The 72089-nt window shown below is 47.1% G+C and overlaps 3 protein-coding genes and 1 long non-coding RNA gene across 5 annotated transcripts in view; 1 reads left to right on the top strand and 3 right to left on the bottom strand.

The window, feature by feature from the left end:
- Nucleotides 1-4559: 4559 nt before the first annotated feature.
- Nucleotides 4560-6243, bottom strand: LOC109753207 (aspartyl protease family protein At5g10770). Its single transcript, XM_020312124.4, has 2 exons — nt 6079-6243; nt 4560-5993 (listed from the first exon to the last, which is right to left on the bottom strand). Exons 1-2 carry the CDS (start codon nt 6215-6217, stop codon nt 4762-4764), a joined length of 1371 nt encoding a protein of 456 aa, XP_020167713.1. The 5' UTR covers nt 6218-6243; the 3' UTR covers nt 4560-4761.
- A 12454-nt stretch (nt 6244-18697) lies between these two features.
- LOC120969136 (uncharacterized) lies at nt 18698-21104 on the bottom strand. Its single transcript, XM_040396224.3, has 3 exons — nt 19925-21104; nt 19703-19821; nt 18698-19601 (listed from the first exon to the last, which is right to left on the bottom strand). Exons 1-3 carry the CDS (start codon nt 21102-21104, stop codon nt 19182-19184), a joined length of 1719 nt encoding a protein of 572 aa, XP_040252158.3. The 3' UTR covers nt 18698-19181.
- Nucleotides 21105-29570: 8466 nt separating this feature from the next.
- LOC109753192 (uncharacterized) lies at nt 29571-38174 on the bottom strand. 2 transcript variants are annotated; one of them, XR_012189812.1, is made up of 4 exons: nt 34239-38174; nt 34065-34127; nt 31451-33978; nt 29571-31352 (listed from the first exon to the last, which is right to left on the bottom strand). It is a non-coding gene; the product is annotated as an uncharacterized lncRNA (long non-coding RNA). The 2 variants fall into 2 exon arrangements; XR_012189811.1 differs by lacking the exon at nt 34239-38174 and having other exon boundaries at nt 31451-31832; nt 31927-34225.
- A 23074-nt stretch (nt 38175-61248) lies between these two features.
- The window catches only part of LOC123494749 (pollen receptor-like kinase 2), a 14376-nt gene continuing 3535 nt past the window's right edge, over nt 61249-72089 (top strand). Inside the window, exon 1 of the mRNA XM_045231026.2 lies at nt 61249-61995. Within this exon, the coding sequence (XP_045086961.1) occupies nt 61320-61995 (676 nt within the window). The 5' untranslated portion in view covers nt 61249-61319. The remainder of the gene's footprint in view (nt 61996-72089) is intronic.

The raw sequence follows: 72089 nt of genomic DNA, 5'->3' as shown, positions 1-72089 counted from the left end.
TTGAAAACCAGATTTCACTCAATGGTCTTGTTTTAAGCAGTTTCCCAAACTGAATAGAATAAGTGAAATAAGTGGATTGATACGTTGCTTTTAAACATGTTTGAAATATATTCAGGATTGATCTTATTCTAAAGATCTTGGTGCCTGGAGTTCAAATATATAAAGTATTCCAAAAACAAAATTATAATTTAAGAGATATGAATGATTGAAGTTGTCAAAAAGAAAATAAAGGCGGGGATTTTTTCTCTCTGGCTTCATGTACGTGCGAGAGTGAGGACAGAGAGGGCACCACGCATGCGTCAGGTACTTCGTAGGGACCACTGAGTGATGGCACTTTGGCCTGAGTGAAGGATAACCTCACCGTCAGGTACTTCTTAGAGCATCTCCCGCGCCCCCAACAAGGCTCCCCAGGCGATTTTTTTATAGCCGGCGCCGAAAAATCGGTCCCAGTCGCGTCCCCAAAGGCCCTTTTTTCGCCGGCTCGGGTCAAAGTTGATGCCGGTGGACCCAGGCCGAACCCGGCGAGCTGGGGCGCTTGGGGCGCCGGCCGAATCGTTTTTGACGCGAAAATCGGCGGGCCCTCCTTGGCAACGACTCGGCTCTTCTCGTCGCTTCGTCGTCCTCATCGCCACGGTTCACGCGGGGAAATCAATGCCAAAGTTGTCACGCGCTGCCGCGCCGATCAACCTCCTCCATTGATGCCTCACGGGCGGCGCAGTGAAGACGGGCCAACGCGCGTCACTCGCCCGCCACGCGTACGCACGGCGGCCACGCGAGCGCCGCCTATATAAGCCGCCCCTACCGCACCGGTGAGCCACGCACACACCTCGCTCTCCACCGCCGACGCCCCCGTTCCTCCCTCTCTTCTCGCCCTTTCCAGTTCACCGCAATGGTCGAGCACTTCCCAGGCAATGGCGCGGCGGTGAACGGCATCGGCCGCCGCCACCTTCATGAGGACGAAGCCCGGCTTCTCTATGAGGCCGAGTACCCGGTCCCGCCGGACATGCGGGTGCCCGGGGCGTGGAGGATAAGCGCCGGCGGGGTCCCGGTGCCACCGCCGCTTACCGGGGCAGCGCGTCGCGTGGAGATCGCCCGTATACGTCCTTCTCTGCCGCAGGCGGCGATAGAAGGACCGAGGTACACCCCCGACAGCACGCTGTGGGAGCCGTACTTCCGTCGCCGCCACGCCGAGCAGCTCGAGGCCACCAACGGCATCGTGCCCTCCGGGAGGCTCAACACCGACGGCCGCCGTCGATGGTGGGGCATGCCCGACCGCACGCTGGAGGTCGTCCTCGAGTACATCGAGGGCGGCAACACGCCCAGGCTTGAGTTCCCCGATCCCCCCACCTTCTCCCGCCGGCGTGGGAGCTCATGGACGCCGAGACGCATGGACCCTACGTCCTCCTCCTCGTCCGGTCGCTCGTCCGGCTCTCCCTCCCTCCTCCTCGTCAAGCCGGAGCCCCAGGACGCGCCGATCAGCCAGCGCACCCGCAGCTCCGGCGTCCGCATCGCCGAGTCCTCCCCCACCTCTGATCGGCTCGTCAGGCCGAAGGTGGAGCCCGGCCTCCCCGCGGAGTACGAGGCCATAGTCCGGCGCGGCTTCTCCGACGAGGCCGCCCTAAAGTGGGCACGGGACGACTACCTCCGCGACGAGATGGTCCCGCAGCGCCGAGCCCTGCAGGAGATAGCCGTCCGCCAGCGTAGGCGCGAGGACGAGAACGGCGTGGTGATCCTCAACAGCGACGAGGACGAGGACGCCCCCGGACCGTCCAACCCGCCGTGCCAACCTGGGGAGGGGTGCTGTAGGGACGGCGACCGCGGAGGAGGCGACGACGACGGCGGCGGCGGCGGCGACTACACGCAGTTCTACAGGCTCCTCGGCATGTAGAGCTTCAAGGGCGGCGGGCGGCGAGGAACGGCGAGGGCGACAGCGGGTCTAGTAGTGTTTTTTTCTTCTTTTGTAAAATATTTGTTTTATGTTATGAATTCGCCGAAGTTTGGTTGAATTTGCGCCTTGTTTGTGCGAATGTGGGGCCGAATTTTGTTTAAAAAAAACGTGGGCGCGGCGACTGGAGAGCATCACGTCCCCAGCACGCGGTTAGCGCCGGTACGCCCCCCGGCGGCGATTTTTAGCGCCTCCTGAGGGGCCAACGGCTGGAGATGCTCTTATGGAATGGACTTTGGAAAGTAAGAGTACCCTCAAAGCTCAAGGTACTTTTGTGGAGGCAGATTCATCGTCCGTTACCCACACACGCTGTTCTAGCACATAAGAAATGGCACACAACATCATGTATGTGCAATACTTGTGACGCGGAAGACTCATGTAGACATTCTTTGATATAAGTTGCAGGGATTGAACTAATCGCTGAGCATCTAAGAGCATCTTCAGCCGCGCCCCCAACAGCCCCCCTTCCCCCTCGCCGATTTTTTCGCGCCGGCGCCCAAAAATCTGCCCGGTCGCACCCCCAGGAGCCTGTTTTTTGCCGGTTTAGGCCGAAACTGGCGCCGGCGGACCCAAGCCGAACCCGACTCGCTGGGGGCGCCCGGGGGCACCGGGGCAATCGATTTTGGCACGAAAGAACGGTGGGCCCGCCGAGTCAGCGACCCCTGCGCCTCGTCGTCCTCATCGCCTTGGTTTCCCGCGGGGAATCAATGCCAAGGCTGCCGCCGGTCAGCCTTCCATTGATGCCTCACGGGCGGCGCGGCGACGCGCCTCCCTCCATGCGTACACACGGCGCCCACACCCCATTGCCGCTATATAAAGCATCACCTCCCCTCGCCTGTGGCCGCACCCCGCCCACAGCCGCCAAGCTCTTCCTCTCTCCCCGTGCGCCACCGCCGACGTTCCTCCCCTCTCTCCCCGTGCCCCGCCGCGACGATGGGCGAGAGGTTCCCCCGCGATGGGGTGGCGGCCAATGGCTTCGGCCGCTGTTCGTTGCACAAGTGGGAAGCGCACCTGCTGTTCGAGGCCAACGTCCCGGCACCTCCCGACATGCGCGTGCCGGGGCGGTGGTAGCTCAGCGCCGGTGGCGTCCCCATTCCCCTGCTGCCCGACGTCACCACGCGCGCCGACTACTTCGTCGACGAGGTCGACCGCGTGCGGGCTTCGCTGACGGAGGAGCAGCGGGCCCTCCCGCAATACGCCGCCGGCAACCACGAGGCGTGGGCGGCGTACTTTCAACGCCGGCAGGCAGAGCGGCTAGCCTCCACCAACGGGGCGCCGGTGGTGCGAGGGACCAAGAACAGCGAGGGCCGCCGCCTCTCGTGGGGCGCCTCCGGCCGCACGCTCCACGTCGTCGTCCAGCACCTCGAGGGCGGCAACGAGCCGCCGATGACGTACCCTGCCGCCCCGTTCCCCCGCCGGATCGGCGGCCAATGGATGCCGAGGAGGGCCGGCTCCTCTTCTTCCTGCTCCTGCTCCTCCTCCCACTCCTCCGGGTCGTCGGCGCTGTTCGGCGTCAAGGCCGAGCCCGCGGAGACCGAGGAGACGCCGCTCAGCCGGCGCACCCGCAGCGCCGGCATCGTCATCAACGAGGGCGGGCGCGCCTCCTCCTCGGCTCCTCCACGCTTCGTCAAGCCGAAGACGGAGCCGGGGCTCGCCGGCGTGAAGACGGAGCCAAGGCTCAACGACGCGGCGGCCTTGAAGTGGGCGCGCGAGGACTGGGCGCGGACGAAGCTGGAGCGCCAGCGCCGCGCCTTTGAGTAGTTCGCTGCTCGGCGCCGTGGCCGCGACATGGGAGGCGTCGTTGTCCTCGACGACGACGCGCCTCCACCGGTCCGCCATGGCGACCCCGGGCAGGGGTCGAGCAGTGGCGGCCGCGTGAAGGAGGAGAAGGACGACGAGGACAACGACGGCGGCAACGACGGCAACTTCGCCTCTCTCAGCGCGTTATTCGGCCTGTAGTCACGACCTCTATGTTTTCTTTTCTAATGTATTTTATCTATGTAAAAAAACTATTTCAGTTCTCTGAAGTAATGTACTGTTTCACCGAATTTTAGTCGAATAAATGTTCAAAAAAGTTTAAAACAGGCGTCTGGGGCTGACCCTGGGGCGTTGGCTGGGAACCCAATCGCCCCCAGGCTGATTTTAGCTCCGATTCGCCCCCAGGTGGCGATTTTTCGAGCCACCTGGGGGGGCCAACGGCTGGAGATGCTCTAAGGGAGAGATAGGAACCAAATGTGAGACAATGGTATTATCTAAGGGAGAGATAGCAACCAAATGTGAGACAATGGTATTAGGGTTTTACAGAGCCCACTACCCGCGCATGCAGGAGGAAGATGGTGTCATTTGTAATTTCCTTTTTCTTTTGGAGATGCCTTGCGAAAGTTCATCACTTCTTTTGAGGTACAGTAAATATTTGGTATTGTTATATATGGCCTTTGGACTTTCCTAAATTTTTTTTTTTGAAAGAGTTCTTCTAATGCATGCATGAGGTGTACCTCGATCACCAAAAGTCCAAAGTGATCGTAGGTACACCTCGATCACTTTGAAATCAGAAAATTGGGGTGGTACTCATACTCCCCCATAGTCATACAAAATTTATAGATGAGAAGTGGCATTTATTTATAATTATATATTATGATGATAATATTAAAATTATTTGGTGGTAATTAGTTTGTAGTACGCTTGCATATGTTGCAATCAGAAAAGTACTAATTGAAATCGAAGAACTATATATAGTTGACGGCCGGTTTGGCCCCCCTTCAGTTCATGCAGCAGACGGCACACTCGAGATCGAGATCCTTGTGCGCGCCGATCGATCAGCATGCACCTGCTTTGAACCCGAAGGAGCCGCCACCGACGTCGTACAGCACCTCAAACGTCCGCTGCTGCACGTTGCCGATGATGCCGATGGAGCGGTCATCGCCGCTGTCCGTGAAGGCGAGGCAGCCGTCCTGAATGATCCCGTCAAAGGCGAGGTTGACGACGGCGCCCCCGGAGAACACGAGCGCGACGCTGGGCACGCTGATGTTGGACTGGCCGCTGAAGTCGAAGCACGTGTCGGAGCCCCCGCTGGTCGGGTAGCGCTTCATGCCGGCCTTGAACGCGGAGGCCAGCGCCGAGTACGCGGTGGGCGGCAGCCGCGTGATGATGGTGCCGGAGTCGACGATGGAGACGGCGGAGAAGACGGAGGCGGGTATGTTGAGCTGCCTGCCTCCCACCCGGATGGCCTGAAGGCGCACGGCGTAGAACGTCAGCGCCCCGCGGTTCCTGTACATGGGCGTCGTGACGAAGCCGGAAGTGGAAGTTGGTGCGCCGAGAGTGAGGAACCCGCGCGAGCCTGGATTCGGCGGGAGGCAGTAGGAGAAGGCCCTGCCCAAGGTCCCCGCGGTCTGGGACACGAGAGACTCTGCGCCGCCGCCCAGCCCCATGAGCCCCGCGGTTTGTTGCGTCAGAAGGAGGCCCGAGTTGGACTGGCTGCACCCGAACTGGAAGTTTCTGACGGTGATGGAGCCCAGCGCGAGGGTGTCGGAGCTGTAGGTCCCGGCCGTGCTCGACTGGTCCCCGTAGGTGACGATGTACTGGCACTGGGAGCCGGAGCAGCCGTTCCCCTGCCCGTCCTGGCTGACCTGCGCGCAGGCGGCGGAGCTGCAGGAGAACGGGGAGTAGGTGCTGGACGAGCTGGGGTCAAAGAGCGGGTTCGCCTGGGAGCGGCACTGGGAACACGGCTTGCACTGCACCCACGACACGTCGCTGCCGGTGTCGATGGTCATGGTCTGGGTCACGGCCGGCGAGCCGATGCCGACGGTGATCACGTACTCCAACGTGCTCATGGAGGTGCCCAGCCTGGTCGGCAGCGTGACGTCTGATTGCTCGACGTCTCCGGCGCCGCCCTTGACGCCGGAGAACTTTCGTGTGACGTAGGCCGCTCGGAGCTGGTCATGCCTGAGTATCTCCTCCCAGGTTGGCGCCTTCGTGGAGGGCAGGGGTGAGCACGGGCCGTGCCGGTGGTGCAACGGCACCGTGACGCCACCGGACGATGGAGTCGCGGCTGAAGCAACCAGACCACGATTATAAATGTGCACAAAAGATATACTAGTACAAAGTAGTCAGTAATAAGTGGAATTGCACCGTACCTTTGGGCTGGGAGCAGTTGACGGTGGCAGATTCCGGAGAGCCAACGGGCTTGTAGCTGCGAAGGTCATCTCCTGCGTGAGCAACGAGAGTGTGGTAGGTGCACAGCAGGAGAAGCAGAAGCTTCGAAATAGATGCCATGGCTGAGATGCAGATGTGCTGCAGATTCAGAATGCGGGCCCTGCTTATATAGAGTGGAGGACGACCGAAGACTCGTGACTTGTGGTCTTCTCCTAAAGGAAGTTGCCGCCAGTTTTGAATTCGTCGATCGTGAGATTGGGCGATCAGGTACGTTGGAGGTAATAATGACAAAATTGTTAGGCATATTTTTGTCAGGTACGTGTACATAATATGCTAGCTAAAATGCCTTGGTCCTGCATGGGAAACCCTAAAGGTCTGATTTTCAGATCGGTTGGGGAGAATTCCTTCTTTGCTGAGTTTGCTACACAATGGGATCATGATTGTGTGTGGGAAGGCTCACCTTGGCATGTTAGCAAACATGCAGTGATATTGTCTGAATTTGTCGATTGTATGAGGCCGTCTGAACTCAAGTTTGAGAGCCTTCGGATGTGGGCTAGAGTGGTAAATCTCCCGTGTAATCTCTGGAACAATGCCTGAGGTGCAGAATAGCGAAGCAAATAGATAAGAGGGTGGCTTCGGTGCAATTTGACCACACGGTTGATTCTTGAGAGCAAAAATTACACTAGACAGAAAAACACATGTAGCCGTGTGTGGGGCTGTAAGCCGACTGCCCGAAAAATTGCACCCGACAACCAATGAGACATCGGCTTATAGTACCCTGTACGCCTAGTGTTTGTAAAATGTAGTATTTGGCTTACAAAGGACACTCGGCACATATACAAAAAAGTCTCGGCTTACAGTGCGTCCTCCGCAAAAATATTTGCCATGTGTCGACGACGGAGGTGGCTGATGGCACTGTCACGGAGCAGTCAATAAGCCGAGTGTCCTGCAGGAGGGCTTTCGGCTTATATTTCCTACAATTATTACTTTTGCTCAAACTAAATATATGTTGTGTGTAAGGCCGGAAAGCTCTCAGCTTATATTTACTATAATTATTATTTTTGCTCACACTAAATATAAGTCATGTGTCTTACAGGAGGGCTCTCGGCTTATATTTTTTATAATTATTATTTTTTACTCGCACTAAATATAAGTTGTGTGTCGGGCAGGAAGGCTCTTGGCTTATATTTACTATAATTTTCATTTTTTATCGCACTAAATATTAGCCATGTATCTTGTAGTAGGGCTCTCGGCTTATATTTCCTAGAATAATTATTTTTTCCCACACTAAATGTAAGCCGTGTGTCAGGTAGGAAGGATCTCAGCTTAAATTTACTATATTATTATTTTTGCTCATTAAGTCATGTGTCTTGCATGAGGGAAAATAATAATATAGTAAATTTAAGCTGAGATCCTGACAGTGCTCGAGCTGAGATAAAGGGCCTCCTGAATGTGCCAAATGAAACTTTGAGTGAGAAATATTTGGGTATGCCATCTGACACTGGAAGCTCAAAAGATGGTGCTTTCAGATAGCTGAAGGACAGGATGTGGAGCAAAATTCAGGGTTGGATAGAGAGGACCATGTGAACAACAGGGAAGGAAGTTCTAGTCAAAGCGGTGGCGCAAGCCATACCCGTGTTTTCCATGTCATGTTTTAAGCTACCTAGGGGACTTTGTGAGCACCTAAACATGCTAATAAGGAAATTTTGGTGGGGGAGCACAAATGGGCAACGCAAGCCCCATTGGGTATCATGGAAGGCAATGACACAACCAAAAAGTATGGGAGGAACTGGGATTCAAAGATTTTGAGCTGTTTAACTTGGCAATGTTGGCTAGACAAGCATGGCGCTTGTTACAGGATCCTGGTTCGCTAAGTGCCCGGATATTGAAGAGTGTTTACTTCCCACACACATCAATCCTTCAGGCAGCTTTAGGGAATCACCCAAGCCAGATATGGAGGGCCATTATTGAAGGACGGGACACCTTGAAACAAGGGTTGATTAGGCGTATTGGTAATGGTGGAAGTACAAAAATCTGGGAGGACAACTGGCTACCTGCGTGAGGAGATGATGAGGCCGTACGGATGCATATCTGCCCACCCCCCGGTTATGGTTGCAGAACTCATCAATGCTACAAACGCTACATGGAATATACAACTACTACTAAATGCCACCTTCATGCCTTTTGATGCGAAGGTAGTTTCAGGCATTCCACTCTGTACTATGAACATGCAGGATTTTTGGAGTTGGGCACATGAGCGAAGCGGCAAATTTTCAGTACGGTCGTCCTACAACATGCTCGTTGCGACGAGGCAAAGAAGAGAAGCGTGGCTGGAAGGATCAGCGGGATCATCAAGCACTCGCGCTGACGAGGGATCGTGGAAAGTTCTATGGAATACGGAGGTCCCATCTAAAGTGCGTATGTTCTTATGGAGGTTGTCAAAACAATCTTTACCTACTGAGGATGTCAGAGCACACCGTCATATGTCGACAACAAGTACCTGCGCCTTGTGGGGGGCACAGGATTCATGGCGGCATTCCCTCCTAGAATTTACTGTCTCCAGATGCACTTGGGCATTGGTTGACGAAGAGCTGAGTTGCACTTTGGTGGCATCCACAGAAACGAGAGCAAAGAGCTGGATCTTCAGCCTGCGTGATTCCTTATCGCATGAGAAATTTGTCTTAATGGCGGTAACCCTATGGGCGATACGGACATCTCGACGAAAGGCCATTCACGAGGCTATATTCCAAACACCACATGCAATACAATTGTTCATCTATCGGTTTATTGCAGATTTGGAAGCTATCCGGGTGCCCAAACCTACACGGGCTGCTAAGGAAAGTACAATTTTCAACCCAGAGGCCGAGGGCACCTCCAGCAAACTATGCCAAACTATGTCGAGAGGCCATTGCCTTGGCAGAAGATCTCAATAGTCAACGCTTCGTTGTGGCGTCTGATTGCAAGCAGGTGATTGGGACATTGCCAAAGGAAACCAAAGATCCTATGGAGCCATCATCACAGAGATCAACTCTAGATCATCACCACTCTCTTGTACCTTTACTTTTGAAAGTCGTCGGTGTAATTTCGAAGCTCATAAGTTAGCTAAATTTGCTTTGTCTTTAGCTCAGGGGCGTCATCTGTGGCTTGGCCAGCCACATAACCAAACTTGTATCCCACTCTCTGTGGACTTTGAATAAAGTGGCTTTACACCCTCAAAAAAAAAATCTGCAGGGGTGGCACTGCAAAGCGCGCGAAACACTTCTAGTAGATTGCATAACCCATAGTCTAATTAACTAGATCTCTTGTATTTGCCTGTAAGGAAATTGATTGATTTGCGAAGTGGACGTGTCTTGCAGTCATAGCAGATGATTTGTGAAATTAATTAATATTCTGAAAAACAAATAGCTACAAAGCTCTCGTTGATGAGGCCATTGTTTGACTAGTTTGGCAGTGGCTGAGCTAAATTAAATCCAATAGAAACAATGTGTGGTCAGGGAAGCCCGCAAAAAAAAATCCAATAGAAACGATGTCATTTTGTGTATTGCCCAAAATATAATGCTATGTTCTGATATTTTCTTAGTCGACCGAGAAGGCCTGGCCCCTTTGGAGTGCGACCTAGGTTTCCACGGCAACTTGCTAACAATGTACTCCCTCCGTCCGTGAATAAGTGCACTTCTAGCTTTTGTCTTAAAACTTTGACCAACTTTATAGAAAAAAGTACTAGCATTTATGACACTAAATTAATATTACTAGATCTATTTTGAAATGTACTTCCATAATATATCAATTTGATGTCATATATGTTATTACTCTTTTGTATATAGTTGGTCAAAATTTCAAAATTTTAACTTAAGACAAAAGCTAGAAGTACACTTATTCGCGGACGGAGGGAGTACGTGGACAGTTGTGTGGCAAGATTGAAGACTACAAAACGACGATGGATGTATCTCGGACTTGACCTACGGCCGACCAGAGCTTGGTCGCAGAACAGTGTACAGTTGTTTGTTTCCTGGCCCATTAATTTCTGCAACTGGGCAGATGGCTCCGTGCCTTTGCCCCGGACTTCTCCTCGCGTGAGTACGAACGAGAGCCCGGCGTGTGCTGCGTCGCCGTGGAAACGGGGTGGCCGGGTCGCAGTCTCCGTGGAATTCGTGCGAGCGCCCTGGGCCCTGGCTTCTGTGTGGTGTGGCTTGGGCTGCGCCCGGCCGGTCGTGCATGCGTGAGCTGGGCGGGGGCGCGCGGGGCCGGAGTCCGGAGACCTGCACGGTGGACTGGAGGCGTCGTGTGCCTGCGGGCAGCTACCGATGTGCGTCTTCCGGATGCAGCGGATTTCCATTTACGCACGCGGCGTCCAGCTTTGTCGCTTCGTAAGGTCCAGCATCTGTTCAGAACTTGATTAAGACTTCGACGCAGAATTGGCAAAAAGAAAGTTATTAGAGCAACTCCGCGCGCGCTCCTCCTCTTCTCCTTGAGCCGGGGCGCCTCCGCGTCACATTGAAGCATGGCCTCGTAGCGCATCTGCGCCTCGCCGTCGGCTTGCTCCTGGCGGAGCCAGTGCTCCTTCTAGCGCTCGAGGTGGGCTGCCTCCTGCTCCGGCGTCGCGGCGAAGTGGACGGGAGGCGCGCTCACCCACTCGCGGTACTGGCCCGTCCACGAGTAGGCCTCCTCCGGCCAAGTGGATGGAGGCGGGGAGCGCTTACGCGTCGGCTCCGGCTCCGGCTTGGGCTGGACGGGCGGCGACGGTGGCGGTGGCGGCACGAAGAGAGGGGTGTGGACGGAGTCCCCCGCCGCCGATAAGGCAAGGGCTTGCTCCAGCCCATCCCAGTGCGCGTCTTCCTCGAGGCAGCTAGCCTCCAGCGCGTGCTGCAGGGCCTCCTCGAGGGCGGCTTGTTACTCCGCCTCCGCCTCCATGTCCTCCGGGTCTACCTGCGGGGGCGGCGGTGGGAACGGCGGCGGGACGGCGTCGACACCAGAGCGCCGTTGCTCCTCGTGTTCGAGGGCGAACCACGCCTCCCAGTTGAAGGAGTCGGCGGCGTACTCTGGCAGCCGACGCTGCTCCCGCGTGAGCTGCGCGCGGCACCTGCGCACCTCGTCGTCGTGCGTCCGCTGGCTACGCGGAACCGCCGGCACCGGGATCCGCTGCGGATCCAGATGCCAATGGTGCGGCAGCGTGACATCGGGGTACGACAGTGGCTGCCTGTACTCCCAGTGCCACCGCGCTTGGTGCACCGGGATGTGCAGGCGCCGGCGACCAGGGCGGAAACGCGGCGCCGCCGGAGGAGGGGGGGAAGGGGAGCACGGGAGGACGAGGCGCCGGGGGTGCCCTTGCCCTTGCCCTTGCTGCTGCCGAAGAGGCCCATGGGCGCGCTAGGGTTTGCGGTCGCCGGTGAGGAAGCAAAGGGAGTGGTGGGGGGCCAGATGTGGACGGGAGAAGTGGATGAGGCCGACCCTGCCGCACGCGTGGTTAAAAAAGGACACTTCCACTGGCTGACGCGTGGGCCCACTGTCGGTGGTCGTCATAAATAAGACGACCAGTGACGGTTGGGTGGCCGCCAGGTGGGGACGCGGCGGACAGCGAGGAGACGCGCAGCGCGTCCGCTTTGCGTCCGCGCCGACGCATTCCAGGCGCAATTCTGGGCCGGAAATGAGTCGGCGCGGACGCCAGACGGACACGATTTGAATTTGGGTCGGCGCGTTGGGCCTCCACTTTTGTCCGCGCCGACCCAAACAGACGCGAGCGGACGAAATGAGTCACCCCATTGGAGTTGCTCTTAGGGCTTTTGCCTCCCGTTGAGCAGCGATGCTAATCTGCTTCGTCTGTGGCATCAAGGCCATGGGGCGTGATGGATCCTTACCATTGCCGGGGGCAAGGCTCTGTTTTTATATGTTTCTTTATACCTTTATTAGGATTTATGTTCTGATCAGAAAGACGAGACGGTGGCAACTTTTAGAAAATGGAATAAGGTTTTTCCCACCCAGCCCTTGTCCTGGTTGTGCGTCTAGCATCGTCGAAGGGCGTGCGGAGTTGTGTCTCCGGCGGATCTCGCATGAATCGGTTGGTGGTTGTCTTTGGTGGATCTGATCGGACCCGGTCTTCGTTCGTCTATGATGCATGTTTAGGTTGGATCCTTTCCATCTATACTTCTCTTCATCGGCGACGGTTGTTGTTCTACTGTGTTGGTCCTATGGAGCTTTAGCATGACGACAGGTCCGACTGTCAACTACAATAAGGTTTGCCTGGCTCTGATGAGTAGGAATGAGGACGGCGGCGCGCTTTCGCTTTGCTTCAGTGCTTGTACTCGTCGCTAGTGGTCTATGGATCTAGATGTATTTTTTCTTTTTGTGTTTGTTGTACTGATATAATTGATAGTGAATAAATCGTAAGTTTTCTGAAAACAAAAGACTTGTCCAGCATCTACTATACTACTACGTCATACGCGTGTGTGATGTTCGACAATTGGAGACGTCAGACGAACAAAGCAAGTATCTTTGTGATGGATACGAGAGGAACGTTACCACATCAAGATATACTACGAGTACTATATATGGGTTGGGTAAACACGGGTTTAACCAATTCTTAATATACTAAAACTACCTAGGTTTGATTTATTTATTTATTTTTGACTTTTTTCTATCAGTGAAAATCTGCCCAACCGGGAGATGCCACGTGCTTTATAGGGGGAAATGGACTGGTACAATTTGGGGTGGGTCTAGCCAGCTTCTGATGAATTTGTATCAGTTTTCTCATTGGTTGGCATGTGTATTGTACCAGTTTGTCTTTGCTGTTGGGCATGTGTGTGCTGCATTTGTCCTTTTGCGTTTAGCTCTGCATACCCATGCTTTGACCGTCCCTGTGCTATTTGTTTATACTTGTGCGTGTGCGTGTCCCATGGTCCTTCAGGGCATGGCCAACGGGCTGCCCCATGGTGCTGCCCCGCAGGTCTAGCTCGGCTCGGTGTCGGGCAAATCAGGTTTGGATGGTGCTACAAGAAGCGGTCTCTTGCAGAGGAGGTAGCCGCTTGGCGGGAAAAGTAAGCAAAAGAAGGAGACAGAACGAAGGAGTAGAGAAGTAGACAAGAGAAAAGAACTGAGATAGGGACCGATACAGTGGGGTCTACCTATGGCTGCCTCCCTTTGGTGAGTAAAAATGTAAATGGTAGTTTCAATACTTTAGGTTTAAATTAAGACATGGGGCAGCATCAAGCTGATGCCTCCATTGCTCATGCCCTCATGCATGCATGCGTGTCTTCCTCGTGTGTGCTGACGCACTGGTAGAAAGCTAACACGTGCATGCCTGCTTCGAAATTGGCTTTGTCCCAAATATGCCCGTGGAGGCGGCTGCCGCTTGCGTCGCATGTTCTGGGGGTTTTGTGTCTAGCCGTTTGGAGTTGTCGATTTGATTTGTTCCTCCCTTCCACCTGCTATAAATATGAGCCTTTCTTGCCGCTGCTCCTTGCATTCCAGACTGTACTACGTGCTCATTAGTACTTGCATTCACTGATGGTTCGTTCTACCTCCGTTCGTGCTGGTCCGCATACAACACAGTCGCCACACTGCGGAAGTTGCCGTTGTCGCTTATGAGCTTCGTCATCGCCATCTGACCGAGGCTTCCGCCGGTCTGAGTCGCGCTGCTCGAGTGGAAGTGACGCCAGTGCCACCTTGCGGCGTCAACGGCAAAGAAGCGAAGCGATGGCCACCATGGTGCACGAGCAGCACCGCCATGCGTCATCTACGGCAAAGAAGCGACGACCACCACGGAGCGGCGGTAGCTCGCCCAGTCTGCGCCACTTCCAACTCGCGACTGCTGCGTCGACCTTGCACTTGTCGTTGGCACTTCAACGTCTCGGGTCCACGTCTTTACCCTGGGGAACTGTCGCCCCGGGTAGGTTAGCGCTAAAGGCGACACAAGGAAGTGCTGCAACTGTCGCTCCGCCTCCGCATGAACCGCTCGATGGCGAGCGCACGATGGCTGTGTGCTCATCGCTCTCTTGGCGATGCAACTTGCTGCCCCGGCCTGCTGTTGCGTCACCTGCATGCGTGGGAGTAGTTGCGTGCTGCTGCATGGTTGTGGGAATGTGGGCTTGGTCCGTGTGTGCGCTAGGTAAGGGTCCCTCCTCTCTCTTTGTTTTTCGAAAGAAACTCTCCGCTCTCCATCATGCATCTCCCCAGGCGGGCAGATAAAAGGTCCCTGCTCTCTCTCTCTCTCTCTCTCTCTCTCTCTCTCTCTCTCTCTCTCTCTCTATAAAAGGTCCTTGCACTTTAGGCATTAGCGCAAGTATAATACTGGTTTTGACTCTATGAAGTGTCCCATACATAGTGTGTCTGTGTGTTTGAAATGGGACTGCTTATTTCTGGACAGCTCAATAGAAGTAGGGTGTGTTTCATCACCATCAGCTAGCGACCCAGGACTTCATCCTAAGAGCATCTCCACTAGTCCCCCAAGAAGCCTCCCCAAGGCATTTTTTCACCGTCGGCGAGCAAAATTTCTCCCACTCGTCACCCCAAAAGCTCAGTTTTTGCCGGATTTGAGCTAAAATACAGCCGGCGAGCACAGGTGTAACCCAGCCCCTCGGGGGGCAACTGGGGACGCCGGCACTATTCTTTGCATGCAAACGGTCCACTGTCAGTGTCCCAACTCCCTCTCTCCTCTCTCTCCCTGTCTTTTCTCCAGGCCCACCCACGCGCTCAGCCGCACAAGGCAAACTCCCCCATCCCCCACCTACCGAGGCAAGCAGGCGCGCACAACGGGACGGGCGCAGCGCTGCTCGCCGGAGCTGGGGCATGGGCGAGGGCGGGCGTCCACGGCGAGCAGGCGCCAGAGTCATGGCGGGCGAGCGCGGGCGTCACGGCGGCTGCGTGAGCTCGCGGGGAGCTCGTCCATGGCGTTCTGCGGGGAGCTCGTCCGTTGGCCTCGTCCACCGCCCGCTCGAGCGCGCGCCGTAGGCCGTCGTTGTCGTTGTCGACCGCGCGGTGCATCTCGGCGAGCTCGACGGCGTCCTCCTCGGCCGCGCGCCCGCGTGCGAGCAGCGCATCTCCCTGGTGCGCCGAGCGGCCGCGGCCTCTTCCAGTCGGCCATGAGAGCTGCGAGGACGCCTGGAAGGGCGCCGAGGAGGGATCCCTGCCCGTGGCCGCCCACGCTCGTCCGTGCTCCCCACCTCGTGCGTCGCCCTGACCTGCGGCTGCGTGTCCCCTCGCTGGCCGCTCCTCACGCTCGTGCCCGGCCCTGCCAGCCTCGACCCGGCCACGTGCCGCGCCTGCGAGCGCCGCCTCTCCTGCGCCGCGACTCGGCCCGGGCGGCCGCTTGTCGCGACTGGAACACCGGGCACGCGGGACACGAGGACGGGGCGTCGGTGGTCGAGCTCGGAGACCGCGGCGATGGACAGCACGGCGATTCGCAGCAGCGCCGAGGCCGCAGACGACGTGGCTGTATTGGCTGGCGATCCCGGCAGCGAGGGGGGCTTGGTCGGGGATGTTGGTGACTCCGCGGTCTGCCTGCGCTGGGGGGCAACGGCTGGAAGAAATCTGAGCCCCGGAGTAAAATTCTCGCCGGCAGCCCCCCAGGCGGCAAAAAAATGCATCCTGGGGAGGCCAACGGCCGGAGATGCTCTAAACTGCTGTTGAATTCACAAGAGGGAGCATTTCAATAACAAAAAAAAAAAATCTAGCAATGGTTTATAATATCATGCATATATGCATGATGTACCAACACTTTTTTATTAGTTCTACTTCGTACCAAAAAATGAATTTGCAATGTCTAAACAAATAGTATTAAGTATGAATTTGCACGTATTCATAGTTAACTGCACTTGTTTGGCGTAATTGCACCTTAAATCTCCATAACAGGACAAAAACACTACTCTTCTAGCGATTATCGAAATCAGCTGGACGGGCTCCCCACTTCCTGTGCCATTTTATTTTAAATTGTACTTCAGAGAGCGTTCACCAGTTAACTGGAACTTTTTGTGTTCTAAATTTTACTTCAGGCTGTGTCTTTGGACTAAGGCCACTCTGAAGAGGTAACATTAGCATAACTAATGGTTGTTTTTTCTCCCCTGTTGACATGTATCTCCTTTATTTAGATGTGAATACATCAATAGAATAGGGAATTCTAATATTACTGTCTTACGGAGTTCACAGATTGTTGAAGCTTTTTGCAGCTATGGAAATCTGACCGAACATTCTTCGGTCCTACTTCTGAATTGAAGATATATTGTCTTGTCTCTGTATATGAAGTGTAAATGTTTAGATATGTATGTTACTCCCACTGTAAACTAATATAGGACCATTTAGACCACTACTTTAGATCACTAAAGTAGTGGTCTAAACAGTCATATATTAGTTTACAGAGGGAGTACCTCCTAACCACTCTTTACAGATTTATTACCTATGAAATGCATGCAAGCTAGCCCTATCTTACAGGCAAGTACCCCCTTAGATACTGGAGTTTAGAGCTCACAATCCTTCTAACTTCTCTATTGGCTGTATTTCCCTCACAACTTGGAGAGAGGAATAAGTAGTATTAGTCATTCTATGACATGCATAATGCAATACTAGAGATGTGAATTGATGGAGTTCATTTAGTGGATTATTAGTAGATGATGATTTCTTTCTTCGCATTCAACCGGTGTAGCTATGTTTAGTCCGTTCCCAAAATAGTTTGTAAAGTAGCCTTAACAATAATACAACCACCATGTGCATTAGTACTCTGTTTTTTGGGCAGCTGGAAGAAATCAGTTTATCGTAACATGTGAAAAATGAGTTTATTTACCTGCACTGTTGCTTTTATCAATTAACAAAGATGTTTGTGAAATAGTTAGTTAGGCATCACAGTGAAGCTTGGCGAAGGGACATATTCGGAGGCCTACAAGGCTGGATGCACTGTATCAAAGTGGTACCTCTCGATGGACATTCGTTTGCCAACTAATACATGGCCATACCAGAGAAGTACGCATACACAAGGGCCCTAACATGTTCTAAATGTGTACGTGGACGGTCTTTAAATATCTGGATGATTGTTCTGCATAAACAAAGCCATTGTCATTTTAACATAAGAAGCAAGAAGTGTCCCATGACACAAATGGTTACTGTTTGTGCTGAGTAGTGAATTCAATAGTTATGGGAATCAAGAAGAGCAAACACCCATGCGGGGAGACATACCTGTTCCATATAACCACGTGGAAAGTAGTAACCCTCTCACATTGCGAGGCACTGTGAGTAACGGCCTAGTGCAAGCATCCCACAGCTCCTTGTATAGTACTACATGGCTAGAACTCCCTGCGCAAAGTATTCATTATGTAAACGAGGCATACAATTCAAGGGACCTTTCACCTTAACTTATAGCACCAAATTATAACCGTTGATTATAAGTTGATTTAACCAGTATTACTATCTAAACTGGTAGTGCATGCAGGGATCCACCACTTGGCTGATGTCAGGCACAGCGAAAGCACCAATCGATCAACCTAGACAGAAGTATTAGTAAGTTACGTTTTCCTACATAACAATGTCGGGCCGCCTTGAATTATAAGAATTTGATAACTATTCTTATTAAGAAACTACATAACAATGTCTGGCCGCCTCGAATTATAAGAAGTTGATCACTATTCTTATTAAGAAACGGGTCAAGTACTCAATACATGTCTCTACTTCTTAGCATCCATCTAGGAACTCATTACTCTCCAGGAAAGCCTAATTCAGGCAGAACAGGCCGACAAAATGGTCAAACCTAGAGTACAAGGTAAAGCTTTTTTTATAGGAAATCCTATATATAGATGTCAAAAGGCTAAGGAATAGCGATAGAAAAATAACAGAGTAAAAAATAAAGTGGAACATAAACTTAGCTGTATTTATAAATCGGTTAGGTACATTGTACGACAAAAAAAGGTCATAAAAAATAAAGTGATCAGATCGCCATCAATCATACGACCTTTTTTTTTATGAAAAGATCTCATAGTTATATTATCATCGAACAGTGGTACAAAGCACCCCAAGAAAAAAAATAGCAACCAAGTCCCTTGGGAATCAACCCACACCCCTCCATCCACCATGGGCTGCCGGCACGCTGTCGCTTCTACTGCCGTCGCTCCCACACAGAGCCGGCGTGACCTTGGATTCTGCAGCCGGATTGAACACGGACGGGGATTGTTGGGGCTCGACCTGAGAGGACCAGCACACCGGAGAAAGAGGAAGGTCGGCCTCGCTGCACCATGCCGGCGAGAGCACACCTCTGAGATCCGCCAAGAGCTCCTGTACAGGCTGCGAAAACCACCGGCACCATTTGTTAGCACCTCACTACACCACGCCCAGAACTCCCACGGCAAGAATGGGAGCCTCCTTGCCATGGCGAAGAAGGAGATGATGGACAAAAACTCCCACAGCCAGCCGTCGCCTCCGTTTCGACGATCGCCCCTGGAGAACCAGCACCCACCGAATCGACGTTCCGGGAGTAGGCAGCACCTGAGGCTTGTCAACTCCGCCACACGTGACATCACCGTGATGGGAAGAACCAAAGTTTTAGATAGCGCGCTAAGCCTCTTAGCGTCGGCCTGACCAAAAGCTATGAAACGCTATAGCGCATGCGCTATAGCGTGCTAAGCCCCATTTAGCGTTTCAGTATAAATCAATAAAAAATGAAAAAATAAACATAGAATCAGTCATCAACTTGACATATATATACTTGAAAATGGACATATATCAACTAGCATACAGCCAAGTTAATAGAAAAATGATACTGTATTATGTAGTTCCTACCATACTCATGCAAACAGCCACATAACATAGTGCAGTTCATAAACTATAGCAGCAAGTCCTAAACTCATAGTCATAATGCAAAGAACAGCCCCATATAGTACAATACATAATAAGGACATATATCAGGAGATGGTTCAATTCATTACATAACAGAGCAAAGTTTGGCATAGCAACTAGCAACATACCACCAGCACACTTTGAATAACAAAAGTGGTACATCAACAACATGAGATGGTCCGGTTTATAAGTTCAGCCAACTAACTTGACATAGCAACATAACGACATACCACCGGCACACTTTGAAACAACAAAAGTGGTACACCCAACCATGCAATTAATCCGAGTCAGCAAGGGCCGAGGGAGACTCATCTTCTGATTCCGACGAAGAAGAATTGGAAGAGGCAGAAAGTATAGCTTCCTCATCGACACTATTAAGGAGAGATTGCAAGCTCTTCTTCCTCTTCTTTCTAGGGGGCGCAGTAGGCCTCTTCTTCTTTTTCCCTTGTTCTTGTGATGTTGAAGCTCTCTCTTGTTGAGTTTGATCTTCATCACCAACATGTTCAACAACATTATCATTTCCAACAATGCCGGTGATGAACTCGTTATCCTCGTCCTCAAGAACATCAACGATTGTCTTCTCTATTGGGTCTCTACTCTTGTTCTCTCTCTTATGCTTCATCCTAGAGTTGAACTTGATAAATACAAGATCACTCATCCTATCATGGAGTAGCCTGCTGCGTTTCTTTGTATGAACCTGTGTAAGTGAACAAAATCAAGTATGGAACACATGGCCTCAATTTGAGAAGTGCAAGGAACTATATTTTGTACTTGTGAACTTGTAATTGTCTTTCTTACTTGTTCAAATGCTGACCAATTTCTCTCACAAGCTGAGGAGCTACATGTCAAACTCAAAATCTTCATTGCCAAGTCCTTCAACAGGGGTGCACATGTGCCATAATTCAGCCACCATTTTGCTGCATTAAGACATTGAAACATTATATTAGTTAGGCAAGTACAAAGAGGGGAAACAGAGGAAGTGATATGAAATAACATCACAAGATTTCAGCAAACACTCACCTGGAGAAAAGTTTTTCCTTTTTCTCTGTCGTACAGCAATGTCCATTCCAAATGAATCTTCCTCCGCCTCGTATTTGTCGAGTTCATCAATAAGCTCATCTTGAGTTTTTTGATCTTCAATCATCCTTGTGATGCAATGGACCACGGCTGCTCTAAATGATCCATCCCTCTCTATCACAACCTTGTTTGGATAATAATAGTAGGGGTTCAGAAAGTACCCAGCCAAATGTAGTGGCGACTTGAGTTTGTTGTCCCATCTCTTGTCAATGATATCAATAACACATTTGAAGCGACTCTCATCATTATCAAAACTCGCAGCAATTTCCTTTTTTGCATCCAACATACAACCATATAAGAATCCCATTGCGGGCACATCACTATCCATTCTTCTTAGCACATTAGCCATTGGCTCAAAGTAGTTGACAGCAACGCCAACACCTTTCCAGAAGGCTTCTGATTGCACCGTTTTGTGAGCCATCTTCCCCTTGTCCTTCTCTAAGTAACCCATTTCATGTAGCTCATCTGATCTGAATAGTTTAAGCATTTCCTTCTTGTTGTCTTGCAAGCTTTTAAGATTGAGATAAGCCGTGGCAAACCTAGTAACACCTGACCGTACCAAGTCTTTCCCAAGTGTTTTCCTCATCAGAGCTAACACCCTTGTGTGAGCATACAAGAACACCGTTACTTGTCTTGCTTGGACAATTATTCTGTCAACCGATCCAAGCTTCCCTATGTCCTCCAACATGGGATCAATACAATGGGCTGCACATCCATTCCAAAAAATGGAAGGTCGCTTTGCTTTCATTAGACTTGCTGCTGCTACATTGACACTAGCATTGTCGGTCACCACTTGAACGACTTTGTCTGCCCCTATATCTTCAATGCAATTATCAACGAGGTCAAAGATGTATTTGCCATTTTTTTGGACAGATGAACAATCAACTGAATTCAAGAATATGACTCCTTGAGAACTATGCACAACTAGGTTCATTACTCCCCTGCCCTTTTTATCTGTCCATGCATCTGTCATTACGGTACAACCTGTGTGCTCCCATTCTTGCTTATGTGGTTTGAATGAATCTAACACCTTCTTCTTCCTTTTCTGCAAGAATGGTCCACTCATCTCATATGCAGTAGGCCCATCGAAGTTTGTGCCAACATCTTCAATGGCCTGAAGCATACATGCAAAGCTAGGAAGTGTGACAGTGTTATGTGGGATGCTAGCTTCATAGAAAAATTGACATATATATCCACAAGCTCTATCCCTCCTCTGTTGTCTTTGCTGAGTTGACACCTTCGACTGAACCTTTTCGGATTCACAATTTCTTTTTTGCTTCCTCTTGACAGTTTCTTCTATACCAGGCTTGCAGAATTTGTCCATAGGGCCACCCATTGAGCTGCTTGTGCCTGGTTTTGACCTCAAAATCACAACTTGATTGCCATATTCTTCATCAGTTTCTTGTTCTCCATCGGAGTGATCTAAGTCAACACTAGATCTGAGCGCCTCCAATCCCTCGACCTTTTTTTCCTTCAGCTCAGCACTCTTCAGAAGCAAAGCTATCATCTCCAGCCTGACATCACTAGGAACCTTCTTGCATGGTAAGACACCACAATTCGTTATTTGTGAAAGGTGAAACTTTATCCTTGTAATGCCAGCTATGCATATCTTGCCACAATAGTTGCATCGCTGCCAATGCTTCTTGTTCACATCTGGAAGAGTGCAATACTTTCACGCAGGGTCATCCGAATCAACAACTTGAGGGAGTGAAGGTGCTGCTACTGAGGCAGTGCTTGAGCCACCAACATCTATGCAAAAAGAAGCGAACAAAATAAAATTAGTTATTGTTTAGGCAAATTAAGGCAATCCAAAGTACGTGATAGAAAAATGTACATCAGTAGCAAATAAACTTTCAATGTATCTATATTCTGTATATAACTGAAATTTTTATTGCGAATCTTGAGCATTCAGCTATTCACCATTTTCTTGTAGCAGTACAAGCATCCACAAGAAGAGATAACAGAGGATAGATGAGCTTACCTGCTGACGGGATTTGCTGGCTCATGGTCGCCTGGTGGACACCGTCGCCGCGGGGTGCTCCGTCGCCTTGTGGATGCGGTCGTCGCCGTCAGCAGAGGAAGTGGCCAGGAGGGAGCAGCCGAGAGGAAACGTCCGGGAGCTGCGTCACCTGGTGGAATACCCCGTCGCTGGGAGGGAGTGGCGAGGAAGGTCAGTCGCCGGAGTGGCAGCTCAAGGCCGTCGCCATGGTTGGTCGTTGGTCGGCCGCCGCCATGGTTCCTGTTTGAGATGAGGACGGGAGTGGGGATAGGGTTTGGCTCAAGAGGAGGGTTGGGGGTATTCGACTATTGGTAGGCTTGGGCTTTGGCCCGCGCAGCGATTTCATTTTGGACCGAAAATTTTAGGTCAGAGACGCGGGACGCTAAACGCTAGAGGCCCAATTTTAGCGCTAAGTGACATCTAGCGCGCTATTAGCACGCTAACTCTTCGTACGTGAAATCGAGCTTCGCGTAGCGCACCACAGTCAGGATGCGTGTAGCGCCGCTATAGCGCCGCTATAGCGCGCTATCTAAAACTTTGGGAAGAACCTCCACCCAGCTTATAATCATATGACCATGGTGAACACAAATCTCTACACCAACTAAAAAACTCACTCGACAGGACGGGTGAACCAACCCTAGCAGCCACACCTTGATTCCCTCTCACTGCCGCTAGGGTGCGCCGCCGAGGGGCTGATACTCATTCAGAGCCGCTATGCAGGAGCTGGTGGACTATTGCGGGACGGCGACGGTGCTTGTGGTCGGGTTGCAGCTGCCAGCAAACGATGTTCGACAACGGCATTGGTGATCCAGTGTAACAATCTTCAATAGGGGCACGGCTTGGTTAGGTCTGCATGGTCCTAGATGGCGGCGATCTCGAAAATAGATCCGGACTAGTCGGGCAGCGGCATTGATTTTCTTTCTAAATTTTCTTAAACTAGTTGAAAAAACCATCATAGGAATAGTTTCTAGTAGAAAAAACCATTATAGAAATAGTTTGTTACTGACGCGGTACTAAAAGAAGATGCCCCCATGTGCAAAAAAAAAAAGAAGATGCCCCCGGTAATTTCTGAAAATACCTGGAATATAGCCAGTGCCACTGTTCGTACCTATTGTCTGGCGTTGATGAAAAAGACGACACCGCTGGTATTCATGAAAAAATCGTTGGCGTCGCGTATTTCTGGAACGATGTGGAAATATCACATTACTGGCGTTGATATATGGGGCACGCCTGTAAATTTCCGGTGTAGCGGCAAAGCTACTTTAGTCAACGCCACTAATGTTTGTTGCCATAATTACAATTTCCTTATGTATTGTCACATGCATGCCAAAAAATCTATTTTCACATGCATGCCAAAAAACCCGATAATATCCAAGGTTACAAAGTGTCTATATGTTGTTTTAACATTTGATAAGGCTCAATTAAAACTGACATACTTTTCTAGTTGATCCACGACCTACCGGCCCGCACACTACTGGAATTTCCCTATCACTGGGTGTCAGGCTCTTCGCCGAGAGCCAAACCACGGGCACTCGGCAAAGTAAGAGACGCCGAGAGGGCCTCTCGGCAACAGGCGCAACTCGGCAAACACATGATATTGCTGAGCGTCGACCTCGGCAAAAAGGCAACACTCGGCAAAGGCACTATTTGCCGAGAGCCATGCAGTGCCCGCATGGCAATGTTTTGCCATGTGGAACATTCAGGTGGCGGTTTACAGCACGTCCACGATTTGACTTCTTTACCGAGAGCATCTCTCGGAACAGCAACAGTTGCCGATTTAGTCCCACCTCACCTACCTGTTTAAATAGTCCAAAAGTCCAATTGCATTAAATTTTTGTGTTCATTATTAAGAATATGGATTAACTTTATGCCCGGAAGTGGCATGGGAAATCCTTTGTGATGTCCTTGTAGCACGGCTAGGCCTTGCACAGATGAGGGAGGGGCATGCCATGCCACTGGGGGGGGGGGGGGGGGGGGGTGGGGTGAAAGTACCTCGGTGGCATGAATCCTCGGAAAATTGTACGACGCTAGAATTCCTCCAGAGCTGGCACAGTGTCATCACATGGCCCCTGTAGGGCGTGGTAAAAGTTTGTGCGCGTTTTGAATAAGCCTCCCCTGAGGCCGCTTGTAAACCGCACCATCTCCGAGCTAGTCTCTGGGTATCGAGAGGGAGCGTGTCCGGTTTGTGCAGGATGTACAGGTCATGTTGCTCCGTTGGTCTCGAAACTTCTCGTGCTCTCAAAGGAGGCCATCACATGAGACGTGCAAGGCCCCGTATTTTTCGGACCCGCGTGCAATATTCAAGAAATTTATTGCTCTGCTAGGGTTTCATCGCTTGAAATTGCAGATCAGCAAGGCGGCACATATCTCATAGACATCCCTCATAGTGATCTAACTTGGTGCTGAAACAACCTATCAGCTAAATACAAATAAGTGATCGACCGACTCTATTTGTACTATAGTCTAGAATACTCCCTATATCAATTGTTGCTTCAGCAGTATGAACCTTATTCAAGGCGCGCAACAATCTAAATGTCAGATACGTATGGTAAATCAACCATTTTGCTGAAAAAATGGATCAACCAATCGATTCACAGTTGGAGGTGCAATTCTGCCGATTTAAAAGGTACCATTGTGGGCGGGCGGATCGTACAAGATACCCTTAAACTATATGTCTTATGAACATAAGATAGAATAAATATGCAATTTTAATACTATACACGGTCAGTGTACTATCCAAATCAAGAGAAACATACTAATTAACTACCGGACTGTCTATTTGACATTTGACTGTTTTTCAATTTGAAAACAGTCAAATGTCCTGACCAACCAGGAAATTACAGCTGTACTAGCAGGCAAATCAACAAGAAGAAAAAAATAAACACCTAAACGGGTCAGGTAACCATCTAACCCGGTTTGCCCAACACAACTAAACCCCCACCAATTCAGGGACCACAACAGCCGAAGCTTGCAAACCACGCAAGAGGCCAAACCCCACCCCCACCTCCCCCCAAAACGCCCCTCCCTCCTCAAACACTAGACAGATCTCACCTAACCAGATCTGGGGACGCCCATGGGACTGGGAGAGGCGACCATGACAGATCGGGGAGGAGGAGATCGCCCAGGAAGAGAAGAACGAAGAGGAAACACAACATTGGGAGAGGGGGATGAACCTGCTGATCACCAAGGAGATCAACAACATGATCCACATGTCAGCAACTCTCTCTGCATCAACTTTCTTTCCCCTCTTAGGATCTCACGTTGACAAAAACCTGAGAATTTCCTTCATCTACAAAAACAGAGGGGCATAGATCAACATCAGAAAACATTCATGAACCTGGTCAAAAAAATGCACTGTCCCTATGTAACTAGTCTTGTATCCTGTAAATTTACAGTGTAAGTTCCTCCTAAATTCCAGTGTAGTAATGGTTCTATACCAATTGAAGTAATTACATTGCAAGAACAGAAAATTTACTGTGTAAGTTGCTCCTAAATTCCAGTGTAAAAATGGTTCTAGACAAAATGAAGTAATTACAATGCAAGAACAGAAAAATTACTGTGTAAATTCCAGTGTAAAAATGTTTCTAGGCAAAATGAAGTAATTACATTCCAAGAACAGAAAATTTACAGTGTAAGTTCCTCCTAAATTCCAGTGTAGTAATGGTTCTATACCAATTGAAGTAATTACATTGCAAGAACAGAAAATTTACTGTGTAAATTGCTCCTAAATTCCAGTGTAAAAATGGTCCTAGACAAGTGAAGTAATTACAATGCAAGAACAGAAAAATTACTGTGTAAAATCCTCCTAAATTCCAGTGTAAAAATGGTTCTAGGCAAGATGAAGTAATTACATTGCAAGAACAGAGAAAAATCAGACTGCAAAAATCATAGCAATGATACAGTTGACAAGAAATTAGACTACTAGAAGCAGACTTATTGGAAGTACACGAGAAAATACACTGTAAACTACATTGTAGCTACCTAGAAAATTCCAGTGTAAAAATGATGTGTAGCTGATCGTTCTTACTGTAGTTTGGTATTTTGCTGAAACATTCAGAAATCTAGAAAATCAAAAATACAGTGCAAAAATGATAGAGCATTAGAGAGCAATACCAAATTTCGCTTGCCACGTATTTCAGGCTTCACTGAACTCGCCACCCTGCAAAAAACAATGAAGACAAGTTCAAAAATCCATTGTAAAAAGATGCTAGAAAATTACAGTGTGAAATACTATATAAATAATCCTGTACCTAAAACATTTACATAGAAAGTACAAAAGAATTTACACTGTAACAACCCTGTGAGAATTACATAGGGGGTTACATTGGAAGTAAACAAGAATTTACTGTAAAAGTACCATGTGAGAATTACATAAAGTTTAAAAAAAATACAAAACATGCTTTGCTGCTCATGATTATGTTAACACTGACATTCTACTTTGCAATTGTGACAGGATAGGAGCATAGTGACGGCAGTGACTGAAGAGGATCTATTGAGAATGTGACAGGAATAACTCATACTAAATGTGAGATGAACTAGCTAAAACTTTGCAGATGTATTTAAAATGCATAAAAGCTAACAAAATTGTGATGCAGGAAACATTTTCTTTCACCGCACTCTTTCATTCCGACATTATATACAAGGTAAAAAAACAGTTGACTTTTACCAAAGTATCATGCTGACAAAAAAATATAAATCAAAAATACCAAGTATCACATTGAAAACAACAACTTCTGATGAAACCTGCAGGTACATTCAGGAGATGGATGTACAAAGATTAACGAAATGTTGTACGAAAACCCCAGGAGCAAATCAGATGAGAGTTTCATCACAGCAGGATATGACAATGTGAGCAAAAACAACAGCGGTTACAAGCAAATGCCAATGGAAAAGCACACTAACAATCTTTACTTACTTTGCAGACACTGGAGGCAGACTTGCATCATGAAATGGCACCAAGTGAAGATGGGCGGACAGAATCCAATCCCTGGCACAATAACCTGTTGAACAACATGAACCTGCAACAGGTACACACCAAAAAAATTCAGAAAAAGTCAAATGATGAGCAGAAACATTGCATACAAAAATAAAGTAAAACAAAATCACTAAAAGTTGCAGGTGCATGAAGATGTTGATCCCACTAGAGCAGACATTAACACGAACTGAAGCACAGGCGTGTATGAAGAAGGAGATAGAGAGGAACAAGAGGACTCACTTGCACAAGATGGAGACGACGGATATCTTGATGAAGAAGACATTGAGAAGTTCCTGCAAAATGAACAAGATGCAACATCAGAAGGGAATCTCATGAACACTAGCAGTAATTTCAAGCCGCATCTAGGCATGCAATTCAAAACAAAGGAAGAAGCACAGGAGTATTTCAATTTCTACTCAAAAGTGGCAGGCTTTTCAGTGGCTACAGTTGCAATCTCAAGAACAACAAGCAAAAAAAGGAACAATGAGGTAACAAGGATCACTATGAAGTGCAACAAGTGGGGCAAGACAAAGGAAATAGAGAAGGACTGCATAGTGCCCATGAGAAAATCTACAGTCATTGCTAAAACAGATTGTAAAGTTGTGATGGTCATATCAGAAAAAGGAGGCTTATGGGAGATTACAAGACAAGAGCTAGAACACAACCATGAATTAACACCAAATAGTAGATTCTTCAGGTCTCATAAGTACATGTCAGATGAAGAGAAGTGCTTGATAAGGGTTTTGAAGCACACAAACCTGGAAACAAGAAGGATAGTTGCTGTACTAGCTTACTTGCGAGGAGGAATGGCTCATCTTCCCTACACAAAAAGCATGTGACTAACTATGCAGCGACAGTAAACAGAGATATTGCAAACTCTGACATGATGGAAGTAGTGCAAATGTTCAACAAGAAGCAAACAGAAAATCCTGGATTTTGCTACTCGTTTGAGCTTGATGGAGAAAATAAAGTGAGAAGCTTATCCTGGATAGATGTGCGGTCAAGAATGATGTATGACATTTGTGGTGATTGCATCAGTTTTGACACTACATTCCTAACAAACAGATACAATGTACCGTTTGCACCCTTTGTGGGCATATCCCCACATGGCAACACATACTTGTTTGCTTGTGCATTTATCGTCAATGAGACAAAAGAAACATTTGCTTGGTTGTTCAAACAATTCCTGATGGCTATGGGAGGAAAGCATCCTATATCAATCAGACCAGGACAAGGCAATGCAAGCAGCAATTGAAAAATTCTTTCCTAATGCTACCCATAGGAGCTGCCTCTTCCACATAAAGAAGAAGGCAGAGGAGAAAGTCGGCCCTGCTTCCAAGCTAATGAGGGACTCTACGAAGATTTCCAGGACATTGTGGACAACTCCTTAACGGTTGAAGAATTTGAGACACACTGGCAAGAAATGATAGAAAAATACCAAGTTCACCACATCAAGTACTTCAACGACATGTGGGAAAACAGGAAAAAGTTCATCCCAGTGTATTTCAAGGACAAATTCTTCCCATTCATACAAACTACAGCGAGAAGTGAAGGAACGAATTCCCTTTTCAAAAAAGGGGTTGGAGCTAAATTTAGTGCTACTAGCTTTTTGAGAGAGTATGACCGGATACTTGATGTTGTGCATGACAGGGAAGAAGAATGCGACCATGTTAGTAGAAACAAGAAAGTTGCACAGAAAGCATTTTGGTCAAAATACAGCATAGAAAGGCAAGCACATGAGCTATACAACATTGGAATATTCAGGAAATTCCAGTTTAAAATGGCAGACACAACAAGGCTGGATGTCTTTGAGCAAGAAAAGGACAAATACTACATTGTGACACAAGCTGAAAACTACCCCCAAAAGGAAATCCAGAAAAGGTTGTACCTAGTGCAAGTTGGACTAAAAGAAGAAGAATACTCTTGCATCTGTTGCGCATTCCAAAAAGATGGCTTGCTGTGCTCGCACATACTTCGAGTGATGATCCATCTCAACATCAGGAAGATACCAGAAAAGTACATCATTGACAGATGGAGGAAGAATGACTACAAGCTTGATATTACAAAGACACCAGCTGTTGCAGCTGAGAACTCCACACTAAGGTACAATGTGTTAGCAAGGAAATTGGTGCATGTGGCATCAATAGCTTCAAAGAAGAAGAGGAAGTATGCGTATCTGTTGGGAGAATTAGACAGTATACAGAAAAGGTTACGGGAAATGGATGATGAAGAAGAAACAATGGATGAGGGGCAAAGTGCAACAACAAGAACAATTACGTTTGTACCAACAGCAGGAGAGGGAGAAAGAACAACATCATCATTCATAATTCAAGACCCGGATGTAGCAAAGACATAAGGGAGACCAAGGATGCTAACTATTCGTGAAGCAATAAAGCAAAACAAGTTCTACAAATGTTCGCACTGTGGATCGCAGAGACACACAGTAAAGAACTGCACAAACCTTGACAAGGTGTATAACAAACCTAAAGGGAAACAACCGAAGCAGTCGAACCCAAGGAATGTCAAGAAAGGTAACTAAAAAATATATTGAAATGAGATCTATTTGATTGCAAGTATAGAATTTAATACCACTCATTGGATACAGGTGGAGATGACAAAAGAAGCAGCCAGAGGCACAACGGCAAGAAGAAGGGCAACACAACGACACAACACAACCCTATAGCAGAACCCTCCGGAAGAAATGAAGTAAACAATTGACCAGAACATGAGGAAATGAGAAAGACAAGATGACAAGTCAGGAAAGAAAAAGATGAGTAGGAGGCGAAAAGTGATAGGAAAAACTACTAGTGAACAATGAATGTACTATGATGGTTAGCAGTGTTGCTACTTAATTTCAAATTAATTGTTGTACTATGATTGAGAGGAGTGTTGCTGCCTAAATTCGATCTGTTTTGCTGCGAATTAAACTACAATACATACATTTCAACAACAAAAAATGGAAAAAAGCCTACAATACATTTGAGAAAAAGTTTGGGAGAGGGGAATGTACCTCACAAAGAGCAAGGAGGAAGAACATCCATTAATAATTATGGGACAATCAGAGTGAAAAGGACAAGACGATCCACAAGAACAAGTGAGGATGGAGTTTCTTCACCAACATGACATATCAACATCAAACTGTAAATCTGGGAAAATACATAATCTTTGCTTGCTACGTACAATAATTACAGTGACATGAACAATGAAATTACACTGAAATTCTGAGGTGGTTCCACTGTAAAATCTGGGGTAATTATAGTGTGAATACCAAAGAATATACATTAGTACCCTAGAAATGCAATGTAAAATCCCTTGACCTTATAGTGGTTATTACATACATTGAAAATACAGTGACAATCAATTGCAAAAGCCAATGGGATTTACATTAAAATACTTGGGCATTTTACATTGAAACTTCCCAGAACACTGAAGTGCAGTATGTAGTTACACTGAAAAGCCAATGAAAATACACTATGTAGTTACACTGAACATACATTAAAAATACAGTGTGAAAAGGCACTGTAACTTCCCAGGATTTACAGTGTAAAAACACATGAACTTGCACTGTAAAAACCCAGAACTTACACTGTAATAACCCAAAAAGATTTACAGTGCAATGCCTCTGAACTTATAGTGTGGGAAAAGAAGCCTAAGAAATAGAAAAGCTACATGAAATTCATGGGAATAACACATAGAAAAATCTGCGGTAAATTACACTATAATACTACTAAAAAAATATAGTAACTAAGCATCGAAATTACACTGCAAATAAAAAAAACTAGCTAGTACAACGAAAACGCACACTCAATATTAAACACAAAAGGAAAAAAAATGAAAGGCCCAGCAAGCATTCTTTTACCTGTAAAAATTAAACTTGTAACTTTGACAGTCTAAGTTTAATTATTGGCGGGCTTCAGAAAGAATTGAACCAACCCTGCAACAACAAAGAGATAAAAAATATTCAGAATATATTAACACCTAAAAAGGGAAAAACAAGCAAAAGAATATGATGGTTGGAAATGAACCTTGATTACCCAAGAACGTCTAACTGCTGTTGAAGCAACCATGCTTAATAATACAGTAAAATAAAAAGAAAATCAAGCAACCACAAAAGGAACAAAAAGCATCAGATAAAACAAATGACACAATGAAACCATCCTTCTCATACTTATCTGTAAAAAGAGTTCACTGATTCACGACATTAAAAATCAAAACAGCTATCCAACACACAGACATGACATCTAGACCAAACCGTACAAATTTATCGCATTTAATTACATTATCGACAAAAAAACATTGCCAGCAGTACTACTGTCTATAATTTCTCTTCAAAGCTTAGTTTTAAGCAAAGCCTTCGATGTCGCAAATGCATCTTCCAGGAAAACCTAAGCCTTGTCCTGTACAAAAGAAAAGACAACAGACTTTAATAATCTTCGACAAGAATGAAAACACATCAAACCAAAAAATCAAAAGAAAGCATACAAAGAAAACTCACATCATCAAAGAAGTGGGTAACAAAAGTCTTGTCGACACTGTTGAATCCACTGAAATACAACTCATTTGCCAATATGATTCTTATATTGTCAACATCGGCCGCGCCAAACATATTGCCAATTGGGGTCCTAGGAGTCCAGTGCTTCAGATACATGATAGTGAAAACACCACAATTATCCCTGAAAAGGAAAAATAAAGCAAAACAATAAGAAACCCATGAAGAAACTAGGACAAAAGCCACACCCAAAATGGAAAAGGAGATATAAATACCAATTGTTTTGCTGTGGAACAGTAGGGTACACAATGTCAAAATTCACAAAGTCAATACGTTTGTGCAGGATAGGAGTCACATACTGATCCCAGATTGTTATGAAATTTTCGATCTGTATCGAAAAGATGAAATAAACATCAGCGCAACAACACATCAGGAAGTAAAAAAAAGGGATGAATAACTAAAGGAAAAATAGTTTTCATTACCAATTTATCATGAATTTCCAGATGAAAATGATCCTTTGCCCCGTATAGAGAATCAAGAAATGCAAAAGCCCTCTCCTTTAAGCAAATAACAAAGGTAAACCAGTGTTTCTCCCGTCCAATAGGAAAGAATAACTGCAGACCAAATCCAGAGCAAATTAGACGTCAAAAGTGAAATAAAAAATAACTAAAAGGACAAAATAGAATAAGGAGACACCCGTACTAAAAAATGAAGCATAAAACAACTAACCTGATTACTTCTCCACATTGGGAAAGCACTGTTAGCACCAGTGAAAGCATTGCCTACAATATCAACATCAGTGCCTCTCAGGATGGTTTCCTGAAAAAAGAAAAGAAACTAGAACTACATATCAGAAAATCAAAAAGGAAAATAAACCCAGACTTAAAATTCTTATATAAAAAATGCCACAAAAAAAGAAAAGAACGACAAAATACAACATACCCCAATGTAAGAGAAGAAGAAATGTTTCCTTGATACTGACGGGTGAGCTTGCTTGAACAGATAACGACGAACGCACAAAATCAAAAAATTATCCACATGTTCTCTTGACTTCAAAGTTGCAAGATTACGGTAGCTACAGTAGGCTCGGTCATATCGAATTGCTTCATACCTACGAAAAAAAATAATAAAACCCAATCAAAAAATATATTCAACCCGAGGATAAAAAATAAGTCAAAGTAACAAGACAAACACACTGGAAAATGTAGTAAAACTTAGAACCTACTAAAATGACAATTACAAACCCTACCAGTCTAAAAAAGAAGCTAAAACATGAGCATTGGATAAAGCATTTCGAAAAAAATGAAAATACACAAGGTCAGAAAAACGTACTTGCACCAACTTTGATGATTTCCAATTTGCACCATTGCTAGGTGGTGACGTCTTTCTTTAGCAGTAACAGGAAACTTGTTACCCTGAGCAACATAAGGATCGGAGTTGAATCTGCCTGGTAAAACCATCCAGCGAGGTTGATGACCACCAGATGAACCGCTAGGAAAAACGAAGGATGGGCCATCAGCTTTAGGAACTTGAGCAGGAGAGAGGTCTTTAGAGGCATTCCCAGAAGACAAGATCTGTACTTTTGGACTAGCAGTAGCCTGAAAACATACAACGAAGCAGAAAGGAAAATAAAAATTGATGAAAACATGATGACTAAATTATAAAAAAAGATAAACATAAAGGGAGAAAAGGAAGAGAAATCGTCATTACTTTTTGATTCTTAGGGTAACGACTAGTTGATTGAGGTTCTGTCAAGTTGAAGTTGTTAAGCTTGTTGTAAGTAGCATCATTAGATATTTTAAGATCTGTGCATCTAGCAGCAAAACTGGAAGTCCCCACAATTTGAACATCGTCTACTGCCTTCTAAACATACATACACAAAACAAGCAACAAAAAGCATTAGATTAACAGGGGCATTATACAATAACTACTAAAAACAAAATAATCAATACACAAAAATCATAAAGAAAAATCACCATACCTGGTAATTAAGGTGTTTTGAGGAAACATTTGACTTTGAAACTTCAGAAGGAGACAAGTTCACCATTTGGATGCAACCCTGGTAACAAAAAAAAGGAACAAAACCGAGAATCAGAAGTAAAAAACAAAAACCATCTACTAAACGAGAAGAGAAGATTTAAAATTCAGAAATAATTACCTCATCATTTGCAGGATCGAGCGAATTCAAGAATTTTTTAACAACATACTGAGAGCACTCAACATCATCTACCTAATATAAAACAATGAAACATACAAAGTCACTACTGAAAAAACATGGAAATTCAAATGCACAAAAATAGTATAAAAGGACAAACAAAAGAGGTAGATGCTAACCACATTACGGAAACGCTGCGTCAAACGAGTAGGAACCAGAGGGGACAGTCCTCCAACAGAAGAGTCACCCTCTTTAACTTTGTGCTATTGAATGGAATCTTCAGGATGTGATTGAACACCAAGAGAGCGACTGAATTCAACCAAACTTGGTTTATGAAAATCATTAACAACCTTGGGCTCACACTTCTTATCAGGACCAGCTACACAAAAATCACAAAGAGGGTCAACTACAAAAGAAAAAGAAAATGTAAACTATGAACTAGAAATAATTAAACGCACAAATGACCTGAATGCATCAACGAAGAACCAACAGCGGGAATTGGACACTGCACTGTTGAAGGGGATATACCTACAAAAAGAAAATATACAAACACACATGAACAACAAGAAAAAATTCAAAAAGAAGAACCCATGGGAGAACACAAAAAATACAAAAATAAAAAGAAGTAGAAGATCAAACCTATAGCATCGGAAGCACTTTTTGCACAAGATAGAGGAGCCATGGGAATTGCACCTTCAGCATTAGCTTCATTCACCACACTCTATCAAACAAAAAACGAAAAGATTATACTAAATGCATCAAGCAATTAAAAGATAACTGTTGTTACTAGACAATACCTCAACACACACCTTAGGAACTGGAGACGAACTAGATAATATTACTGGATTGAGAAAATCCCCATCCGAAATAACACGAGCAGCAAAAGTAGAAGCTTCGTTCAAATTGGTAATTGGGGGCTGGACTTGAGGAGACGGCTTCTCAACAACAGTTTCAGTGTATCTTTCAGCAATGAAAGAGTGAATAGAAACAGACTTATTGCCTTCAAAGGGAAAAAGAAACAAACACTAACATGAGCAAAAACTAACAAATCATACAATAAAAAATTACATAAAAATCAGAAATAAAGACAAGATAAAGAGAACGTCAGGAAGGAAACTAACCAAAAGAGAAGTTGTCCAGAGATTGAACATCGCTTGGAGAAAATTTTGGTGTAGCGATAGATTTCGCATTCAAAGCTCAGTTTGCTATGCAATCAAGGACATCAATTACAAGAGATTCTGACCATTCTACAAATAGCTTAGGCTTGTCTTCGTTCCTAGATTGAACAAGGTCTATAACTACCTGAGCAGCCTGAAAAAGAAAAAAATTCAGTAAACCCACAAGATTAAACAACCAAGGAGAAAAAGCAAAAAAAAACATAAATATCAAACTCATAACTATGCTAACCTCTGACCCAAAACGAGCACCAAATGATTTCTGCACATTCATTTCGAAAAGCTTGGTGTTGCAAAGGGGAACATCACCATCCTTGCTAGCTGAAGATTTCTCAATAGAATGCTACAACGACAAAAAAAATAAAATAGAGTTGACATGAGAACATACAAAGTAACATCAACATACCACATAAAGTGAAAGTAAAAATTCAAAGAAAAAATATAGAAACAAGCAAGGGAAAAAACAAACCTGCGGATGAACTGAAGGACACAATTGCTTTAGAGGCCTCTTACCAAAAGAGTGGCTATTGTTTCTATCAAGCTCTGAAAATTGCTTAACTTTGTTACCTCTCCATGCTAGGATCCGAGGCTTGACATCAGGGACAGAGTGAAAACCAAAATTAAGTTGGTCAAGGTAACAAACCTAGAAAGTAAGAACAAAAGGAAAGATTAAAATGACTATAACATGTCAAAATCAAACTTAAAAAATGAAAAAGAGAAGAACAATAACAAGACTTACAGCAAAAGCGTAGTGACAACCGCCAAACGTCACTGATCTTTTGGAAGCAACTTTAGTGGAATCCTTGAACTTTTTTATGCAACTCAACAGCCACTCATAAACAAATCTCGACAGATCATAGTTACGCACAGAAGGACAATCCCTGAAGATATGAAGGTACTTTGGGCTAGGACTGAGGCTAGAGTTGGGACAAAGGAACGATGAGAAAGCAACAATCATGAAACAAATAAAGACATCTTCATCAGGCAACTCGACTTCAGTTGATTTTAGCTTGTTTGCAAAGAAGGACACGGGAGGAATACTGGTCACGTTGAAGTGAGAGAGGATAAAATCACGGCCAGAATCAGGATCACACACAAGTGGCTCACCATCTACTAGAAGGTCAAGGATGTCATGAATATCATACTTGGTCATTGGGATAAATTTCCTTTTGAGCTGGAATTCAGATGAAGGGACATCGAACCTACTGGCAAGCCACTTCACTAACCTGAGGGGCACCTCGGTCCTAACAAACTCTAAGAGACAGCCCATGCCATATCTCTGGACAACACCACGATACCTAGAACAGAGGCCATCAACAACACCAGAGAAGAACTTCCCAGAATATCTAGTGAAATTAGCACAAGTAGGGTAATCACTGGAGCGTTTCTGCCTCTACAAAAACAACAAAAGAAAAACACTATATCAACCACTTCAAATAAATTACTTTGGATTACTATTACTGAGTACAAAAGAATAATTGGACCTACACTAGAAAATCACAAAAACAACATGAGTGAAAACACAAAATAAACCAGTCAAAATAATTGCTTCAGATTACTATTACTTAGTACAAAAAGACATTGCAAAAAACATTGAAAAAATGCAGTTACTAAGAATTGGACTTACACTATAAAATAAAACATAAATGATTAAGATAGAACTTCAAGCATTTTAGTTTCAGAAGGTAAAACTACTGAAAATAAGAGTAAATAGGAACTAACCACATTCCTCCTTGAAGCAGATGATAATTTCCTCTTCAAGCATTTTACTTTCTGAAAAAATAAGAAAAACACAACTATCACGCGAGAGCAGAGAAAAAAATGTAAAAAAATGGAACAAGAATGAAAAGTCCTAGATAAAAATAAAACATACTTGATTAAGATAGAACTTCAGAAGAGCTTTGTCAAGCCCTCCTTCGTCATCAGATAATTCCTGCAGAAGCAACCAATAAAGGAAATAAGACAACCCCAAAAAATGAGGGGCAATAAAACTAAACTAAAAGAAGCACAAAATAAATAATTACCATAGACACAGGGTAACAACCATCTTCTGCAAAATCATTAGGCACAAATGGTTCACCCCCAGAATCTGCACTATCTAGAGATGATACTACAGGAACATCCCAATGAGAAGCTTTCCGTAGCTTGCCCATTTAAACCTACGAAAAAGGAAGGATCACAAAAAAGGAAAAAGAAAATATAAGTAACAATGAAAGGCATCCAATTAAAACTAAAAAATAGCACTGAAAAAATGGGTTATATTACACTGTCAGAACTGGACAAAAAGACTGTAATTACTCTGTAAAACTAGCACAATTGCTCTGTAAAAACTAGCATGATTACACTATAAGTATTAGAAAAAAATACACTGTAAACCTAGCACAATTACACTGTAAAAACTAGCACAATTACACTGTAAGTATTAGGCAAAAAATACACTGTAATTACACTGTAAAGCTAGCAGAATTACACAGTCAAAACTATCACAACTACAGTGTAAAAACTAAAGATAATGTAAATGAGTGGATCTGTAAATGAGTGGATTTACACTGTAAAACTAGCACAATTACACTGTAAAAAATAAGAGAAATTACATTGTAATACTAGAACAAAAATACATCCTTAACCAACATTCATGGTACAAAAATCAAAACACCTAGGAAAAATCACGGCCTACGATATAAAGCTTCACATGAGCAACACAATTAGACAACATCACTAGACGAAAACGTTACAATGAAGTACTGGACATCAATAGCTCCCCCAAAAAAGGTTTATTACACTGCAAGTACTGGACAAATGCAGTGTAAGACTAGCACAAAAAAGACACTGTAACTCTGACATGAATTACACTGCAAACAACAACACTGAATAAACTAACCCAACATCCAACACTGAAATAAGATGACACTAAAAATACACTGAAAATAAACTCAGAATTCATGCCCTCCCCTAGAAGTAAATCATGGCACAAAAGGGGGATTAAACACCTACAGATAGCAACAACAAAAATTACCAGGCGATTCCTGGCCTACAGAAAAGCTCAACATGACCAACATGAGACAACATCAACAGAAGAAGCAAGATAATTACACTATAATTAGGGACATATAACGATGTAAATGTAGGACATGTCACAGTAATTCTATGACAAATTACATAGTAAAAACAAAATAAGAAAAGCAAGAGAATTACACTGTAAATAGGGAAATATTACACTGTAAAAACTGCTTATCTCTCCTTGATCATACTGCAGGGGAAACTACAGTGTAAATCTATGCCATATTTACACAGTGATTCTAGCACAAATAAACTGTAATTAGGGACGTATTACAGTGTAAATCTAGCACATATTACACAGTGATTCTTGGACAAATTACACAGTAAATTACAAAAATAAAAATAGGTGGGGGGGAGGGGGGGGGGGGGGGGTAGGGCGGGGACTACACAATACTAATAGGACAAATTACACTGCAATTATGGGTAAAAAACAACGTAAATTCTGATTAAATTACACTGTAATTGTTGGTTAAATTACACAGTGATTATAGGCCATATTACACTGAAAAACTGTTGGTTAAATTACATTGCAAATCTGCATGGGGATGCACAGTAATTATGCGGGTAAGTTACACTGTAATTTTGGAGGGACACTGTAAGAGAAGCATGAAAGGCTGTAAGAGAAGTATGAAATTCAGAGAGATTCCTGCAAACAAATTCAGACAAACCTCAGCCACCAGGGGAAAAAATCATGACGAATTCCAGTACACGGGCAAACATGAGCAGCCGCCAACAACTACAAAAACTACAACACAAAAGCAGGCAAAAACCCAGGCCGGACCATCTACAACTAAAATAGATAGGGAAATCAACCCCTACAACTACCACTACGACTACCTCCACCACCTACATCACAAAATAAACAATCCAAGCCTACGCCCACGTCTACAAGCAGGGGAGAAAAATGACCACACACAAAACGGAAGACCTAGAACCCGCGGCTACAAGCTCCAACACAACTCAGGCGAGCAAAATGGAGGGGAAAAAATGGCAGACTGCGCGCAAGGCGGACTAGAATAACACAGCAGCACCTACCACGAATCCACGAACAACAACAAAAACAGATGAACACCGATCCACGGATACGAAACTCACCTAGATCTGGAACTACAGGACCACAACACGAGCAAAAACATACGGGGGAACCATGGCGGGCGCACCTCCACAACATCTCCAGGAACGCACAGATCATGGCATGGAAACTACGCGTGGCACACTGCAGGCTCCGACCAAAAATCACACGCGCACCCATGGAGGACTAGAACACCACAATGGCGACATACGCATCCCCGCGGATCCGCGAAACCCAAAAACACCTAGATTTGGGACAAAAAGCGCGAGAAGACAGGGGAACCAACCAGTGCAGCCGCGGGCGACGAGAACGAAGAGGATGCCGTCAAAATCCTGTGGCGGATGAGCTCCAAATCGCCATGAACATGAGGAATCGCCTCGAGGGATCGCCTCGCCCTCCGCCGCCGCTCGATCTCTCACTCCCTCTGCCTTATCCAAATGAGAAAGGGGAACGACACCCCGCTCCAAATTCAAAAGGGACAAAAACCTACAGTGCCACACCGGTTCGTCCGGGTCGCTGAAAACGGGCGGCTGGACAAAACCGCTCCCGATAAAAAAACCGACCCGAAAACCAGCACAAAAGAGCAGGACCGAGCGCGAATCTCGACGCGAGATCAAACGGACAGAAATTCGAACGTCAACGAATTGCAAAACAGACGACTGTAATTTAGCAAAACCGTTAACTTAACTATCCTATTTTGTCCCATTGTACATGGGATGTTCTACACAATGAGATACTCCGATTCAGATCTGAGAAACGGGGAAACTATCTGATTGTGGTTTATTTAACAGAAGTTTCTGCATTGGAGTAAGAAAACAAAATCCTCGGAAATTTAGTGTTACCGTGCCCCTAATAACCATCCAAAACAGGCTCACAAAATTTATGAGAAAGCGATAGGGAGAGGGCGAGGGAGAGGGAGGGAGGGGGGAGGGGCGCACCTCGCAGGCTCGGTTGCCGGGCTCGGGGACGCCGTTGGCCGCGGGGACGACGAAGACGCGGCGTTGGATTCGCTCGGTGGAGAGGGAGAGAGCTCGAGGGAGAGGCGAGAGAGAGAGAGAGGGCGGAATGGAGGAGGCGTCCAGGGGGAGTGGATGAGGGGGATCTAGGGAAAGGGGAGCCCGAGGCGTCGCCCTTATCCACCTCGACGCTGGTGAGCGGGTGCGGTTGGGGCGCGCTCGGCGCGCACACCGGGTCGGTGGAACAGGAGGGAGGGGAGAGCGACCGGGGAGGGGGCGTGGGCCGACCTGCTGGGATGGGCCAATGCCCAAGGGAAGGCCAGGGGCTTCTCTCTCTCTCTCCTCTGCCTTTTCCCTTTTCTTTTTTCCTTTTTGTTTCTTTTATTTGCTCTGTTTTGCATTTTTCTTTCAGTACCAAAATGAGTTTTGTTTTCAACAAAACTTGGCACATAAAACTAGCACAAAACCTTGAGATGGAACAAAAAGTATGGGGTCAAAAGGAGTTGCCTAATCAATTTTAGAAATTGAAAAGTCCAATTTAAATGCTGCTGGAGCACCAAATTAATTCCCATGGGCATTTTGGGAATTCAGAAGAGGTTGGTTCAACATGATAGCGATCAGGGAAATTTATAGGATAAGGTGAACATTTTAGTTTTACTGCCCAAAGAAATAATTTATTCGACTTATTTTAAATTTGAAAAAGGCTTTGATTTTTGGACAAGTGGCAAGCTACATAGTAATCACGATGACATGGCCACCATTAGGGGGAGATTACTGTAGCATGATTCTCGGGGTGTTACAAATCTCCTCCACTACAAGAAATCTCGTCCCGAGATTTAAGAGGTGGAGTAAGGGGAAAGACTCGGGAAGGACGGAGCTCATCCCAAGATAAGTACCTCAACTTGGCATAGAGGCATCTCTCAAGTTGAAATTCAAGAAAGTCATCAAGAGCAAGGTAAGAAGGTGCAATAAGAAGCTTCAAGCGGATAGACAATCGTCCGATGTGTGGAACACTGTGAAAAGGGGTTCAGAGCAACGAGAGTAAGTGTTGCGTCAGAATAGATCGACTCTCGGAAGGCGGCTTAGGATTTACATATGAAGCCAATCGCGAGGAACAATTTTGGAAGACAGGGATGTACAGGAGAGTCTGGTTTCGATCATGTGGAACTGTGGGTTATGGGCCCACCAGGTGGGTTAACAGCAGAAAGGCGCTAATCACTTTGCACGGTCATGATAGCAAGGCAGGTCAGAGGATATATAGCCATGTCAATTATGTTGGCAACAACGTTGGTACCAAGGGCGAGGGACGAAGAGAACCATTTTCCTGCTCGTTAAGACGAGGCGGACCAATCGGCAAGGTTCCCGTCCATCGGTGGTTACTGGAATGTCATCAACAATAGTAACAGGGCCTCACTGACAAGGTTGTACATCGGGGTATTTTATAAGCAGGGAATTATTTCTGCTTATATCATATAGATCACAGGAAGGTTAAACAACCCAATGGAAAGGAAAAAGAAATTATCAGATTAATCAGACCAATGGAAAGGAAAATGTGTTTACACACAAGAACTGGGAGTAAATCCTTCCCAAGGGGAAGCGGAGCAGGATATACATGATATGCCAACAAGTTCAAAAGCATTTAGATAAAGGGGGCGAGGGAAGAATCATGATATTACCAATACAACGGTGTTTGGATAATAGATCAAGAAAGGTTTAGCATTGCGCTTCCAATGTTCTTGTTGATGTTTGGAGTACCACAGACATGCTTCGGGATAGCATTGACATGGTCATCAGAGAAAGGTCAGACTTTGGATACACAAGGACCCATTTGGAACAACTTATAAAATAGTCGTACAATTTTAGCAAGGAAAAGATGAGGATGGGGCCCACGGGCTCAGCAACAATTCATCGAGGGGGCAAGGATGGTATTTCTCATCATGAATTCGGTTGATATCCTAGAAAAGTTTGGAATGATGATGATGATCACGAGACATTTGTCGAGAGGTTTCATGAAGATGTAATCAATCAACGACGACACCAAGCAAAAGAAATGATGAAGCGTAAGGTTATTTGGGCCACGGGTATGACACAAACTCGAAATCAAGCTTGCTGTTCAAGGAGATATGATATGACGAGGAAGATCGACGTAGGCTTAGCTCATCATCGAAAATTGTGCTCCGGGAAGAAGGACCAGGTAACACAGTTAGAAATTAGCACGATAATGATATAGCCGATTAGGCTAGGAATGACTTGAAGGATTATTAAACTCGTAAGCAACAAAATTACTTAAGAGTTATAGAATCAGAGTGTGGAATCGATTCACTTATCGGCGTTCTCGAGTGACCAATAACTCAAAACCCAGGGAAATCTGAAACCGATGAGAAGCAATACCAGAAGAAGACTCGTAGGAAGCAACATGGTTCTTTGTTATTCTCGAGATACCGGAGGGTAATACTGGATGGAAGATCAAAATAGAGGTTGTGAAGATGTATTTATCTACAGAAGACAAGTGTTATAACTTGTCCGAGAAATGGAATCAAAGGGGAACAATTATGGTCAGAACCACGGTTGCAAAGGAACAAATCCTAGATATAAGATGATCTTATACCAAGCGGATAATTAATTTTAAGAGAAGCTTCCATGATAAGATCTACATCGTGTCCATGGGCATGAACACAAAGTTCAAGGTCGACTCCCACTTCTTCAATGCATAACCTTCCATTCACTTCTCGCTTTCGATGAAGTTGTAGTGTTGAAATTATATCTGGCAAAACACCAGAATAGCATAACTTGTGAAAACTCTTCTGGTTCACACAGATTAAGGAAGGCATAGATTCAACCCATCGGGGTATCTTAGGAACATATACCACAAATTTAAAGAGTAACTAACACAAGCTCAAAGGTAGAGCATGGTTGACCAAAGGAGAGGATAGAATATACCAAAGGCATTATGTATCAGGGAAGAACTCACAAGGTGATTAAATACGAGGGGCGCTGTCGGATAATGATCCAACAAAGGATGTGGTGGTCCACAAGGGATCTGATGTGAGCATCGGTACCCAACCAGAAGAAGAAAGAATGCAAGGAGATCAGATTATAGAAACAACTGGCTAATTCAAAGCTCAAATGCAAAGGAATTATGATTTCCAAATCAATGGATCGGAAGCGAACACTCTGATTAAGGATGGATAAGTTGAATAGACTTAGGGGTACAATCGACGGCAAATGGATTGATCGAGAACCAGCTCCTGCTTGAAACGATGTTTGAGTCGGAAGGATGAATCCTAGGATTCAACTGATGATTACGAACATTGGCAGCATATTTATTCAAGGGATTCAAAATAGTAGTATCAAGGAATGTCAACGAGGATTACTTGACATATGGAATTATCCATAATGCCAGCGGGCATGAATTTCAAGAGCAAAAGGGTGCAGAGAAATTTCGGAAGATCGATTAACAATGGGAATGATGTTACGAAGCACATGATCAACTAGGGATGAATGAATCCCTGATAAGTGTGAGGAATTATCTGCAGTGCGAAAGAAGCTGCAAAGCAGAAGCACAAGGATTCTCGGAACAACGAATAGTATTGGGGTAACTTGTAATCATCAAGAACAATTGGGAATGATTGTATGAACGACACGCGTAAGACTTTATCCATATGAATATAATGGTAGTAGGGAATTGCAAAGGTGGAGGTCACAAGGGTCTCATGAAAACATCGGAGAGTAACTGCAGAATTTTTCTGGTGCAGCAAGTGATCATCGGTAATGTCGGGTCTCTCCGGGAGGAAGTGGGTCCGAGAACCTAAGTGTCAGCGTTAGTAAATCCATTTTAACCCGAATAGAAGAGAGATAAGAGTCCCAGAGTATAGACGAGGAATAAAAGATCCTAATACCACCCAATGGCGACGTGGGCCCGTAAGACACACAGCCATGTTAGTAAAAGTTTTTCAGTGACTAGACTCAACTTCGGCCAAGGAGTTGGAAAGGGGGCTACCAACAGGCAGTCAGCTCTGATACCAACTTGTGACGCCCTCGATTCAATCGTACACTAATCATGCACGCAAATGTGTATGATCAAGATCAAGGACTCACGGGAAGATATCACAACACAACTCTAGAAACAAATTAAGAATAATACAAGCTTTATATTACAAGCCAGGGGCCTCGTGGGCTCGAATACATAAGCTCGAATACACAAGAGTCAGCGGAAGCAACATATCTGAGTACAGACATAAGTTAGACAAGTCTGCCTTAAGAAGGCTAGCACAAAAGCAACATCGATAAAAAAGGCAAGGCCTCCTGCCTGGGAGCCTCCTAACTACTCCTGGTCATCGGCGGTCTCCACGTGGTAGTAGGCATCGACGGTGGCATCTGGCTCCTGGGCTCCGACATCTGGTTGCATCAACCGAAAAGAAGAAGAAAGGGGGAAAAGGGGGAGCAAAGCAACCGTGAGTACTCATCCAAAGTACTCGCAAGCAAGGATCTACACTACATATGCAACATTATCAAAGGAAGGCTGTATATGTGGACTGGGCTGCAGAAATGCTAGAATAGAGGGGGGAACCTAGTCCTATCAAAGACTAGCATCTTCTGGAAACCACCATCTTGCAACAACAGGAGGGAGTAGAGTAACATAAAGTAAAGTAGTAGAAGTGTTATCAACCTCGGTCAGAGATCCTTTCTCGACTCCCTGCGAGAAAGCAATCCCAGAGCCATACTATCCATTTCTCATCACAATCCAATTATCATCACAAGTATCCAGTTCTAGTTGTATCGATCGGGATACAACTCCAAGTGTCCGTTACCGTAGGACATGCTATCGATAGATGTTTTCTTCCCTGCAGGGGTGCACCAACTTACCCACCACGCTCGATTAACTCCGGCCGGACACACTTTCTTGGGTCATGCCCGGCCTCGGCCAAACAATACGCCACAACCCGACCTAGGCTTAATAGAGAGGCCAGCACGCCGGACTAAACCTATGCCCCCAGGGGTCATGGGCCATCGCCCCGGGAACTCCTACACGTTGCATGGGCGGCCGGTGAGCAGACCTAGCTAGCTCCTTCAACAAGGCAAGTGCTTACGCAATCCAACCCGGCGTGCGCCGCTCAGTCGCCGACGTCTATTAAGCTTCGGCTGATGCATACGACGCAGAACGCCCATACTATGCCCACGTGATGGTTAGTGCTATCAGGCCAGAGGCCCCTCGGATCAAATATCCAAATCGTAGTGGATTAGGAGCACGCGGCAAGGGCTAGGAATGCCCGGCCACGCCTCGTAATTATCTCGCGGGCACCCTCCAGGTCAACCCGTCTGCACATCACTTGCGGGTACCCCTCTGGGTCGACCCGCCTTTCCAAGTAACAGTGGTAAAGTCCAAGTATCCGTGTGTGCAAACATCAAGGGGAAAACCCGAGGAATCATCCCCGGTGAATTCCACTCGATGTAATCATCAAGGTGAACGTAAGAGGAATCACCCCCGAGGTTCACACTTGAGGGGTTGCACAACAGAGTCGTATCGATGTAATCATCAAGGTGAACGTAAGAGGAATCACCCTCGATGACCACGACCGAATAGCTACACTACAGGGTTAACATCAGAAGTGTTGTAGAGGTCTCACCCTCGGCACTTGTTAGTAACCCAGTAGTGTCGAGCAACTAAGGGGAAACTGATGTGCGGTGCCGGGGCCTGGTCTTCGATCCCGTTGATCGGGTCTTCAATGATGAAGCAGGGGCAACAAGGACAAGGTGGGGGTCACTGATGGATCACTAACCAACCTATACTAAGCAGTTTAGGATAAGCAGGTAGGTAACAATGAGTAGGTTACAAAAGCAGGCTATGCATCAGAATAGGAGCAAACAATAACATTAGCAAAATCTAATGCAAGCATGAGAGAATGGAATGGGCGATATCGGAATGATCAAAGGGGGGCTTGCCTGGTGGCTCTGGCAAGGAGGGGTCGTCGTCGACGTAGTCGATCACAGGGGCAGCATCGGTCTCGGGGTCTACCGGAGAGAAGAGGGGGAAGAAACAATAAATATAAAGAAAACATAGCATCACAAAGCATAACGTGGCAATATGCTGTGCCGGGTGTGACCTAACGTCTGGCTACACAATATAGGTGAAGGGGGAAAACATCCAGGAATGCTTTCCCGAAGTTTGGCATTTTCGGACAGATGAAACGGAGGGGAAAGGTTGCATGTTTGTTATGCTAGGGATGTGTGGCGGACGAACGGACCAAGTATTCGGATTCGTCTCGTCGTTCTGAGCAACTTTCATGTATAAAGTTTTTCGATCCGAGCTACGGTTTATTTTCTACGAATTTTAAAAGGTTAATGCATTTTCTAGAATTATTAATTTAACAGAATTCACAGAAAAGGAAAATGCCGTCAGCATTGCGTGGGGATGATGTCAGGAGTCAACAGACCCACTGAACAGGTCAAAACTGACCTGTAGGTCCAGCGGGACCCACATGTCATAGAGAGAGTTAACAGAGTTTTAAAACTAACTAACAGAGTTATTTATTAGGAAGGCCCCACCTGTCATGGACTCATTAACTAAACTAATCAGTTTTAATTATGAAAACATTTTAATTAGAGGATTGAGCGGTGGGGCCCGCACGTCAGCGTCACAGAGATGCCTAGTCAGCACGTTGACTGGGTCAAACCCAGTCAACGAGGCCTGCGGGGCCCGCTGGCAGTGACCCAGGGGTGGCCCCAGGTGTGCCACGTTGGCGGTGGCCGGCGGCTGAACGCCGGTGACCGAAAACACGACGGAGGCGCTCGGGACCTCTCCGGAATCCTCATACAGGGGCCATTTGGCCCGCGCGTTTGGTGCGTTCGAACAAGTAAGCAACGCCGCATCCAAACGAGGTAGCGCGGGGCCTCGAAAACGACTGGACATGGCCGGACGACGAGGTACCGCGGCGGCCGGAATTCGGAAACGTGCAGGTGCGGCTACGGCTTGATTCTAAGAAAGCTAAGCAGCTAGGCGGCAGCAGCAGTCCTCCAGGAGCGCGCTACGGGGACTAGACGGAGCAGGAGGAGCTTGGGAGCTCGTGCACGCCAGCAATGGCGGACGGCGGAGCCGGCGTTTACGGCCAGCTAGCTAGGGAAGGAGGAGCAAGGACGGGAAGGGAGGAGGCGGAGCTTACGGGGCAGGCACACGGAGGCCTCTCGGGGGTCGGGAGCGCAGAGGGAGGCCTGTGGCTCCTTTGATCGCCGGTGACCACCGAGAAGGGGAAGAGGGCGATGCCGACGTCGCCGACCTCCCCGGCTCCACCTGATGCACTAGGACGATGAAGAGGAGGTCAGCGCACCTCCCAGGCTGGCCGCGGGGACGACGAAGACGCAGCGTCGGATGCGCTCGGTGGAGAGGGAGAGAGCTCGAGGGAGAGGCGAGAAAGAGAGGGAAGAATGGAGGAGGCGTCCAGGGGGAGTGGATGAGGGGGATCTAGGGAAAGGGGAGCCCGAGGCGTCGCCCTTATCCACCTCGACGCCGGCGAGCGGGTGCGGTTGGGGCGCGCTCGGCGCGCGCACCGGGTCGGTGGAACAGGAGGGAGGGGAGAGCGACCGGGGAGGGAGCGTGGGCCGACCTGCTGGGATGGGCCGAGGCCCAAGGGAAGGCCAGGGGCTTCTCTCTCTCTCCTCTGCCTTTTCCCTTTTCTTTTTCCTTTTTGTTTCTTTTATTTGCTCTGTTTTGCATTTTTCTTTCAGTACCAAAATGAGTTTTGTTTTCAAAAAAACTTGGCACATAAAACTAGCACAAAACCTTGAGATGGAACAAAAAGTTTGGGGTCAAAAGGAGTTGCCTAATCAATTTTAGAAATTGAAAAGTCTAATTTAAATGCTGCTGGAGCACCAAATTAATTCCCATGGGAATTTTGGGAATTCAGAAGAGGTTGGTTCAACATGACAGCGATCAGGGAAATTTATAGGATAAGGTGAACATTTTAGTTTTACTGCCCAAAGAAATAATTTATTCGACTTATTTTAAATTTGAAAAAGGCTTTGATTTTTGGACAAGTGGCAAGCTACATAGTAATCACGATGACATGGCCACCATTAGGGGGAGATTACTGTAGCATGATTCTCGGGGTGTTACAGTGGGTTAAATTGCTTGTGGCGGGTCGTGCGTCTCACGCACCACTTCAGCTAATTTTTCAAATTTTCAAAGTGGGACTTGACGAAATTACATCTGCGCGGTCGTCCGGGAAAGATACCCGGCCATGCCCACCCAATTTCAGAGCTCCACCACCCAATCCCCCCTCCCCCAAACGCCACCATGCTCCGTCGGTCCCCGCAAACGCCGGCAACGCGCGCCGCCGCACACTCCGCCACTCCCGGCCCGCATCCCTCTATCCCCCTCCACCCACCCCGGCGCCATCGGTTGCCCCCTGCTCTTCTCGGCCCTCTCTCCAGCGACCCCCTCCGTCGGTGCGCCTCCGCTCGCACCAACGGACGACATCGTCGGCCCTCCACACATCCTTCCGCCGGCCCGCACGCCGCTCGCACCAACAATTGCTCGGCCATCTCTACATAACGCTGCTCTCGGTTGCCGCTTGAATTCACTAATTGTTTTTGCTATACATATTCATTGATTTCAAATGGTTTATATTATTCATTGCATGTGCTATATATGTTCGTGTTCACGGGTTGTTCTGCTATGATGGATGAATATGATACAATTGATTGTGATGTATATTGATGCTCACACGCGGTTTGACTACATGGAATAGAAAAGAGTGCCAAAGTTTTGACGAAATGTTGATTCACTTCCATTTTGTCGAATTTCTGGCACTCTATACGTCCAATTTTTAGCAAATGTCATGCCAATTGTTTTGATAAATGGCGATGGTCGGTGGTGAATTTCATTGTGGTTTTGTTGTCTTCTTTTACAGCGAATATGAATGAGTGCGAAAGTTCTGACAAAATGTTCATACGCTTCCATTTCGTCGAATTTCTGGCATTCTATACGTCCAATTTTTAGCGAAGGTCATGCAATTTTTTTCTGATAAATGGCGATGGCCGGTTGGTGAATTATATTGCGGTTTTGTTCTTCTTTCACAGGGTGTAGAAATGAGTGCCAAAGTTTTGACGAAATGTTGATTCACTTCCATTTCGTTGGTTTTCTGGCACTTAATATGTCTCTTTTTGAGCACTCATCTTGCCAATTTTTTAATTATTATTAATATGTAATTATTTTGTTACTCATTATGGATGCAATCTTCATTTTGCAGATAAAAGATGGTGAGACACACACGGTCTCTAGCTGAGGCTTTGACTCCCCAACAGGATGAGCAAGGTTATGCTTACGAGTTGCACGAGGAGACCGATCATGCTACAGATGGAGGCGTAGATGGGAAAGAAGATTCAGATGCTGTTGAAGAGGAAATGCAAGATGGGGATGGATATTCCGACGCTGCTGCTGAAGAGAAACAGTTGGATGGTGCTGAAGAGGAAGGAGACCTTAATGGTGCAGAAGATGATTTGGAAATTCAGCCGCGAAAGCGTAGGTCACGGAATAAGGTGCCTACAGGTACTTACATAATAAGATGGATTAACAAAGAGGGGAGAACCGTTAGTCCGATCAAGAGCGCAGCGAAATGGGGTAATGTCCTAGATGCCATCGCCTGTGAAAACTGTGGCATCAACGTTAGATGCTTAAGGGGCCCTAAAAACAAGCAATGGACAAACCTCCTGTTAGGAAAGATGAGAGATATTTTCAAGTTCAACGACCGAGACAGTGCACTTGCATAAATCCATACCATGCGCGTGTTCACTAAGGCCTTGAATAGTAATAGATACCGTGCAAACAAGCTACTTGACGACGGGTTTGATTTAGAGTATATCAAAAATCTATATCCTAGCACTATCGATGAGGAATGAAAGGAGTTCCTTGATTACCGGGACTCAGATGCATACGAACAGGACAAAGAGAAGTTTGCTAGCTCCGAAGCCAAATGGTAGGGAACCACAATCTAGGCACCCGTGGTTATGAAGGGAAGCAACCAATCTGGGATAAGCATGATGCTATATTTTCTTCACAAGGTCAACCGACACCCTTCAGTAATGTCCTGGCTCCGTGTGCCAAGAAATATTTCCGATCCCTAGCAGTGCTTCATAAAGAAACCGAACTCTACTACTTTGAAGACCCTGCGGTGGCGACGGCGGCCGAAAGAGCGGTACGTAATTAGCCTATACAACCACACTTTCCATCATATATATGTTTAGGACCAGTTTCTAAATGATATTAGTTCGCTGATGCCGGCAAATTTTACCCAAAACACACCAAGCTCTGAAGAGTCGCCGGATGCCCCCAGGTGGTCATCCGACCCAATTCTGTACGCCCTCAACAGGAAGAGAGAGCCCACACGAGGCCGTAAGCTCGGTGCCGGCAGTACTTTCTGGGATGCCTACTATCCCCCCCAAGAAAATGATCACTAAGTCGGAAAAAGAAAGAAGGGACAGAGACAAAATAGATAAGTTGGTCAATGAAAGGTTAAAGGAAGTCTTACCTGATTTTCTAGCAGCAGTTCAGAAGCATATTTAGTCAAATGGGTCGACAAATATGCAAGAAATGGTGGATACGCAGCCGGCCCTTGCTCCCACAAAGATCTTCAGAAGCCCCTCGGTCAGTAATGTCATTCATGGTCATGGTGGGTCACCACATTCGTTGGACGTAGAAATTCCTTGCACTCTCCTAGCTGGAGTTAGTACTAGTGGCGACTTGTTGGAGGTTGCAAAAGGTATTCTTTACAAGAAATGTCATGCATGACAGCAAATTAAATGAGAACATGCGGAAGATTTCTTTGTTTAGGGTGTTCCCAGAATACCACAATTTGATTCTGCCACATAACATTATATAAGAGGGTGATGAGCCACAGCCCCTTTCGGAATGCTTTGCTGGTTACCTCAAGTGGCCTGCAATGCATATCATACTGGAAAAGCCATCCCAAACAGGACACCGTCTCCGACCATCCCCGGCATTGTAGCACCATCACCATCTCCCAACATCCACGGCGTTGGATCACCACCTAGGCAATCTCCTCTAGGTCTTTGCAACCCTGTATCAGCTAAGGATGTGCAGGAAGAGCACATGCTTGAAGAATCACAAAATCGTAATTATGATGGAGACGAGGAGACGTCGCCAGCCCATCCTGAGACGCAATCTTGCAAACAACCAAAGTTTACTCCAACAACATTGAAGAATGTGGTGGAACAAGAAGTGATGTCCTGTCCGCCCGTTTCCGTCCAACCGGTGGAAAAAAGAAACACACATCTAAAGGCTACGAAAATGAATACTAAGGCAAAAACTTTTGCCACCACACATGCAAATGGCAGACCACCGGTAAAGAAGGCACTGAAGAAGTCCTTGGCATTTCAACAATGTGCTGACAACCCAAAAGCACATGTCTATATCCCGGGCCATAGAATGCTATCAGACAAAGCGTATGATCACCTGAGGCTTGAGATGAATATTCTACATGACAAAATTGTGGAATCAGAGCTTGCCAATAGTAAGCAGGGATCCATCATTAACCCAACACACCACACTACGAAGGTGCCAAAGGGACATACATTTTTTTGAAAAATTCAGCGGGGACAAAATATACATAGATTTCAAAGAGATCTTCTATATGTTCGGATTCTATAGTATCGAAACTTGTCTATGAGGCTATGGGCGCTTTTTCAAGCCAGTGAGGTAAGAAGCAAGAAAATTTCTGGTGTCATCATAGCCGACCCTTATCTCATGAACGAGGAAAACTAAAAAATGAGGAAGGGAGGTGATGCATGAGGAGCTACCTTCTGGATTTCATGCAATAGAACAAGGTTAAAAAACTTCCTCCCTGTGCCGTACTGACCCATGTACGTCATTCTTTGGCCTACGCTTTCGCTTTTGTACCTTTCCTTCATATATTTTTTCACGTCTCAAATTTTGTAACTTTGTCATGATCGTGCGGTATGTTTATTCTCTATTGCGCAGCAACCATTGGGTTCTCCTAGTGCCGACCACAAAGGTGTAATTGTTACGTTTTGGATTCCATGAAGAGCCTGGAAAAATATTGTTCCCTCCTGAAGTACCTTCTCGATGATTGTCTTTTTGATTGGAATACTACAGGAGGCCACACGGTTGAGAAAAACTACAAGTGGAAAGCAAATGATTGCCTTCAGATGGAACACTCTATCTTGTATGCAACAACCGCCGACTAGTTTGACATGTGGCTTCTACACCTGCATTCACATGGAAGAATTCATACGGTCCACGAAAATGTGAAATCATCATGATGAAATCCTCAAATGGTGTCAAGAAGTACAAAACAATCAGCCCAAAGCTGGCTTAGTGCTCGAAGAACAACAAGTCAAGTTCGCGGCTATCATAAACAAGGAGGTCTGCTTATCGTCCGGCCTATTCTATAACTCCCAACAAAAGAGCCTTACCTAGTGCATTGCAGCGGGCAAAACTGAAACCGTGAGTAAAGATATTTGACGTCATGCACTATGTAGTTGATGACCATGTATTTTGTGTAACTCGTTTATTCTTAATGTACACCTCGTTCTTTATTTTAACTGATTACCACTAGTTTTATTCCTGATTTGCTTGCATTTAATTGATAACTGTCCCCTATTTGTATCATCTAACGCTGCTATGGCAGCATAATATATGCTGCAACGGCAGCGATTTTCATTCTAGCCTCGCGCATCAATCAGTGGCGGGCACTAACAAGGGCTGCTGCTCAAACCACACCGAGTACTGGCGGGCGCGCATGGATGCCTTCCACTGCTACAAGAGGGACAACACAGGTGGGCATATAGCGCCGCTTGCCACTGCTAGGGCCCTACTAGTGGCGGGCGCGCGCCCGCCACTGATGACCCCTTAGCAGTGGTAGGAGGTCAATGGCGGGCGGCCCAATGAGCCTCGCTCGCCACTATTGGGCTTTAGGCACCCTCCACTACTAGGCTTTTCTGCAGTAATGGCTACTGGTAGCTTAATCTTTCCTTTGGGTGGAGAATCGGTCACTACTAATCAATCTGATAGCCTTCCATTGTCAACACACTAAGATGGGAGATGTTCTGAAAGGAGGATACCGACTTTTTTCGTACATGGTTGTCTTTCCTCTTCTCCTCCTCCTCTGAGACCTTTGTAAAGCTGGAGGAGATGGTGGATGATGATCATCAACGACTATCAAAATACAGTGAGTGAGTGCGTACATCATATATACAACCACTTGAGAGATGAGAGATGATCCGGGAGAAGGATACCGACTGTTGTCTTAGGGGGTCGTCCATCCTCTTCTCCTCCTCCGAGACCTTGGTAAACTAGGAGGAGAAGGTGAAGGACGACCATCACTGACGGTTGAAATAACATTGAATGGCGCTAAAAAGGTGCACTCCACATATATGCTTCTCAAAATTGCCACTCTCAAGATTGACTTCGCAAAAATGCCACTCAACCCATGTGCACTTTGATTATCATGCCATTTTCGCTTTTTCATTGTTTTTCTTTTTCATTTCTCATTTCCTAACACCTGAAGGGACCAAACTACCCCGGGATATTTCAACCTTGTCTGATGCGCGTGTGTGGACTGGTTAGGTCGGATTGATCCGAGGCCATGAGGCGCTCATCCTTGTCTCCACCGTAGCCCGCCACTGTAGCTTGATGATTCCTCTGCGAGCCCCCGTAGCTCGCCCACGCATACGCCAGCAACCGCAGCTTGCCGCTGCCCGGCGTTGCTCGTCCAAGCCTACGGGCCGGGCCCCGGCGTAGCAGATCACCGTCGCCTCGCTTATGCCTGCTCGAGCCCTCGTAGCTTGCCGCCGGTGCTCGTCCACGTCGGCACGAGCCGGTGCAGCTCGCCGTCGCCTCGCTGATGCATGCATGAGCCGCCGCAGCTCGCCACCCACGCCCTGCGCGAGTAACCACGGCTCGCCCTCGCCTGCGTGCCGGAGCAGCTTGCCGCGCAACATGCTACAGAGGTGCGGCAGCGACTTCATGTCCTTAAACGCCCGTGAACATGCAGTAATCTTGGGGGGCGGCGTGCTCTGAATGGCATTGTTTCAAGTTGGATGCAAAACAAGCTAGTACATGCGCACAGCCTAGGGGTAGTTTGGTCCTTTGAGGTGCCAAGAAATGGGAAAAGAAAAAGGAAAGCAATGGCAAAGAGGAAGTGGCATGGTAATCAAAATGCACACGGGCTGGGTGACATTTTTGCGAAGCCAACCTTGAGAATGGCAATTTTGAGAAGCCCAATATTGAAAGTGGCAAATTGCTGATTTTTTCGTTCTTCAACCCGTAGGTTGTGGCAATAGAAGGTTGAATGCCCAATTGTTCCCATTTTCCACAACTCGAGGAAAGGAAGCTATCATGTTTGCTGCCTTTCAGTGAATTTTACACGCCGGACAAAGACTGCTTGTCTAGATATGCCGTTCGCTAGGACACTGTTGCATGGTAGCGTCCTATCAAGCAATCTCCAACAAAAGAACTTTGACTTAAAGAAACTTATAACTTATTTTGGAACGGATGCAGTACCTCTACTCTTAAGGGACTGACTTTCGTCCATTTTTTTTGTCTCAACTTTCAACCTTCATCTCTTTTTTTTCCGTCCCTCCTCCCACCTCCCCCGTAACGACCCCTCCCGCGAAAAAAACGAATGACAACAGAGGCCCCCTCACACGAAAAAAACCAGAAACGAGCCTAGGAGCGACGACCCCTCGATCTATTCGCTACAACGGCGGGAACCACGCCGCCGCCGCCAGCGCAGATCCCAGGCGCTAGCCGCGGATCCCTTTGCCAGCGACGAGGGGTCGTGGAGGAGCCGGAGTCGAGGTCCTAAAGGAGGCGCCGCCGCCATCATTGCGGACCTCCGGGTCGCCATTGGGACACCTTTGCTGAGGTCCTCCTTCGCCTTCACATGGTGATGGCATGGTGGCGGAAGAAGGTCGTCTTCCCGGCGCACCGTACGCTGGCCGACGTCTCCATCCGCGGCCGCACCAACAAGACAGGTATGCCGCCGCGCCCTCGACGTATTCCCTATTCCCGTGCATGCATGGTCAAGTCTGCATCGCTTCTTTTGCCACATGTTAACATTTGAGAAAGCATAGGCTTTGGTACACCCCCTTATCTTGCCATCCATTTCTGCATCGTGATTCATGCAAGCACTTTTCTCTATTTTGTTTCTTCCAAATAAAAGAACATATGAACTTTAAACTTTGCAGGACAACAAAACATTCTAACTAGAATATGGGAAAAAACTTTCAGATTTTTTCGTGAATCATATATACGAAAAATATTATTTTTTACTCAAACAATTCTCATTTTGTATATTTATGTCGGCCGAAAAAATCATTGTAATAAGAATATTTTGTTGTCCTACAAAGTTTGAAGTTCATATGTTGTTTAAAAAAAAACAAAAACAGAGAAAAATTCATGTAGTAAGTTAGTTGTGTAGCACATATCTCAAAGCAACATCGAAGGGTATGAATAAGAGATGTCTGAAAGCCTGAGCTTTAAGAATCCACATCCGATTCTAACACTTTTTCTTTGGATACAACAAGAATCATGCCCGACCCACGCAGTGGCACGACGCAAAAGGGCTACATGGGTCTATAGCGGCGCCTGCAATGGAAGGACACCTATGGGAACAAGCTCATCGAGGTCTTGGAATTCCAACCTAGATAAACAAGTGAACTCATTTTAACACTTTCCCCCCTTTTTTGTGATGCAGGTAGCTCATTCATTAAAGGCTACTCAGCTCTGTTTTTTCCCTCCCTTTTTGATTGGATTGTATGGTACTGTGTTGAAGGATCTGTTCATGCCAAATTTAATACATCTTGTCATGTTTTCATAGATTGCCTATTTTCTCATTCTGCATGGAATGGTGAACGTTTGTAACATGGTCACTTGGTCAGGTTTTGATTATTTTTATCAGTGCACATACCTTCAGAAAATAACCCAATGAGCTAGCTTGTTCTTTCTACTTATATACACCTATGCATGGGATGCTCTGTTAGTCTAGTTGTGCAAATAATCATTATTCGTGTTGATGAGCAATGATAATGGCTCCCAAAATTACAACACTTGCTGCGTCACTGTATGCGTACTGAATCGTAAAAGAAGATGATGATATCTTTTGCTTTGTAGTGAACCTGTTCACGAGAATGATGTTGAGAAGGCAATAGGTCCTGCTTGCTAACTTTGTCATGGACACGCTTCAGAACTGTCTCTGTCCATGAGATTACTGATTACTGCTTGTGATGTTTAAGAGTGATGCACAGGAACAAGAATATTTTTATGTGAAGGTGGATAGAAATAACTTTACTTGAGAACGAGCTTTCCATTGCGTCTGATTTGTACTATCAGTATCAGACTTTATTCCTGTGAAGTAACATTTGGGCAAAATGGGCAACCTATGTTTGGTAATTGTCATCCTTTGTTTTTAGGCTCATGCTATGATAACTTGATGACACCCCTTTATAGGCATTCTAGTATGAAACAATTCCTTATTTAACACTATCTTAAATTTTGTTTCCTTATTTGACACTGAATTTCTTTTTCTTCCGTATCTAACAAGAAGTCTAATTTTTATGCCTTTTATGACACTTTTGTTCATTTTAAGCCTAAATAACACTGAAAAAGACTTTTTTAACGTCATGTGGTATGTATGTGTGCGAGACAGTAGCACACACACAACATTAATGCGAGGGCAATAGCACACACGTAGTAGCACATGCACACACACGCACGCGCACGCACACTAGCAGCACACACGCACACAACACACTCACAGGCAGCAGCACACATGCACGTAGCACACACACGCAACAGCAGCACACATGCACGCTGCACACACAGCGGCACGGACGCAAGAAGCACACACGCACGCAACAGCGCGCGCACACACACACGCAACAGCGCACATGCACACGCACACACACGCGCGTACACACCTAGTAGCAAACACACACACATACACATGCAGCAGCGCGCGCACACACACACACACTCAGCAGCAGCACAGACGTACGCACACACAAACATACCACTAGAGGGCAAAATGGTCTTTTCAGGTGTCATTTAGGCTCAGAATGGACATAAGTGTTATAAAAAACATAAAATTTAGACTCGTTGTTAGATAGGGAAGAAATTATTTGTCGATGTCAAATAGGGCATAAAATTTAGACAGGGTGTTAAATAAGGAATACTCTCTCATAGGATAGAGCATTCTCATGCGTTTGTCCTGCATCTACAGGAACATTTATTACTAAAACTGAATTATTTAAAAAAATATGGAACCCAAAACTGAATTGCTAAAACATGGAATCGTTCTGCCTCTTCGTAGTTTAATCTATGACTATCACGTTCCCCACCAAGTGAAATATGCTATTTCACCACAGCCATTGATGAAGTTAAGTTCAGTGCATGGAAAATGGATAAAGTTTGCTAAGTGGAACTAGATAGTTGATCCTTTAAATGGAGAGTACAATTTTATTGCAATAATCTATGTATGCCCTGCAGAACCTGTACACCTTGCAATAGGCAAAGATGGATAAATTTTGTAGCTTTTTCTTCCCATTTTGTTCCCATCAAAATTATGGATTTGGATGCTATTCATGGAGTGTTTCAGTTGCCTGCTATATTATGGATTTGCAATGAGCACAAGCCAGCATCCTTGAAGGAAAAGTTGTTGCCCCTGATGACATGACACTGTGGGTGAGATTTTTTATTATGTTAGTACAGAGTACAGACTGATATTATGTCGCACCAACAATGTACAGAGCTTCAGAGCTCATCCTTCTCTTCACATAAGGTGAGGTTTAGAGTTCATGCGTTGTGCTTATAAAAAAACAAAGAAAAGGAAGGAGTTGCTTGATATATTGACATGTATATAGTGTAACAAAAACATGCTTACAGTTCTAACATGAATTTTATTGAACTGAGAGTTGTGATATGCAAATGTTTTATGGTCGAAGGTTCTGTACCATCGGTTATATTGTATAAAAATGGTCTCTTCTTTCATCTTCTTTGATGATATATTTTCTTGTAAAAAATTGAAATGCATTATGCACCTGTTCTTTTCATAGTGGTTCCATTTTTTGTCAATTTATAAACTCTTTGTGAATAGTTATATAGACACATGTTCTTAATCTATTTTGGATTTTTGTTCACCCCGAAATGCAGTGTAGATCTGCCATTGACATTTTTTTTCGAGCACTGGGTGAACGTTTGCTGAGATGTTGATAGGAAAAGCCTTTGTTTCCTCATAAAATGGTGCCCATTAGTTAAACTTATTGGATACATGCAGTGGGCATGATGACCATGTACATTTTTTTCAGTTAGAATTGTATCTGCTATTGATCTATCTTGCTTAATACAAACAACTCTGCATGTTTCGAAAACAAGAGGTAATGCAAACATTTTATTCCGTTGTGAACTTCTGATTCAGCCTTGGGGCGTGGACGGCGAGAAGCGTAGGCATGTGCCTAGCGTACCGGACCCTGATGGATTGATGAGCTGATGTCACGTGGCGGCTGGAGCCATCATCGACCACGATGTCGCGCTAGGAGCACATGGGCAAAGGGGAGGACATGGTGGTGTTGTTGGGATAAGGTTTATTAGTTCATCCTCATCCAGCAACATATTACACAATGTACTTAAGCCGATTGATTCTCTTTGGTAAAAATGCCCCTCATTTGCTTGATGAAACTTTACCTTCGTGAAATTAATTGAGTTAGGAACCATAACATCTATGTCTGGTATCTATCCGGTTATATTAAACTGACATTTTATTCTTCTTGCTGGAAGGGGTGTCGTGAAAGATGATCTGGATGCTATTAAAGTTTTATATATGTTGTTGTCCATGTGAGTCATTTCTATGAACTATGCTACTAGTCGTCACATATGGTCATATGCTAATTCTTAACCTATGTACACTTAAAGGTCCTCTCACCTTGGACCATATCAATCTGCTATCAAAGGCTAAGACTGAGCTTCGATTTCTCATCACATGCTTAAATCTATATTTTTTAAACACCTCAATCTTTCTTGAATTTTCTGATACACCAAGCAGAATCACAAGTTAATTGAACTAATTGGTCTTGAAAACATGTATTCTTTCCTGTCCATGGAATGTAATGCTTTGGGCGAACCTTCAATCAAACTTCAAAATAAATTAGTACTGATGTTGTTTTAAATATTAAGTCAGAAACTTGAAACTTATATGTGTTAAATAGTATTGAGAAGTAATCCCCAAAACATTACAGTTTTGCTTAGTTTTATACATATATACAGTATAAAAGAAAGTACTCCCATCTGATCAATTTCCTTAGGCCCATCTCAAGAAAATTGAGTGCCTAGGTAGAGTTTCTCACTGTTTGCAAAAGGGTACATTTTTTAATAAATCATGAACCAACAGATGCACTTGTTAGGATGACATGGTAGCTGACTTAGCTGACAGGTCGGATGGATACTCATTATGGGCATTTCAAATGATGCCATTGTTTGAAAAAAAATGAGTTTACCATTTGCTTTGTTTTTATATATTGCATTCGAGGAGACCACACGCTCTTGAAACTTGACACTATATATTCATTACTGTATGCACCAAGTTATATTGGTTATATTTCTCTCCATGGGGCATACTATGGACTTATTTGCAGTGATGGAGGCAGGGGCGAGCTGGGGCCCGGGCGAGCATTTTTCACAACAACATTACTAGAGCTACCAAATATGATGTTTTGGAGAAAAATTATTTTGATGATTCTGGGAAAGTTTGGAGACTGTCGTGTGATATTACTGATAAAGCAAAGACACAAATAATCTGGAAACATACACTATGGATGATACGCTTGTGGCCATGGGGCTGTGGAATCCAAGCACTTGTTCTTGCATGAAGACATGGGTTGGGTTGTAGAAACCATGGAGCTCAGTCTACTATCAGTCCATGTGATGATGTATCTTTTACCTCCCATTAGTTTCTTGTAAATCTTTATCTGGGTATTGAAATTCATAGTTGTTTCTATATATCTTTCCTTGCCACTGAAGTTCATAAGCTCACAAATAATATATCAGATTTAGACATTTTTTTCTGCTCTGTATGTATGTGTGTCCTGCAGTTAATACATGGCCAGAATGTGGCCAAGGTTACTTATTGTGATGTTCTGGGCTAAGGGCGAGGAGGACACTTGGCGGTGTAGTGATGATGAGATGGTGCCTGAACAAAATGGTAAGATGTGCTACGATTGATCTAGGATATGCGAGGGCAAGTCAACGGGGACAATATGGTGTCGGAATGAGAGCCAATGCAGCCGGGCGACATGGGATGATTACACCGTTAGGAAGGAGAGGTGGAGGTGGTTGCAGATAGAGGAGATAGATCGATTGGACAAGGAGACCTGCTATGCCAGGAGATAAATAATCGAAGAGAAATAATCGAAAGCGCGTTACAAAGGTAGACAAAGGACACACGTACCAACATGGTTAGAAACCATACATGGTAATATTATGCTCTCTTTGCAAGGCTTAGGCGCCTGTTTGATGTTTAAACACACTCCGACGTATGAGAGAGAAATCAACTTCGATCTTAAAGATGACTTGATTATTTGTTTGCTTCATTTATATGCATCATAGCCCATAGCACCGCATAGGCATAGAAACATAAATGTGCACAACAAGGGGCCAAGGTTGGACGGCTTTTAGGGATTATAAGATCATCTCCAATAGGTGCCCAAAAATAGGGCAGGACCCCTCTTTACATCACAAGGGGGCAAATATGCTGCTTCAATTGGTGTAGTATATATATGCAAAAAATATTACTCCAAATTTATAACATCTACATCAAGTGTTCCAAATTTGCAACAATAAGGCTTTTGACATCACTTTGTTGCTTTAATAGATGGCGGTTGCTGTTCTGGTGCGCTGGTCCTATGGGGCCTTAGCACGACGACTTCCTGACTGTCTACTACAACTAGTTGTGTACGACTCCGACGATGAAGGGGCGATGAGGGCGGCGCGCCTTCGGCTCGCTTCAGTCCTTGTAGTCGTCGCTAGGTGGTCTACGGATCCGGATGTAATTTTTACTATTTTTTGATATTCGTTATACTGCCATTATTGAAGATGAATAGATCGAAAGATTTCCTAAAAAAAATAGCACTTGGAAAATCTGCCTTGTTCCTAACGTGCTAATACTACTATGTACTTCGCACGGCTGCTACCACTGCTACTTGCCAAACGATAGGCCTCGGAACCTAAGCCACGGCCACTCCGCATGTACAGTCCAACGCACCCGGCACGCGTATTCTTAGCTCTCCCCTTCACCTCCGTCGTCCCTCCTCCTCCCCACCAACTCCCCACCACCTCCCACCTCCGCGTTTCTTTAGCCGCCGCAGCCACCGCACGCGCACGCGCCGCACGCCTCTCATTAATCCTCCGCCATCCGCACGCGCCACGCTCGCCATGTTCAGCGACGGCGCGTCCGGGCTGCTCCTCCTTGTCCTGGCGGCCTTCGTCGCGGCGGCCGCCGCCGCGTCCGAGGGCGACGTGCTGCTGACCTTCCGGGCGACCCTGCGCGGGCCCGTGGGCGACCGCCCTCCGGCGCCGCTCGACCAGTGGGTTTCCTCCACCGGCACCGGCCCGTGCCAGGCGCCGGTGTGGTACGGGGTGCGGTGCCACCCGGTCACAAACCAGGTGCTCGGGCTCCGCCTCGAGTACCTCGGCCTGCAGGGCGCCGTCCCTGACATGGCCCCGCTCGCGACCCTCCCGGGCCTCCGCGTGCTCAGCTTCGCCAACAACAACCTCACGGGCGCGTTCCCGGCTGGGCTCTCTGCGCTCCCTGCCCTCAAGACGCTCTACCTCTCCCGGAACCGCCTCGCCGGCGACATACCGAACGGCGCCTTCGCGGCCATGCGGGGACTCAAGAAGCTCTTCCTCGGAGACAACGCCTTCACGGGGCCCATCCCGGGCTCCATCACCTCGCCCAAGCTGCTCGTGGTGCAGCTCGCCAGGAATCGCTTCCAGGGGGCAATCCCGAACTTCGACCAGAAGGAGCTCCTGCTCTTCGACGTCTCCGACAACCAACTCTCCGGCCCCATCCCCGAAGTGCTCAGCCGGTTCGACGCCGCCTCGTTCCAAGGTGAGTTCGATCGTTCGTTGCACGGCGACGTGCCTGCACATACGTGCTTACGTTATCCCGGAGCCTGACTGCTTAATGTTCATTCTCGCATTTGTCGCGCTCAGTTCAAGTTAGTATCAGTTCCGAGGAATTAAAGGTTGATGAAGTAGGGACTGTCTAAGGGTCAGGTGGACTGACAATTCAATTCGGATCAGTTCATCCAGTCTAACTATAGCCCCCCTATATCAGTTTGAGCAGGATGCTCACTATAGCCCCGCTATACCTGATTTGAAAGAGAGCCCCTGATTTGAAAGAGAGCCGCTATTTGGCACAACCCGTTAACCAAACGGTCGGATTTTGATCTTCAACCTCCAGCCTTCCTCGTCTCCTTCCCAAGACCACCGCAAGGACCGCCGGCCGAACCCACTGCCACGCACCGCAGTCCGCGTCCCATTGCGCCCCACGCCAGCCTCGCCGCCCCGCCCTCACTCACCGCCCCCACCGCCATGCTGGTTGAGGTCCCCGGCCATCTCTCTAAACTGGCGAACAACAAGATTTGTCCGGCAAGCCCTGCACACCCCCCCTCCCACCCTGGACATTAAGTTTCTTACTCGTTTATGTTGGCTGCTGCCCAGTGGCGAATCTAGCATGAAAATGAAGGGTAGGCTCAAACATCAAGTTCTAAGCCTAATTAGCAATTGCATTGTGATTCTTGCATGTAAAGCACATAAATATAATTGTTAAATGGTATGGTTAGCTGAAATATGTTTGTGGAGGGTAGGCTTAAGCCTGATGAAGCCCACCTAGTAGACTCGCCACTGCTGCCGCCAACTGCGGCCCGTTCCTGGTCGAGGCCTTGCCGGCGTCCTCGGGCCTCACTTCACTCGCCTCGGCGCCGCCGTCCGAGGCCTCGGTGTTGCGTGCCGCCTCCTTCCTTCGCTTCAGAAATCAATTGAACCTAATTTCTATTTTCAGACGACTTACCTCCAGCTAAATCGGATGAATTAGAGAGTCGATGTATAGAAGCTTTGGCTACAAGAACTACGTGAAGAAAAAACAAACTGAACCCCAACTCCTCTCGAAATTAACTTAAAGCGAGGTCATGCCTCTTGCTTAGCCGCCAAGCATACAACCCAGGAGAAGGGGTCCAAGTACTCTACTAAGCAAGTCAATATACTATTATGTTTTTTTCTTTTGGAATTTACTACTCCCAGTATAATTTTGTACTTAACCAACAACAAGTAATATGGATGAGAGAAGGTATTATCCAATATATCTAAAAGTTTATTACTAAATATGTCAATAAAATACAAAGCTCAATAGGTAGGAGCACCATGAGTCACATACTTCAACACCGTAGCGTCTAGTGTAAGGCTTCTGGAGAAGCAATCGCTAGTCCAGGGGCTCATACTTTAGCGCTACAATTCTTAGTACTCACCTTTGCTATTGGCTTTTGCAGCTTCAAACTTGAAAGAGTAGTGGCTCGGTATGAAACATGGATCCTCTACCCGCGCTGCTGGCCACTCCGGCCGCGGCGGCCACCCCCCTCCCTAGTTGCGCCGGCCCCTGCGCCGTGGGCCACTCCGGCCGCGGCGGCCACCTCGCGGCGCCCGCCAGCTGCTGCCTGCTGGCCGGTATGGGTCCGCCGTGCTCTCGTAGATCTAGTGCTAGTGGTAGCCTGCGTGCGACCTCACCGGCCTCCCCTGCGTCCTCCGGTCTGTCCATAGTGCCGGACTCGCAGCTGCCCCGTGGTTTCAATGCGCGAGATCCCGGCTCTCCGCCTCGGATTCTGCTTCGTGGGGAGTGCTCTTCCACGGCACCCCCGCTCCGCCCGGTGGATCTGGCCGCTGATCCTGCCTCGCTTCCTTTTTCGGAGCGACCGCGCCTTCAATCCATTGTAGTTGCTCCCGCTGCTGGTGTTAACTCCCCCCCTCCTGAGCTGGATGGGAGTTGGACTGAGGTCTCGTCCCGGAAAAACCGGCGCCCAAGCTCTGGCACGGCGGCCTATAGGCCGCGCCCCTCTCTGGCTAGGCATGGGCGTCGAGGCGACTTCAATGCTGCTGTCGGCTGGGCTGCTTTCTTAAGCCAGTTCCGCGGCAAATGCTTTCGCTGCCTGAGCAAGAAGCACCGTAGGAAGGATTGTCGTGACCCGATCTGCTGCATCATCTGCAACCACTCCGGCCATTTCGGTCGCGAGTGCCCACAGAATCCCATGCGAAACCCCGCCGCGGCCACCGCTAGGGTGCCGGCACGGGATATAATCCGCTTTGCCTCCGCTGCCCCTCCGCTCCCGTGCCTACATCCACCACCACGTCAGCGCCTCTTGCCATGGAGGGCACCCGCGTCGCCGGCCCCGCGCGCCGTCCGCGGCACAGCTGCAAGGTGGTGATGTCCACCCCTGCGCTGGAGCACGCCACCTTCGTCCTCAAGCGCCAGGCGGTGTTGCTCACGGCGGCGGATGCGCGGCGAACTTCCAGCGCCATGGCGGTCGGGCAAGAGCTCGAGGCTCGGCTGCGCATCCCGCCGCACCTGCTGCGGATCACCAGCCACGACCCGGAGGACTACCTCATCATCTTCGATCTGCCGATCCATCAAGACCAAGTTGTCAAGCTGGGCTCGCTGTCGGTCGACAGCGCCAAGTTCTTCATCAAGAGCTGGCACGAGGACGACCACGCGGTGGTTCAAACCTTCAACTACCATGTCCAGGTAGTCATCGAGAAGATGCCGCAGCAATTCTGGTCCGTCGAAGGGGCCGAGGAAGCTCTCGGCTGCCGCGTCGACCACCTCGACAGCCGCACGTACGAGCGCAGCCACACCAAGAGCTTCGCCTGCTGGGTGTGGGTGTGGGACGTGGGTCTCATCCCGACCAAGCACACGTTCTGGCGGATGGAACGTGGGGCGGGCCGCGTGGAGGAGATGCTGGGTTTCTCGCCGCCGGGCCGTGTCGTCGCCGCGCCTCCATCTGCAAGCCGCAACGACGTCCTCATCCATGTGGACCGCATCGAAGACTGGTCGCCCTACGAGCCGCGGTCACCGCGCTCGGCGCAGAGCGGCCTCCCCTCTTCGGACTCCGACGACGACGACAGACCCATGCCGCGGATCATCCCCGTCGGCTCTTGGAAGAAAGGAGTGGAGGATGGCCAGCGCGAGCCGCATCCCCGGCGTCAGCTCGCCGTGCTTGCTGATGTGGGTTGCCGCGGTGCCCCCCGCGATGGTGGTGGCCGCAAGGACGACGACAGAGAAGACCAGGGCGGGCGCAGATCCTGGAAGGACACGCTTCTGGGCCGAAGCCGCGCCGGGAAGGAGAAGGCGCCGGAGCAGGAGAGCTCCTCTCGACGCCACAGCCGCTCCCCGCCTGGGTAGCGTCGCTCGGAGAGCTCGCGGGGGCGTCACAACACTGGCCGTCGCCACGCCACGGGTGCGGGGGGTGCTCTTCTCCATGCACCGCGCCCCCCCCCCCCCCCGCCGCCCCCCGCCGACGCTGCTGCAATTCCCGACCCCATCGCCGACTTTTTCGCCGGCGCCAAGAGCCAGCTTTCGCAGCCACCCCCCTTCGACTGCATGGCTGCTGAGCTGGAGGCCCACGTGGCAGCTGCAGTCTTGGCACCGCTGGAGTTCAACGACCAAGTCAACAATGTCAACGCGCCGGCTGCGGGCCTGCCAGACACCTTCGGCCCAACCCTGGCTGGCCCAAGCGCTGCGGTGGGCCTTCTCAGTCGCAAAGAGCCGGCCCGCCCCACGGCGGTGGAGATGCAGCTGGGGGCCGTCACCCAGCAGGTCTGTTGCCTTCAGCTTGGTGCAGAGAGCGAGGCTTCAGAGCTGGCCGCGGCCCCGCTGCGCCTCTTTCAAGCCACCAAGTCGCCGCTGGTGCCGGAGGCGCCGGTGCGTCGCTTGTCGGCCCCGCCCAAGACCAGAGCTGCACCTGCCCCTGTTCGCCATAGCACCCGGCAAGCTTCAAACCCGACGACCGTGCCTGTCGCGCAGCGGGGGACGCTGCGGCTGGTGCGCGAGCTAGGCTTGCTTGGTCCAAAGGAGAAGATGACCGCCAAGACGGCCGAGAAGCTGCTGCGCAAGTTCGACGAACCGCTCACCGATGGTGACATTGCCTGCATCGCCAAGCTGACTCGCCTCAACAAGGAGGCACTGCGTGTGGCGGCCGCCATGGCCGGCACTAATGGAGCTGCCGAGGAGGCCGCTGTCTGATCATGTTAGTACAATGCTTTAGAAGTCTCCAGCGGCGCCCGACCTTAAGCGGGGTTGAGTTAGGATCCAATGTAATCCCTGTAGGGTTAGCTGTTAGGTGTAGATGGCGCTGCTGCAATTTGGGGCCTATTGGTGGGCATCAGCGTTCCCTGGAAGATGGCGGAGTGTGTTTGTCATTGTCATTCGGTTTAATTTCGATCAATGAAACTAGTAGCCGTTGGAGTATGATCATGTTTCCATATGGATGACAACCTTTGCCCCATAATTAGCTGGAATGTGCGAGGGCTCAATATGCCGGCCAAACGGGACGTTGTCTGCGAAGCAGTAGCTGTGCATCGACCAGCGATCCTCTGTCTTCAGGAAACAAAGATCGACGACTGGTCCCCAGCCCTAGTGAGGGATATAGGTGGTAGCACATTAGCCGACTGCGTAGTGTTACCTGCGATCGGATCCAGCGGCGGGGTTGCCATTTTGTGGGACAGCCAGATCGTTTCGATCGTGTCTCAGGCCGTAGGAGAATTCGCCATCACTGCAAAAGTGACCATCATCCGATCGGCCACTGTCTTCTGGTTAACTACAGTCTACGGGCCGGCGGACGACGCTCGGAAGGACGCGTTCCTTCTCGAGCTGGCAAGGTCTGCACCCCCTAGTGATCCCTGGCTTCTTACCGGCGACTTCAACATTATCTACGAAGCTAGAGATAAGAACTTCAAGCTGAATCGGCGGATCATGGGGAAGTTTAGGGCGGCTTTAGATGCGGTTGGTTTACGGGAAATCAAGTGTAAAAATAGGAGGTTCACATGGAGTAATGAACGACAAAACCCCACGCTGGTTAGTATAGATAAATTCTTCTGCACGGTTAGCTGGGAGCTTCTCTTCCCCACCTATGGCCTGATGGCCGCAGCCACGGCGTGCTCCGACCACTGCCCACTGATCCTTGCACCATGCAACGCTCCGATCCGTCATGCTCACTTCAAATTTGAATCCTTCTGGCCGAAATTCCCGCACTTTCACACTACAGTCGAGCATGCTTGGAATAGGCCGGTTCAGCAGCGCTGCGCTTTTGCACGTTTGCAAATCAAGCTTAGCAGGGTGGCGCACGACCTGAAGATCTGGAGCAGATCATTGTTCAGCGACGCGAAGATACAATTCCACATTGCCAGCGAGATAATTCTTCGGTTGGACGTGGCGCAGGAGACAAGATCTCTGTCAGAAGCTGAGTTCAAGCTGCGCAAGCTGCTCAAGGTACGCCTGGTGGGGCTTGCGGCCATTGAAAGGGGCAGAAGGAGAGAAGATTCCAGGGTGCTCTAGCTGCGGGCAGGTGACGCCATCACAAAGTTCTTCCATGCCAAATGCTGCTCCAAAAGACACAAGAACCTCATCCGTACAATTCAGAGCGATGATCAGTGTGCCACGACTCATAGTGACAAGGCGCAGATCATTTACGATCACTTCAGCAAGGTGATGACAACGGACACCGGTCGAAATGTGACCCTCAACTGGAGCGAGCTGCAGTTACCAAGGATTCAAGCAGCTGGCTTGGATAATCCTTTCACGAAAGGAGAGGTCTGGGCGGCTATCATGCAATCGCCGATGGAGAAGCCGCCGGGCCCCGATGGTTTCAGTGGCACCATCTTCAGAACTTGTTGGTCGATCATGAGCAACGATACCATGGCGGCTTTTCACCAGTTCTATCACCTTGCTGGTGGTAATTTGGCTGCTCTGAACACTGCTTTTGTGGCACTGCTGCCAAAGAAGGACGGGGCCGTGCGGATGACAGACTTTCGCCCAATCAGTCTGATCCACTCTTTTGCTAAGCTGATCACTAAGGTGCTGTCAATTCGGCTGACCAAAGTAATTCACACGATCGTCTCCCCTGCACAGTCAGCTTTCTTGAAGACGAGGTGTATACAACAGAGCTTCCTGTATGTTCAGAATGGAGTTCGTGCTCTGCACCGCACCAAAACCCCAGCTCTGCTGCTGAAATTGGACATCTCCAAAGCGTTTGATAGCGTGTCTTGGGATTACTTACTGGAGCTATTGCAAGAGCTGGGTTTCAGCGCTAGATGGAGAGATTGGATCGCCTGGTTGTTGGCTTCATCACGCTCGGAGTTCCTGCTAAATGGAGTGCCAGGGAGGAAAATCCAGCACCGCAAGGGCCTTCGCGAGGGTGATCCACTCTCCCCTCTACCGTTTATCCTAGCCATGGACCCGTTGCAACGCCTGATTGATATAGCAGTCCAGCGGCAGATGATGCAACCATTGCCAAGAAGGGAACTGAAACTAAGGGTCAGTCTCTACGCGGATGATGCGGTCGTTTTCATGAACCCAGACCAAGAGGAGATGGAGGTGCTCAACACCATCCTGAATATGTTTGGCGAGGCCACGGGCCTGAAGATCAACCGACAAAAATCAATGGCAACACCAATTCGATGCGACAATGTGGACATCCAGCAGCTTCTTCAGAGTTTTGGAGGCACCATCACCTCATTCCCGCTTAAATATCTGGGCCTCCCGCTCACTCTGACAAGAACACGGCTGGTGCATCTTCAGTTTGTCTTGGATCGGATCAGAGCAAGGTTGGCAGGATGGAAGGGCAGACTCATGACCATTGCTGGACGATGGGTACTTGTCAGAGCAGTGCTAACTGCCATCCCAGTTTTTGCTATGACCGTACTCTGTATGCCAAAGAAACTTTTCAAGGAGATTGACAAAGTAAGGCGCCGCTTTCTGTGGGCACAAGAGGAAGAGCTTTCTGGAGGCAAATGCAAGGTAAATTGGAACAAGGTCTACTCCCCGCTGGAGAAAGAAGGGTTGGGCATTCTCAATCTTGAGCGCTTCGGCCGAGCCCTGCGCCAGCGATGGCTTTGGTTAACCTGGAAACACCCAGACAGACCATGGGTTGGAATGGAGGTGCCATGCTCTGACTCTGATCGTCTGTTTTTCAGCGCGGCCACCTCGGTCACGGTGGGCGACGGCCAGACGGCTAGGTTGTGGACTTGTTCCTGGCATCAGGCAGGCACGCTGCGATTGCTTTTTCTGGCGTTCTATAAGCACTCGAGGAGGAAGAACAGAACGGTCGCCGATGCCCTTAGCAATGACCGCTGGATTCTTGACCTAGCGCATGGGCAGACAGACCTGATCGTCTGCGACTGTGTGGCCTTGGCGCGGCTCCTGCGCTTGATGCCGGTCAACCTCACTGCAGCTGTGGGCAACGAGATAAGGTGGAACCTGGAGACCAGCGGCTGCTACACCGCCGCATCGGCTTATAAGGCGCAGTTCCAGGCGATCCGCACCTCCAATTTCCCTCAGATCATCTGGAAGACTTGGGCGCCAGGGAAACTGAAGATCTTCTTTTGGTTAATGCTGCTCAACAGGTTCTGGTGCAATGACCGGCTTCAGCGACGTGGATGGCCCAATGCATATTTCTGCCAATTCTGCTTCAGAAACCTTGAGACGGCTGACCACATATTCTGGTCGTGCCCTTTCACCACGGCGATTTGGAGCAGCCTGTCATCTTGGATTGGCTGCGAAACTCTAAGACTGCAATTTACTCGCGAACCGCACAGTAGTACTGATCGGATCATGGGTATAGTGGAGGGCACAAAACCTGAGTTCAGAAAAGGCATAAGATCACTGATGATGCTAGCAGCTTGGGAAATCTGGAGACACCGGAACGACTGCACGTTCAGAAGCAAAGAGGCTTCGAGGCGAGAGGTTCTACAGGCCATCATACAGGGTATTGACCTATGGAGACAGGCTGGAGCAACCTGTTTACTGCACCCGTTCACCTTACCACCGGAAGGGATAGGCTGATGACAACGCTGGTCGACCGGCTGTAGTTTTTCTTTTCTGAACTCTTTTTCCTTTGCTCCTTTGTGATCTTAGGATCACCCCCCATGTATTTCCTTTTTTATCCATTGCTCCCTGCTATGATCAACATGAAAAGACAGCACTGCTGGATCTTTCAAAAAGTACTCACCTTTCCTAAACCAAGAACGGGAAGTAAGAAGAAGAATGTATCATCTAAATTAGTCTTAGGCCCTGTTTGGTTCAGCTTTCATCAACGGATTCCGCTGCCGCGCAGCAGAATCTAAACCAAAGGGCGAACCCAGCAGAATCTGAATCCAGAAATCCGCTGCCAAAATCTGAACCAAAAGCGAAAGCAGCCCAGGACGTGCTTTCCAAAATCTGATTCCGCTGCGGGCCAAAATCTGAAAAAGTTGTATCAGCTGGTTTGCCAAATGACCTACATCTTTTTCACATCAGATTTTCCACAGCTATTTTTCCACAGCTGCTTTTAGAAATCCACAGCTGAAGCAAACAGGGCCTTACTACCCTCAACACTTCTTGGGGTGGGGTATTGTTTGTTATGTTTGATAGCTAAAAAATAAATTCTAGGATGTGACGCAAAACTAAAGGGATGTGGACAAAGGGAGGGGAAATAAATATGATCCACTACGTATGGTCTATGAAGTGCATCACGAAAGGTTGATAAAAGCATCAATATAATAAATCCAGCCATTAACTGAATTAAAAATAAAAAGATTCATGTCGATGCTTTAAGCAGGTAAATGATGGGAATTGCAAGGAGATGCTTTAATGCCAATATACATATTATAGCATATTTCCCTTTAGGTTGATCAACTATATTTGGGTCGACCGCTTTGTTTAATTTTCTATTATACTCTATTTTCCTTTATTCGAGCATTGGCGTTTCATAATACTGAAAGAGAAATGATTTCTTATGGAATAGCAAAGGTTAGGCCTCGTTGATAAGTGATACAAGATCTAATGCATTTCAACTCATGGTTATGGGCCGATATTATTTAGTATGGAATATTGTCTCTTCCAAGTAAATAATACCTAGTATATGATGACTGGAAATGGTTATTGTGAAATATAAGGCCCATACCTAAGGACATGAAAATTATAATAAATGCCTCTACAAGTTGTTGCAGCAAAGCTGAAATCATGGCTACCACTAAACAATACCTAGATCTTATCCTTGGTTTGGTCCGCCCAAAAAATATCAAATTACCGTCTTGGCTACATCCTCCCCTTATGTAGCTAGAAGATCTTTCTCCTCTTTTCCATGAACAATATTATGTTTATTCTAACCCTCATCTTTTGATTGAGATATTGGGCATCCAATGGAACTCTTTAAAAATGGAGGAAAGGAGTAATCAATCATGACACACAAAAATGAATCTTTTTAGTGGATTATTATTTGCAAAACAATTGAATTGTGACTCTAATTTGATCTCCTTTGTGCTCTGGAGGAGATTAAACAAAAATTTAAAATTACTCAATCAATGATCCAACTCATCCTCACGCCTATTTTAATTACACAGTCGCAAACAATACCACTAAATTAATAGGAAACAGGCATGCATGAATAGAATCAACTAGCGTTCTTTGACTAGCATAGAGTGATGCCTTTCTTGAGCTTTTGAATCCAGAGGTACCAAGATATATCTATCTCATATAGAATATCATATCATATCCACTTGGAAATATTGGTTGCTCTCCTTCAATACCATATCCAAGATGGTTGAAATTAATTATGATAGGTACTAGGGATATTGCTTTCAATTTGGTGAATAGAATTCAACTTATGGTTTATTACCATGTTTTGATTAATCTCCTCTACAGATGCTATCTTGAAATATACATTGCTAATACCATAAATATCCTCGTTATTTCTACTGAGATTGGGCCAAACCACAAACCATGGTGTGCATCACAAATGTATAAATCAATCTGATCAGTTGTGACGAGTTCAGATTGGCTGGTAGTCTCTCTCCAATGAACATCATAAGTATTATACTGAAGGATATCTTAACTACATTTTTTATGTTTAATTTCATGCAAAACCTGCTATTGGACACAAATTGGTTGGAGCATTTGGT

This window comes from Aegilops tauschii, chromosome 7, assembly GCF_002575655.3.
Source record: "Aegilops tauschii subsp. strangulata cultivar AL8/78 chromosome 7, Aet v6.0, whole genome shotgun sequence".
Taxonomy (NCBI): Eukaryota; Viridiplantae; Streptophyta; class Magnoliopsida; order Poales; family Poaceae; genus Aegilops; species Aegilops tauschii.
Note: the sequence above shows the minus strand (reverse complement) of the source record. Positions and strands in the feature narration are given on the sequence as shown.

Bases quoted from the DNA above. Each gene is read 5' to 3' on its own strand.
- LOC120969136 (XM_040396224.3), bottom strand. From the start codon at position 21,104: ATGCTTCAGGCCATTGAAGATGTTGGCACAAACTTCGATGGGCCTACT. The intron at 19,822-19,924 runs GTGAGTGTTTGC...GTCTTAATGCAG, and splicing joins AAGGAAAAACTTTTCTCCAG to CAAAATGGTGGCTGAATTAT. The intron at 19,602-19,702 runs GTAAGAAAGACA...TCACTTACACAG, and splicing joins ATTGGTCAGCATTTGAACAA to GTTCATACAAAGAAACGCAG.
- LOC109753207 (XM_020312124.4), bottom strand. From the start codon at position 6,217: ATGGCATCTATTTCGAAGCTTCTGCTTCTCCTGCTGTGCACCTACCAC. The intron at 5,994-6,078 runs GTACGGTGCAAT...TGGTTGCTTCAG, and splicing joins CAACTGCTCCCAGCCCAAAG to CCGCGACTCCATCGTCCGGT.